Here is a 72,089-nt window from a genome sequence, read left to right as displayed (position 1 = left end):
ATGCTAAGATTTATTTTAGCGATCTTTCCAATCCATCGATTGTCTAATCTAATCTTATAAGCCAAACTTGTTCCATTGTATCGGCATTATGTGCTTTGTAATTAGGACCTGTTTAGTGGATGTATTTTGAAATCATTTATATTGAAAAAGTTAACAAAAAATCAAAGTGTTTTAACATGGAAAAAAACTCATAGTATATATTCCATTTATATTGTTTTCAGGTCCTAGTTTGGGGTCCACCTGTCCATCAATAATATTCTCATATAATTCATTCTAGAAAGAGAATCAAGCTCGTGGAGTACGTGTGACCTGAATACGTTTGTTCATATTACCTTTCAAGGAGATTTAACAGTTACATTTAATCCCGACACGGCTTAAATTCTCAACCTAAGCTTTTGAATTTCTAGGCGGCAACTAGGCACTAGCTAGGGGCCTATATTTTTACTCCCTCCTTCTCATAATAAATGTCATTTTAGTTAAAAACATGTATATTAAGAAATCAATAATACAATGTGAAGTTTACCAAATTACACTTATATAATAAAATAAATTACTTTTACCTTTTGATTGGAGCATGCACAAGAAGTAAACCTTTTGACATTGAGAATCCAATAATACCAAGTTGCTATGTGGGTTTTCTAATTACCATTTAAATGTTACTTTATTATCTAAGGGTAGAATTGGAAAAAAACTATTCAATTTATGTCTTGGTTTCCTAAGATAATACTTATTGTGGGACAATTTTTTTTTGCTAAAGTGACACTTATTATGGGACGGAGGGAGTATTTTTAAGCGAATATTGGACCATAAGTATTTATCCGAGTGACCTTTTTATTAAAAATAAAAGAATCTTAAAAAAGAATAAATACAAATAAGGGAGGCTAGGTCTTACATTATAAGTCTTAATGAGATCAAACAAAGGGGTCTCAAAGGTTTGGTTCTGGTTATTTAAGAAATTTTAAAATTATATGTATTGGGGAAGCTGATAAAATTTATCTGCATGAGAACAGAGATTGTGGCTTAACATCATGTAAATGTAACGGAGATTATGGCTTAACGTCATGTAAATGTCTCCTGTAAGGCTATATAATTATTTCGTTCGTCCCATAATAAGTGTCACCTTAACTAAAAAAAATTGTTTTATAATAAGTGTCACCTTAAGAAATCAAGACATAAATTGGCTAGTTTTTTCCAACCTCTGCCCTTAGACAAAGACTGAAAAGTTAAAGTAAAATCTAAATGATAAATGGAAAAGCCAATTAGTTACTTCGTATTGCTGGGTTCTCAATGACAAAAGGATTACTACTCATGCATGCATGCTCAAATAAGAGGAAAAAATAATTTATTTCTATTATATATGGGTAATTTAGTAAACTTCGCATGGAATTATTAATTTCTTAATATGCATGATGTTGGTTAAGGTGATACTGATTATGAGATGGAGGGAGTATAAGGCTAGGAGCTCTTCGAAACATTACTCTCATGGCATTATAGTTGGAGGTGATCTTTTATTTTTTTTAAATGAAATTTTACCTCTAATTCATTATTCTCGGAGGTAGGAGTATACATGGATTGACTTGGTTCGGCTTTTTTAAATATTAATTTGAACTAATTATGTCGGGTTTTTAAATTGATAAATCAAATCGGTAAAAGTCGGGTTTTTCGACTTCGGGTTTTTCGGGTTTTTGTTCCTGGAAAAATCTTCATCTAAAATATAACTTTTATTTCAAATATTTCTTTGGTTCTAATAAGATACAACTATACAATTAAGATGTTTCTTAAGAAAATATCAAAAATGTGACATGAGAGATGACATTATAATAAAATATTCAACAAAAAAGATAATAAAATAGCATAAAATAAATATTGCTAATTAATAAAGCATAATACAAATGATCATCATCTAAAAATATTAAGTCATGCTAAAATAAGAACGCCTTATAAGATTAATTACGTACAAATGTAAAAAATTATGTATTTTTATTGTCTAAATTAACAATGTAAAACTAAAGAATACATCTCCAACATTATTGTCACTCCTAGTGTTAAAATTGAATTACTTTTGTTATAAGCATTAGGTATTGACTTGGTTTGTTTGGACTTTATTTAATTACTTTTGTTATAAGCATTAGGTATTGACTTGGTTTTGGTTTGGACTTTATTTAAGTTACTAACATCTATGGGCTATAAAACTTATTGGAACATTCAAAATACTAAGTTCAAGCTTGAAATAATATGTTAAAAGACAAAAACTATGAAAAAACTTAAGAAATATTTATAAATTACATTATAAGTAAATCTTTTATTTGTAAAATATATTAGAAATCCGTAAACATAAAATGTCGGGTTGGTTTGGTTGAATTTGACTTTCTTAAGTTAAAACTAAACCAAACCAAATCAATTATGATCGGTTTATTTTTTAATACTAAACTAAGTCAAACCAAATTACTAGTCAGATTTTTTTTCCAGTCTGATTCGAATTATTGATTTGGTGCAGCTTGTCGGTTTCTTTGTATAACCCTTCTTGGAGACGATCTTTTATTTTTATGAAGTTTTACCTCTTGTACTGTTGAATTACACTGAGAAAAGTAGCTAATAGCGGCACTTGATGTCACTCTAGAGATTTGAAAATAAAATGAAAAAGAAAAGGGTTCGGGTCTACATTGTCATACAATTGTACATTGGGGTTGTTTACAAAAGTGATGGGCCAGTTTCATGTTGGAAGTTGTAATTGAAAGAGAAATCCCAAATAACATCATTTGTGACACTTCTAAATTTAGACACATAATTAGCATAACTTCTAAAACTCTTCAAATATAGCACATCTTATTACTTTAATGGTATATTTACGTGCAATCACTTATCCCACTAAACTAGGGATTCACATTAAAATTTATTTATCCACTAAATGATGGATTACAGTTATTCTCATACTATTTATCTTTATCACCCCATTATTTTTAATTCTCCCTCTTCTAAAGGATATAAACATGTGGTACTCATAAAGTCTCAAAAAGATGTTAAACCATGGAAAAGTCTAATTATTGTTATATTTCTCTTATAGATTTATTGAAATATATACCTGGTATAAATTTTGTTATATCGAAGGTAATTTTTTTTTTATTTTTTTTTCATACAAATTTATATATGTAATGTATACATGGTATGAAACTTTTATATCTAAAATATACCACGTATTTTATGGTTAAATATAGTATATGACAAATTCAAATTATTGTTATATTTCTAGTACAAATTTATGGATATGAAGGTTACAATTTTATATTCATGGAATAAATTTGTTATATCGATAGCACTTTTGGTGATTCTTTTTAATTAAATAAAATATTTATTTATAGTGTATGTATCATATAAGTTTTTTTATATCTGGAGCATATCACATATAATTAGCAAAAGCTGGTTTACCAAAATGGAGAGGAAGGAGTCGTGAGATCAGAAGGTATCTTTTGACCAAGAAAATAGGAAGAAATCAGTTGGTTTGTTACTGCTCGTGTAGCCGTATACTTTTAATGGAGAGTAATTTGATATGGTGTATAACTCCAACTGCTACTGAATGTTAACTAAATAGTTCTGCTAACATTTTGTAAATATATTTATATTTTTGTATAGTTGTGTTTTTTCCCTTAATTAAAATGACTTAACAGTAATTTTTTTACAAATAACTACTTTTCAACTCGTTTAATTGAATAATACTCATCGTAATAGAATTTTACTGGTGAAATTTGATGACATGATCTTGGATTTTCACGAAGAATTTGCATGGCTTGACCTTCAAATGGACTGGTTTTAATTTTGTCCTTAGGAATCGAAATTATGCATAGTGGGGCATAACTTTTAAGAGATTTTAATACGAAAATATGAACTTATGCCCCGTCAAAAAAGTTTGCCTTGAGGGGCAAAATTAGAGAGCAGCACAAAATTGCAAATGATCCGAATTTCACCCATAGAATTGAAACTTCATGATAATGGCCTTTTGTTTTTTAAAATTTGGAACCCGGGTGACCAGTTGCTATTTCTATAATTACTGACATAAATAGGGCTTAACAGAGAATTATACTCCTAAAAGTCCTAGGCCGAAAAGTTGGCGCAAAAACAATTCTGCCACACTGAAGGGCCATGGTACAACAAAATGGCCAATTCGCAGGAATGTTGGTGGTCTTTAATTTTTATCATTCGCCTAATATCATGAGGTTTGAGGTTCGAATCTCGGCTTAGTCATTAAAAAATAATAAAAAATCGCAAGGCAGAGTTTTTTACCAAAGCTAGGCCTGTAGGCAGAATTTTGCCTGCTTCAGGCAGAGTTTTGAAGGCAAAATTCTGCCTTGAAAAATTCCTTTTTTTTTTTTTTTTTTTACTGAGCTGGTGTTCCAACCCAGAATCTCAGGACAGCAGGTGAAGACCAAAAATTAAAAACCACCAATTTGAGGGACAGAAATTAAAGACCACCCAAAAGAAGGACCATCCGCGCAAAAAAAAGCAACAAAATCACTGAATTCCCACATCCTTTTTTTTGCGCGGACTGCCCTTCATTTGGGGTGGTCTTTAATTTTTTCCCTTCAAATTGGTGGTCTTTAAGCTTTGCCCCTCGCCTAACACCCTGAGATTATGGGTTCGAACCCCAGCTCAGTAAAAAAAAAATTGTAAGGCAGAATTTTCGCGAGGCACAGAAATTCTGCCTGTGCCCATGCAAATTCTGCCTTGAGGCAGGGCAGAATTTGCACGGGCAAAAATTTTGCCTGAAGGGCAGAATTTAAAGACCACCATTTTGAGAGGTAAAAATTAAAGACCACCTCCAGCGAAGGACAATCTTGCAAATTGCCCTCCCACATCTCTACTGGGCTCTTTCATGGGCTTTTTCATTGGAAACGAAATATTTTGGGGTCATTTGCACTTTTGTGCTACCAGGGCTTTAATTTTGTCTCTCAAGGCAAACAATTTTTTTGCGGGCCATAAGTTTATATTTTCGCATCATAAATCATACAAGTTAAAGAACTTATGTCTTGCTAGTTCATAAGTTCGATTTTGTGTTGTAAAAATTGAAAACCAGCACATTTGAAGGCCAAAAATTAAAGACCAGTCCATTTGAAGAACAAACAGTGCAATTTCTTCATTAGTTTGATCCAAAACGGGCAATTTGCAGGATTGTCCTTCGCTGAGGGTGGTCTTTAATTTTTGTCCCTCAAAATGGTGGTCTTTAACTTTTTCCCTTCAAACAGAATTTCGTGCATTCTGCCTTAAGGCAGAATGTGGGCCTTAAAGGCAGAATTTCTGTCTTGCAAATTTTTTTATTTTTTTTCCTGAGCTAGGATTCGAACCCACAATCTCGAGGTATTAGGCGAAGGAAAAAATTTAAAAACCACTAATTTGAAGGATAAAAATTAAGGACCACCCCAAATGAAGGGAAATCCGCGCAAAAAGAAAAATAAAAAAATCCAAAACTAGGAGTGAGAAATAGGAACAAAAAATAGAAGGAAGGAAATGAAGTGAAAGTATTTCTTTTGTTCACCTTGTTTTAGTTGAACAGAAAGTGTGAAGGAAAACTTTGAAATAATTTTCTCATTCTAACTTTACAAGTGGCCTCAATTTACATTCCTTCCTCTCTCTCAATGACAAAGCAAAAGAGATGAAAATTTTCACACTTTTCCCATCCTCTTCCAAAATATATGCCTTCCTCTGATAAACCAAATTAGAGCGGAAAGGGTTTGAATAAAGGCTATTGAATTGATCTGAATCCGTACTTAATATTGTTGCTCTGTCATTGCACAAATAGGATGTGGTACTTGTTACACTATAATCGTCGAACTCACACTCAAGATAGTAAGAAATTCAATATTATGTTTTATATCCTATTACATGTTTGTTATTTTTTTTATCTTGTAACGTCAACTTGACCATTTTATTAACAATAGTTTAACGCGTATATTACATGAATGTCAATGAGGCCTTAATATAAGAGAACATTGATGCTAAGAAGTACCAATATCAAATTTAATTTGAATTTGATCCAATTAAAGCGCTCCTACTCAAAAGAGTTTTCTTTTTTCAACACCCTAATAAACATGTAATTAAGGATAAAAAGATCTCATGTTCCATCAAACGTTAGTGTACCTTAATCTATTTATATTATATACATGAAAGTATTAATGCCAATTATTGATATTATATGTTAAAATGAAAAGAAATTAATTCGATGTACTAGAACATACTCTATATTCAATATTTAACTGACTCAAATAGTACACCTTCTGAAAATAATAACAATTATTCATATCTGAAACTGTCACTGCGTTTATAACTCCTTTAAATAATAGGACAGTTGGCCACGTCTTTCCCCATGGTGTACGTAGCTAAAAATGGTGAAAAATATATGGTAATCTTTTTCTTTTTGTTGTTTCCTTTTGAATGAATTGTAGCGAAATTCAAATCCATCTACAGCTTGTAAACTACGTATTAAAAATGAGGGGAATGCCTTTACACTTTCTAATTTTCAGTTATTTTTAAAAATGAATCATCAAATCCTACTTTGATTTCAAGTACTTTCATGTACTTTGACATAACTAATATTTGGTAGAAAATAGGTCAAGGTTGATCCAATTATTATGTTTTCATTTTCCCTCACTAACTGTGCTTCACTACCCAAAAATATCACCAAGAATTTGCAAAATGTAATTGAAGTGATGAAGACAATCACTAAATTTCCTAAATATAAGATCACTTCAACTCCCACAAGTCCACACTTTTTCAATTAATATAATATACACACAAACACATATACTGTAGCGGCGTCAAAATTTTACTAAGATAATTCAAGATATAAAGAAGTAAACACGTTAAGAACTAGTCAAGAAGATTCAGAATATGGTATATATACAAAAAAAAAAAAAAAACCTATTTGCATTATAATTTTCACATAAAAGTGGGTTAATTGATTTTTCTCGGATAAGAATAGCTTCCCAACTAGGGGTGGGCATGGTACGGTATTTGAAACTTCTGTATGGTAATTTCGATTTTCGGTTTCTAAAAATACTATACCATTAGCAGTTCGATATTTTTGAGTTCGGTTTCGGTATTTTACGGTACGGTAAATCAGTAACAAATTTTTTTTCGACTTTGTCGAACATATAATCATATCGTAGAGAATTACTTCGCCTATTCAAGTAACGTCTTGATTATATCGTACTAACACCTCACTTATAAAAAATTCAAAAGAAATTACAAGCAATCCCCTTCGTAAATCAATTACACAGCAAAAAAATTTCAATCAAGAAAGAATAGTCAAAGTTCAAACGTCTAAACAATTAGTTTTATACTAATGCTGATTTAAATATTTGTTAGGATTATAATATATATTAATATATAATATATATGAATTGTATATGTAATTATATACTTCGGTATGATATTCGGTATTTCGGTGTTTTCTTTATAAATATCGAATACCAAATTTTTTTAAAATGCATACCAAATACCATAATGTCGAAACTGCGGTATAAAAAACTTCGATTTCAATATGGTAATCGATATCTACTATACCATGTCCATCCCTATTCAACTGCATACGTACACTAAGGCAAGATGAAGAAAAATTGTGTTGCTCAACACATTCAAATATTTATTTGCTAGTCACCCGATCTGACACGTTCATACTATCATTATCAAACGCATCTGATAGCTCCTTGCAAAAATAAATCACTAAATAAATATATGTTCGTTTTGATGATGTAAAATTATTATGTAATCACTAATTCGTAAAACACTTTCTAGACTTATTTATTTATCTTACAATTAGTATGTTTAAATTAAATAATTAGTTTAGCTCAGTAATTGATGCATATGTTGGTGAACAGTTAATGCTACCAGTCAATTAGCATGAGAGCTCCTCTGCTAGTCAACTAACTTGAAGGCCAAGATTTGAAGTTGTTTAATTTAATTATTTTTGGGAGCAATAAAAGATTCCTTTTGGTACAATGTTTAATTAATCGTATATTGCGTCTTCAATAGCCTTTGTAAAGCTTACATTGAAATCTTCCATAATTTAACCGCTTTTCTCTACATATATCTTTGATATTCGGTGACATTTATCAATCGTTGTCCTTGTATCACTTATCAATTGGAATAAACAGTTTTGTTCTCAAAATTGCTTCATTAATTATTAGTAACTCTCCTTAGCACCTGCAGTTGGTAACAAAACCTAAGATTCAAATAAGGAAAAAGATACTAGAGTACTAATTTACCCTTAAACTTTGCAAAATAGTCCAACTTTGCCCCTCATTAATAATCGGAGTCAAATGTTCCCTATTGTTACAAAATTGATCGAAATATGCCCTTATTAATTAACGGCGGAAACTTTCCAACACATGAGCCCTTTTTTACAAGGAAAAATGGTCAACTTTGCTTTTGAACTGTGCGAAATTTTATGTTCCAGATTTACCCCTGAACTTTGAGAAAGAGGATCACTAGCAACAACATCATTCTTCAACAGACAAAGCCTCCAAGCTCCAACGATAAGGTCTCTATCTTCCAAAAGCTCAAATTAATCATCCTCAAGCTTAAAATCTTCCAAAATGAAACTCAAGCAATTATCCTATGTACCACCAAGTTGAATTTCTGCTTCTGTTGGAACTCCATCGACACCACTCCATCACTAGTCCTTTTCATATCATCAACAGAATGCTATAGCTCCACGTCGACTTTCTAATGATAAAACAAACTTAGGTACAACGTATTTAGCTTGTTAATTATTTGTAGCAACACTGTGGTAGTCAAGTTGGGATTAAAGTGATTGAGGATCGATTCTTAGGGCAGAAGTAAAATGTGATGGAGAAAAATGGTAAAGATAAGGTGTGAGAGAGATTGTTTGAATGGAGTGATTTATGTGTGGATTTTTTATGTGTTCCTTTTGCGAGAGTCATCGAGGAGACGTGGTGATGAAGTAACACAAAGTTCTGGGGCAAATCTAGTCTTTACACTGGGGTAAATTTAACCTTATTTACTTGTCAAAAAGGTCCATGTATTGAAAAAAGTTTCATCTGTTAGTGAATAAGGGCTTAATTTGATCAATTTTGTAATAACCAGGGATATGTGATCCCAACTATTAACGGATAGCAAAAGTTGGATCATTTCACAATGTTCAAAGATTAACTTGCACCCTTTCCAATCAAATAAAAGGTAGGCTCATGATTTCAAATGGCTGCAAAATAACATTGTATTTACTACCCCTTTTCGTCATAATGAATACGAATTTAATATAAATACATAGATATTTCAAAAGAGTTTCAAGTATACAAATAAATTATTCTCAAAACTGAAGCTAATTATACAAAATATTTGACACGCACACACTCATATGTGAGATGGCTAATAATTCTCGCCAAACATAGATCTATCTTAAAATCCTAGTCTAGAGTGTTGAGAATTATGCTCAATTTTCTAAAAGCAAAAACGTCAACAAGGTAGTGGCGAAAACAGTCTACAATCTCGGCCATCTGGAGTTCAAAATTGATATTGTCAAATTTTCAAAGATTTTCATTCAATAAAATCCCTTTCTTTATGTTCCTTTTTACTTTAAATGAAAAAGGTAAGTGATTATTATTTGGAGAGAGAGCGTTACTTTTGGCTTTATATTGTTCGGATTATGTTGATTTATTTGCCATATATTATGAAATAAAATCTTTGGAAATAGTACAAAGTTAGAAGTTTCTTAGCAGTGGGGGCATCGCTCTTTGACTGGGTGACAATTAAGTCTCTTTTGTTAGATACTTATTTTGGAGCATGTTAGTTTGAATTCGTGCCACATGAGGCTCATAAAAGCAGAAAGTGTTTCATAGCATGATTTTTCTTATTGTAAGAACCGAACATAAGATTTCTAATTAATGATGAAGATATCTTATACATCTCACTAGGGGTGTACAAAGAAAACAATTTTAGTTTATATGCAACCACATACTTATATATTTATTGGTTTGATGTAAATATTTAATGTGGTTAAGTTTTTATCATATGACATACAGTATATTTTTATATACATTTTTATTGCTTAACCATAGCTAATAAATGTGTTCTTTACATCAATTTATTACTACTATTTACTAGTGGTAAATTATGTGATTTGATGTAAATACTGTGAGTCTGTGACTAAATTTTTTTCTTTCCCATCCAATTAACAATTTCTAGGATTCTCCTTTTCTCTGCCCCTCCTCATCCTTTTTGTTTGCTATATTACAGATTTGACTTTATGTGTGTGATGTCTACCTTTTTCTTTACAATTGCTTTCTGGGGTTCTTGATTGGGTCCCATTTTTAATTAATTCATTGTCCTAAATATGTATGCATAACTTTCTTGGCTAAAAGCTTCTTTCAAGATTTCAAATTTGGATTTAGGTGTAGGGGCCATAATGCCATCATTTTGATGTGGATAGAAGCTTAGGAGATACCCCCAAACCCACGTTTGGGTGGTTAGTGATGACTAGCTAGTTATTTTTTCAAGTGTGTGGGTTGCATGTGCAATGGAAATTATTTTTGTCATCCGTCATGATTAAGAATGGATTAGCTTATCAGAAAGATTTAATCTTTTTGAGAATAATCATTTTTCAGGAATAGCCTAAATTCTACTCTTGCGCTGCATAGTCCTTCGCAATTATTGTGGGTATAATTGGACTAAAGAAAATGAATTAACCAATAATGTAAATAATTTTTCTCCTATCACCTCTCGGGATAAGCTTAATTGGCAAAGGTTGAGGGACTTGAGTCTCAGGTCACAGGTATGAGCGTTGTACCAAGCGAACCTAACTATTTATGATATTTAAGTAGAAAAGAGCAGAGAGGAGGGGCTCATCATCCCCGAATTTAGAAGGCTATGACCGGTCCAAAAGGTCGACACCAGATGGATTGTACGGTCATTAAAGAATCAATGGTTCACTTGTAAGTTAAATGATCCAACAATATAATACATGCATAGAAGTTAAACTTAAGAAAGAGTAAACAATTTGTACTAGAGCAATTATATTGTAATTAAATGGGAATTCCTTTTCTTTTTTTACAAGATGGGTAGAATAGAAGCAATTTTCCAATCTGCAACCAATCATTTTTTTGCATATTTATCCACACTTTGTGTGTAAATGAAGATTCCCATACAAATGGAAGTCGCATCTTATTGTCATTTCTATCTTATTAGTTGATTTCTAAAACATTCTACCTAATTGGTTTGTCATCATATAATATGATCAAAGTGTTTGTTGAGAATCTAATGAGTTGTTTTAATGATAACTTGTAAAAACTTAAATTCTTTTAGGTTACCAAACAATTTTGACACATCAATCTGTCTGTAATTTGTAAGCAAATAAAAGAGAACTCAATCAACAACAGACACATACATTTTGACCATTGAACCTGGAGAAATCATCATCATCATATTCTATAAATACAAAAGCAAAGTTTCTATTCTCAATGGCTGCAAGCTAATACCTCTGTCATTGTTCAATCACTAACCTAATATTTGAATTCAAGAATTATACTATATGCTATTGATGTCAACATCAACTATTAAAACTAATAGTAGAAAACAAAAATGTAAGCCTTTTAGCTGGTTCAAAGTCATAGCTATTCTTTCTGAAAGTACATCCAAAGGTTCATAGATGTAAAAAATATGTGTAAAAAGGTTACCGAATGCCTAGTCTAGCTAGTAAAAATATTAGAGGAGGTGAAATAACTTTCAATAAAATTGGTTAGCACATGCAGAAATCAAACATCAATTGAAAGATTTTTTCCTCTTGACAATTGGGCTGTCCCCTGATAATAGTATAATTTTATACGCTGTATATCTCCCTTCTACTTCTCTATTATTTGAAAATTTCTAATTTAAGTTCAATGCACTGATAATATAGAATTTTACGATAAGCATACATTAGTAACCTAAACAAAATCGTAACTAACTTTCTGTCATAAGTTAAACTACGTATAGTATAACTTAATTGAAGCATTTGACAAATAAAATACTTGTAAACTAATCATAGTTTGCAGAAATGTAGCCATGTAGGTATGCATCAACTGAATTAGGATGGACCACAAGACCAAGTGATCAAAAGCAATATTAAAATCAGATCACCAGTCAATATAGTCTTGGACGCTGGACTGTTGACACCTTACATGCAAGGCAGAGTTATCCTTCTTCAAAGGGAGTTAATTACCTCATTTGGTCGAAAAATTACTCTGTGTAAATATAGTTTATTTTTTATGTATATGTGTGTACGATATGTTGAATCTCTTTAATTTCTTCATACATTTGCTTCTCTATATTTTGAATTTCGTTTGTAAAAATCCTAACTCTGTCATTACATTAAGCCTCCGCATATAGAAAACTAACCCATTGAACACTGTTGAATTTACACCACAAATCATGGCCAATAAAAAATTCCTATAATCAAGTAAGAATACAACACTTAAAATATTTTCTTGCCAACTATAGTTTTCTTATCGAAGGCAGAGAGACAACATTCACCAACTACGCACCTCAAAAGTCAGACTTTCTTCTGCTCTTTTTTTTTTTCAAAAAAAAAATAAAAAAATTATATTTTAAACCTTAAAATAAATCTAGCTTTACCTATTACAAATATGTTCACTCTTCCATTTGGTATCTCCTTTGTTGCTACTACACTTTCTCTCATTAAACCCCGATCCTTAATTTCTCCATAATTTTTCCCTTTCAAACTTATGTTCAATCTTTTCTGACATTTTCCCATAACATGTTCATGTGCATTCAAGATCCAAACATAGCCATTTGTCCCTCCTTTGTCTTTACATAAATTATTTTTACAAAAAAACTATCTCATGGATCTGGTGAGACTAAAATACTTTGAATCTTTTTCACACATGAAAGGCCATCCAATTAGTCCTCCCACTTCTTCTTCAATCTTTGGTTCACCTTTACATTCTTCTTCTCATCATGCTGGCTTTCCTATTATAGCAGTTGCCATTATTGGAATCTTGGCAACTGGGATATTGCTAGTTAGCTACTACATTTTTGTGATCAAATGTTGCTTGAATTGGCATAGGATTGATCTCCTAAGGCGATTTTCATTCTCTAGAAATGGACGTGTTGAAGACCCTTTAATGGTTTACTCACCAGCAGTAGAAAACCGGGGATTAGACGAATCTGTGATTCGTTCAATCCCTGTTTTTAAGTACAAGAAAAGGGAAGAAAAAGATGTTGCATTAGGGGGAAATGGGACAATTCCTATTGAATGTGCTGTTTGTTTGAATGAGTTTCAAGAAAATGAGAAGCTAAGAGTTATACCAAACTGTGGACATATTTTCCACATTGATTGTATTGATGTTTGGCTTCAAAACAATGCAAATTGCCCACTTTGTAGGAATAGTATTTCATCATCAACAACTACTAACACAAAGTTGTTATTCCCTTTGGATCCAATCATTGCTCCAAGTTCCACTCCTCATCAAGATCCAAGTCTTGAAAATTTCAGAGATGAAGATTATGTTGTGATAGAATTAGCAAACACTAATCCAACCCCTACAAATAATATATCATCAGTTAGAACTAGAAGTACTCAAGAAAGGTTGAATTCAGGTGAAATTACAGGGCATTTTTCGGTTAGTCCTTCACCAAGAAAACAAAAGGTTCCATCAAGAAAAGGTAAAAAGTTGAGCCATATTACAAGCATGGGAGACGAGTGCATTAACATGAGGAAAAAGGATGATGAATTTGCAATTCAGCCTATAAGAAGATCATTTTCAATGGATTCAGCAACGGATCGACAACTTTACGTAGCAGTTCAAGACATTATTTTACAGCAACAAAGGCAAGTTACTGATGTTAGTCCATCAGAAAGTAGCAGTTGCAGAGTAAAAAGATCATTTTTTTCATTTGGACATGGAAGGGGATCAAAAAATGTAATTCTACCAATTCATTTAGAGCCATAATGGGAAAAAGAAACAATTTTTATTGTACTTTGTTTGTGTATTCTGTAGTAGAAAGATAGTTGTGGATATTAAAGTAGTTTACTGGAAGTTCAACTTTCTGGTTTTCTAGTTTTTTTTTTTTTTTTGGATTTATTCATGTATTGTATAAGATCAGTAAGGCAGACCACTGATGCATTAAGACTCATTGGTTGTAGGTATGATTGTAGGCATCATTACTTATAATAACCATTCTTCTTTTTGCCTTTTTTCTTCTTTGGTTTGAAGTTTTTCCAATGACAGCTAACTGAAATATGTCCCTTCCCTAAATATATTGAAATAATTTACAAGAAGAATCAAATTGATTCGGATGAAACTCAAAAAGGACAGTACCCTTAAGTTATTTTTTTTATTTTTTATTTTTCAATTGCGTGGGTGTGGTAGGAGGGGTCCCCGCTTGGTGCAAAGTCACAACTATCAACCACCAAATTGCTTCTTTTTATTTTCCTTTCCCTTTCCCTTTGAGTCAATGTCAGGTCTGGCATAAGTGTAAACTTTCAAACATGAGTGTTATGCCTAATTTAATATCCAAGATTCCATTTTTTTTTCTTTATTTTAAAGAAAAAAGATCGGGGAGAAGTGGATCCGTAAGAAGATACTGATACTTCGACACAAGTCTTGGTGGATAGAGTTACTCGCAGAGACAGATTTACCCTTCGCTGAGCGATGTCACGTAACTAGGAGTGGGCATAGTTTGGACCAACTCGAAATCCGATTTTTTTGGATTTTTGGATTATGGATTGAACTTCGGATTATATTTTTTAAAAGATTGGATTTCAGATTGGATATGGATTTAGTACTTTGGATTTATGGATATCCGAAAACTCGAAATTTGTATACCTGCCCTACCTAAAATATATGTACCCAATACTAATTCGTCCAAAAGTCCAATTAGATTATTACCCTACGGTAGGTCCTACCCATTATAATTTTAAGTCCAATATAGAATTTCTACCAAATTCAATTAGATTATTACCCTACGGTAGGTCCTACCCATTATAATTTTAAGTCCAATATAGAATTTCTACCAAATTAATTATAATATAGCTTGCAAGCAGGAGTTTACTTCACTACTTTGCGAATAAGTCAGCTTCCAATGAGACAAAAGGAATAATGTAGAACTTAAACTATGTCACTTGATACCTTTTTGTTTAGTGGTAACGTTCACATTATGCTAAACATCTAACTTGGTAACTAGGGCACATGAATTTCTTTCCTAATAAATCTGGCTCAAAAGTCAAAACCGAAATACCCAATCCGATTAGCCAGAAACCGAATTTCAAAAATCCAATCCGATCCGAGTTTATTTGGATTGGATTTGGATTGTAATTGATTGGATGTGGATTGTAATTTCTTCAATCCGAAAATCGAAAATACAAAATTTTTTATATCCAATTTGACGGCCCGAACGCCCACCCCTACACGTAACACTGCTTCGTCGGAAAATTTCACTAAATATGTATATAAAACTGAAAAACAGAAACGAAATAAGGATATATGGAATAAAATGACATTGCTGAACATAGAGATTGTTGTAGCTCAGCTGGTCTGGCGCCTTTAGTTTGGACTAGAGCTCTTGAGTTCGAAACCTCTCGCTTCATTTTGCTGTCTAAAAAACTTAAAATATTTGCACCTCATCTAGATAGGAGAGGTTCCAACCACCAACCTCTTAGAAGTTAAAAAATCATATCATACCAAAATATATCTATAGATATTTTTGTATTCTTTTGCGATAATTGTATATTTTTCACAAAAGATGCTACTGTTTTCTAGTTTTTGTACTATTTTTTTTCCCTTTCATTTTTTTTGCCAACGAAATTGATTAAAACGATTGCGGAATCAAATGAATGATGAGTTTTTTAGTGATAGTTTGGTGCATTATATACATAAAAAAAAAGCGTTAAAATATTATTTTTAATGAGGTTATTTAAATATATTTCAAAAAATAAATACTCATGAGAAGACTTATAGTAATGTACGTGAGTTGTGTTTTATTTATATTGTACTCTCTTTCTTTAATATGACTTATAGTGCTTTGTTTATTTATTCTCAATATAAAATGTGACATCGCTTATGAAAAATTCTGCGTACGCCACTGGTTACTCGATACCCATGATAGTGTGGGAGGTAGCAAATAATATATGGAATTAGTCGAGTTGCGTGCAAGAAGACCTGGACACCACGATTATCAAAAAAGAAAAAAGAGAATAAAACCTTTTGTGTGAGATTTGAACCCTGCACCTAAATGACGTTAAGTGAAATTGCCAAAAACTGAACAATCTTTACTTGCAAGATTGTTTCGAAATTGAAGTAACCTAGACACCTAAACATGAATAGTGGAATAATGGGTACATGGACCATGGCTCCATCATTGTTGTCGATTGGTAACAGAAAATTGACAAGAGTCTAGAGCCAAAGAATCCAAAGTCATAGATTTGAAATTTTGTAGGGGGGACAAACTTTCCATTTTCTACAGTGTCGATAGTCAACAAATCACTCCCTTCCAGCAAGTTAATTAATTAAAAGAAAAAACAAATAAAACTTTGAGTACCTATCAAGAAAAAAATTGTTCTTTGTTGGGCCAAACCATTTTAGAAATTGGATCAAATGTCAGTTTCTAATAGCCCAACCTAGTTTTGGGCCGAATTATTTCTCTACCTTTATTTGGGAAAATGGCAAATAATCTACTTTTTAATCCAGCTAATAAAAAAATGAATCACAATTTCAAAACTAAAAATATTTTGATAAAGATACGCTAACAAAAATACGAAAAAACTCAAGTACAGTGTGATGAAATGTGGAGATACTGTGATGGAATTTGATATGTAAAAAGGAAAATCTTTGACCAAATGATTAAATAAATGATAAAGATAAGATTTCATTTTTTTTTAAGGTCAGTGGGTTTGTGTACCCACTAACTATTTTATTAGAAAATGAAAAACTAAGTCTTTACAAACAAAAAATAAAGTGGAAAATGCAAAAATTCGAACAGTCTAAAATCAAAAAGGAAAGTATAGCAGATGTGATAAGATTTCATTTTGTGAACACGTTTGCAAAGCGTAATACATTTGGAGCTTAAACGTGATCTCTTCTTTTAGATACGTAATGACCTAAATCACGTCAATATATTATGTCTTTTTTTAACATGACTTCTCTATTGGCTTATCTTTTAGTTAATCGTGATTTTCATGATTGAATTTCGATGTGCTTTTTTCTTTTTCCAATTTAATTATAGCATAGCCTTTCCTTACTCTACACTTCGGATTATAAATTTGTAATCACATTAGCGTAGGTAAATACACGAGTTTCAAACTTGCTAATGGATACATATTCTAGTTTCTGAAAACATTAATTAGGAGCTTGTATGTTGTCGTCCTATGAAGAAGACTATATAACTAAAGGAAGATTTGTACGTAATAGCCAATAAAACCGATCTCTTCTTAATATCAGTGTTTGATTGAGCACAATATTTAAAAAAAAATATTAAAATCATTTTAAAACTTGTGATCTTTAATACGTGAGACATTTCTATGGATATAAGAGTATGTCATTTAGGGTAAGATGAAACATTAAAGTAAAAAATTTCATATATAAAAATGTATAGTTCTTTTTATAAGAAACTAAAAAGAAAATATTGACATTTAAAATGTAAGACAGAAAATAATAATTAGTTATTAGCTCTAAAAATTAATTTCTATAAGATAACCATCGTTGGTTCTTGTGGCTAACAAACTGATCGATCAAATCATGAGATTCCGTAGAATTCTCATAACCAAACAGCACAATATAGAAGCAGTGGCGGGCCTTTAATTTTTCGGTTCGATTCTTCACAGTTGCATATCAAATACTGAACGAAATTAATTGATTGGATTCGATTTTTCTAATTCAATTCGATTCTTTGTATGGGCCTGATATAATGGGCTATTTTCTGCTAATAAAACGGCTAATTTCTAGATCTTTCCCCTTAACAAATGGATCATGCTTTAATTTGTAAATGCAGCTATCTCTTCATTAGCTATATTTCCATACTAAATTATTAATGACTTAATACATCGATGGCTTCTTAAATTTGCCATCAAACTTCATTCAGACACTCAAACTACAACTTATTTCAATTGAGCACCTGAACACATGATAAAATGGTCCTATTAGACACTTTCGGTTCAAATTTTGAATTTGTTTTTTTGCGCGTATTCTAAGTGCCCATTATGTAGATCGTGAATCATTTAAAATATGTCACTTTCTTTAATTATAGCATTAGCCTTATTAAGTCGTAAAATCTTAGGCCTATTCCAATTGAGGCTAATGAATATACTTAAAGGAGATGAAATATTTTATGTGGTTAACTTAACTACGTACTAGACGCTTGAGAATATGCACAAAAGTTTTTTCAAAATTTGAAACAAAAGTGTATAATGAAAACACTTTATTATGTGTTCAGTTGTTCAATTGAAATAAGCTGTAGTTTGAGTTTCTAAATGAAATTTGATGGAAAATTTAATAAGTCATCGATGTATTAAGTCATTAATAATTGATGCGATATAGGAAAAAACTAAATCATGCACGCAAAGGCCTAACTCCTAAAAACCAGCAAGCAGCAACTAGCCAACTATGAGCTAACTACCTAACTGCTGAGCAAAGCATAGCTATGAGATTAATTCCATCGTAATCTTGGAAATTTGTTCAAAACAGGTGTAAATGCAGATGTTGATGGGGGCCAAGAATAGCAGAGTGCAAAGTGCAAAGTGCAAAGTGATGGTCTTTCCTAAGATTTTTCCTTACGAAAAAATTCTGCAATCTCTTCTTTCTGCATAATGCTTTCTGCACAAAACAGTAAAGTTTCAAGTGTGATTCGACCGATTCTTTGTGTTCGCTGCACACCAGCGTTTAGGGTACCGCTACACCGGTGATGGTAATCCGTTCTATCCTGGAAGGAAATAATTCGTAACCTTGGGTATTTGGGGGATTAAGTTCCTTAAGGACGCACTGTGAATTCAGTGTGCTCGGATTCGTTCATCCTTATTTCTTCTACTTCTCTATTTCTGCTTTTATTTAATTTTTGTTTCTAGAATATATTTTCGAATGCAGGAATATAACATTTTATGTCATAGTTTCAAATAGTCTATTTATGTAAATTTATGTCATACTTATTAACTAAGACCTTAAGTTACAAAGTTGTGGCAGCTTAGAGTACAAGTCGTCCACAATTGGAGTCTGGGAAGGATGGTTTGTGTACATAACCTTACCTCTATCTTCAAGGTAGAAGATAGAGGGGTTATTTCCAATTAACATGTAAAGCATTTCAAAACTAAAATTAACTTAAAAAAGAAAATACAACAGTGAAAAAGCCATGCTAAAACTAAAGGGAAAAAAAAAAAAGGAGCAACATCAAATAATACAGTAATTGAAGCAAAGTAAACAACAAGAAATAATAAAACCGAAGAATTAGAGAAAAAGAGTAGTAATAACAATACTACAAAGAGAAACTATACAACTTCGACTACCTATTAACCTTCTACCTTAAATTATCTTACATACAGATATCGGTAAATAAAATAGAAGAGTTTTTTTATAAAATTATTTTATTTTATTTAAATTATAACCAATCATCATAGGAGCTTACTTCCTCTCAAATTAATCCCCAAGATAATCTGATTAAATAAAATGAATTTTAAAAGGGTCGTCCAATTTCCAAATAACCAAACTTTTTAATAAGAACTAATAATTGGACCACTAGATTAGTTAAGAGTCCAAATAAATGGGCTTCAATCTCCTCTACTTGGGTTATTATACTATTTAAGTTTCTTTAAAGACTTTCATTCAAACAAATGAACAATAGCAACTTCCGTGTGTAGATCAAATTAGTCTCCATTTTCTCCTAGTAATAATAATATAGTTTAAGAACAAAGATGAAGATAATGGTAGCCATCAAACGTGTTGTTGATTACGCCGTCAAAATCCGTGTTAAACCCGACAAGGTACACATCTTCACAATCTTAATTCTTTTGGGAATTAAATTAAGATTAAGGCCTAGTGAATTGACTCTTTTTTTTTTTTTTTTTTTTGGTTTAATTTGGTTTGAACTCAGAGTGGTGTAGAGACGAAAAATGTGAAGATGTCAATGAACCCATTTTGTGAAATAGCTTTAGAAGAAGCTTTACGGATTAAAGAATCAGGTTTTGCTTCAGAAGTGGTGGCTGTTAGTGTTGGGCCAACTCAGTTTTCCGAGACTTTACGGACAGGGTTAGCTATGGGTGCAGATCGGGCAATCCATGTTGAAGCGCCTGAGAATATTTATCCACTTACAATTGCTAAGATTCTTAAAGCTCTTGTTGATGTTGAAAAGCCTGGTCTTCTTTTACTTGGCAAACAGGTTGGTTTTTGATATACTGATAGCTGTGTTCCGTGGAAATATGTAAAGATTTTGTTTTGGGAAATAAAAGATTTTGGCTTCTGGGTCGAGCTCGTCGCACGGGGCTTGCCTAGTGTGTGGGTTATCTGTCCTTTGTGGTTTGCAGGATATTGCACAGGAGTGGGGTTTACCCTGTGCGCACCCGAAGGGTAGCGGCTGCGGTTTCGCTTGTCATGAAAAGATAAATAAATTATGTTTTGGATCATTTATGTGTTTGGTTAGGTGTAAAAGTGAGTGGCATATGCTAAGATAAGGTTGGGTGTTAGTGTTTTGGTGATATTCTTTAGTATTAAAGATTGAGTTAAAGTTGGTTGAAGCAAGTGATACAAAGTAAGAGTTAGAGATATGTGTAAAAGAAAATGAATTGTGTTCATAAGTGAAGGTAAGCTATTTGTCCCTTTTGGTGAAAAGTATTTTCTTTTGACTGAACCTTTTCAAATATTAAGGCAATTATACACTGGAAGATGATTTTATTAAGAAAAACATATAGTTTCTGGCATACCTAGCATATCCTTAGAGTTTTTGAATTAATGAGGTATAGATGAAACATTTCTTGATTTTAGTGGAGTTGCTAGCTATCTGCTATTATGTGTTTGCTTAGTTATTTTTCAGTTATTCAAACTCTTCTTTTTGAGTTTCTGTCAGTTCATTTGTCTAATGTTGTGACTTTTTTGTAGGCAATTGACAATGATCAAAACCAAACAGGTCAAATGGTTGCAGGACTTCTCAAGTGGCCACAGGGAACTTTCGCCTCTAAGGTTGGTATCATTTCTGCATAAGGAAAGAGTTAAAGAGATTCAAAGATTGTTATTCTGCAATCTCTAGTTGGTCTAAGTTGGTTTATATCATCTGTACTTCGGTATGCCTGTTTTGAGTACCTCTTGGACATTGCATCGAAGTGTCCAGTACTTTCAAACTGCTTCTTCCGTTTGCTTCTTTATATCTTCCTCTTGAGCACCTCTTCAAACCATGTACTCATATTTATAAATCCAATCAGTAAGACTATCTCTATCATTTTGCTGTTTGCTTTATGAGACATGTCATCTTCAAATCAATTTAGTTTTAATCTTAAAATAGGATTGTCTGATCTCATGCAATCTGTACTTTTTTCGTACCAAAAGAATCATCAAACAATCTTCCAAAGTCTATATTGATGTTTAGATTATGGTTTCCTTATAATCATGTCCAATTGGCTTGTTTAGGGCTGCAATCTAACATCGGTGTTCTATTAGGTTGTGCTGGACAAAGAAAAACAGGTCGCTACAGTAGACAGAGAAGTTGATGGTGGTATTGAGACATTGTGTTTGGGTTTGCCTGCAGTAATCACGTAAGTTCCAATCGAGTCATTCCAAAGATTTGTACGTTCACAAAGGAAACACTTAAGAAGTGTGTCTCCTGGAAAAGCAAAAAAGTGAAAGTCGGTCTATTGGTGCACGTATTAAAACAAATACGTAGGATTTTAACTAATTTGATCTCGAATTAAATGCACAAGCTTCAACTCTTGTTTTATATGATTGCTTTAGTTCTCTGATTTTAAGTATTTTACCTGACAATTCATGGATTGGACTTCCAACAAAATATGTGTATAGTTAAGTGAATCAGAAAAAGAAATCTGCCTCCCTATTACTTCCCCGTTTTGAGTTTCCCAAACTTTTTCTGCACCAGACACAGAATACTGCCATAGCTTTGGAAATGTGTACTGTCGAACTGTTTAGTCAAATATTGATTGTAGGAATGTACTTTGCTTATAGTTTAAGATGTTGTTACATAGTTTATTTCGCAGGAAAATGGTTAGATATCATAAGCAAGACCGGAATAGTCCTAAATTCGTTGGCCCTCGATCTAAGCTATTTAATATGCTCCAAGTCCTTAAGACATTGATAACAGCTTTAATACTGAGAAAAACTATATGCATGTCGTTCAATATTGAAGCATCAATATTAATCAACTTAGTTTACCAGGAGATTTGAGAAGCATATTTTTTGATGATGGGCTTTCTAAAATCCATGTCCCATATTAGCCATGTAATGAAATTCCAAAAAACTTATCTCATCGTCTTTGTCCTCTCTGCTCAAGTTGCTTATGTTACCTTGGTAGTTGGATATTAGATCTGTGTACTTACGACAGTTCCATTGTGGAAACAGCACTGATTTGAGGCTGAATCAACCAAGATATGCAACACTCCCCAATATAATGAAAGCCAAGTCGAAGCCAATTAAGAAATTCACACTGAAAGACTTGAACGTTGAGATCAAATCCAATTTCGATGTAGTTGAAGTAACCGAACCTCCCAAAAGGAAATCTGGTGTCATCCTTTCATCAGTGGATGAGCTGGTTGACAAGCTGAAGAATGAAGCACGCGTAATCTGAGTGCACTAACTGTTATTTGCTGCAATTTGATCTCTTGAGCTGATTGACGAGCTGAAGAAGAACAAAGCACACGTAATTTGAGTGTGCTAACAGTTGGTCGCAGCAAATTTCATGTCTTTTACACCAAATGTTCTCTTTGTAAACTTTCAATAATGTACAATGTTAATAACAATTATCACATAATGGAAAATATCTCCTATTTTCTTTCATTTCGAACGTATCTTCCTTTTTTTCTTTTAACATAAAGCTAGAGATTCTTATGCGCCATAATCTGGGGAGTATTTGGGATTGTTAGTTGCTTTAAATCAATTTAATTTGTAATATTGTTGTCTAGAGTACTTCAGAAGTTAGTTAGGAGTGAATTGCCAGACCCTTTGTGGTTGACCTGAAGTTGTTGAGTCAAAAGGTAGAAATAGAAGTTAACAAGTTTGACGCATTAAAGGATGTGGCTAGTGGTCAATGAAGTGACTGATAATTATATAATAGATCAACCATAATCTCAATAAAGACAAAAGAAATTAGGTGATTTCTTCCCTCTAGCATCTGCTTAAGCTTTCATGGTCAAGGTACCTGTGTTAGTGAAAGGTAGTTCATATAGAGAATATATACACCGTTATTTAAAGAAAAACTGTTGAGTAGAATCAATTTCTAAAACTCCTAAGCACATACCTGGGATGGACAGAGCCATATTTTTTGTTACGCTGAAGTAAAAGGATTAATGACAACACGAGAAAAAAGCATTGGAGTATTTATCTTTTCCAAATGTAGTCGAGCTAGAGTTGAGAAAAGCTTGATTTGACAGTAATAGCCATAAAGTCACTTGAATTCTAACTGAATTGTAGTCCTTTTGACCATTGAACTGTCCTGTGAAACATGCTCTTTCCGTCCCAAAAATTTGCTCATCGAGAGTCAAACTATCTGAATTTTGACTCACAATTTAAGATGTGTTTTCACCATATTGATATCAGAAGAGATGCAACTTATAGTGCTTTAGTATAGTTTTTGAATGGCTAAATATTAATTTTTAGAATATTAAGTTAATCTAGTCCAATTTAGTTTCGAAAATTAGCCAAGTTGACTCTCAAGAAGCGAAACAAGACAACTATTTTTGGATGGAGGGAGTATCTATTTTTTCTAAATAGTTGAATTGTAGTTCTTTTGACCATTGAACTTTCCTTTGTTTAATTTCAACGACAACATACCCAGTGAAATTCCATAAAGTGGGGTATGGGAATAATAGTGTATGTAGACCTTACCTTTATCTTGGGAGGTAGATAGACTATTTTCGAAAGATGCTCGACTAAAAAAAAAAAAACTTTTCTTTGAACTCATAACTTAAATTATGTCGCTTATATTTTATCCAATGTCACGACACAATGAAATTATAATCCCTTGATAACTCTTAAGTCTTATTTGTTTCTCGTTAGTGTTTGGTATTGCTTGAGCAAAGTCTCACTAAGTGCTTCCTACCAAAAACACTTTATTTTGTAGGACTCGAACCTGAAGTTTTTCGTTGATAAATGAATACTTACTATTCCTCCGTCTCAAAACAAATATCGTTTTCGAAAAAATTTGTTCCAAGTCAATTACTTTAGGAATTCAAGATAAAAATTAGTAATTATTTTCAACTATACTCTTATATTAAAGAACTTTCTACTTAAAGTGCTCAATTTTCAAGAAACATCTAATAAATATGGGTAATTTAGTAAACCAAACATTGTATTTATTGATTTCTTAATGAACGTAAAATGAGTTAAGGCGACACTTATTTTGAAAACTCCAAAATCCTTTGACAACTCAACTTTAGTTTTATTCCCCACACCACACCACACCCCCCCCCCCCCCCCACCCCCCAAAAAAAAGAACACAATCTGATTCCGAGAGTCAATTCCCTAAATGGTAACCCAAGTATTGAGAATTGTCTGCTAATATCACTTTTGTTTCTTTTAGGACTCAAATATCATTTAGCAATTATTTTTTTCCTCAAAAAATATTAAACACCACAAAAGTCTCATTTTCTCCTAGTTGGCATGCCATGTCATATTAAAATCCTATTTTTTTTAATAATAAACCTATTTAATTCATATACATCATACCCATTTAACCCAATCCAATCCATGTCTTATACCCGATTTTAGATCAAAGAATCCAAAGACATAACTTTTTCCTTCATCTGGCTCCTAACATATCCATTAAATTGTCACATGAACTACCTATAAAGTTAGGGTCGAGGTTATATTACGTCTAGTATAAATTGGATCGAAAGTACTGTATAAGACATAAATTTGATTTAAGTTGAATAAAATGAGATAAATTAATATATATCTTTAAAAGATTAATATCTTCCATTCACTAAAAGTTGAGTAATTTGTAATTGGCAAAATACATCAAATCCACCCCAAACTATACCTGAAAAGTCGAGTTCACACTCCAATTATACAGGTAACCTATTACACACCTGAACATCTAAAAACTGAATTTATTACCACCCTTAAGCTGATGTGGCACAAATTATAAAAATAATTAAAAAAGAGGCGCGTTTTAATTAATTTTTTATTATTATTTTCTTTTTTTAATTAAAAAAATATATGTTTTTATAACCCCCCACCCCAACCCTCCCTTTCTTCTTCGCTGTAAACTCTCAACCACACACCCCACCCTACCTGCTCCCCTTATTCTTCTTCTTCTTCTTCTTCATTTAACATGAGCATCCCCCCCTTTTCCTCCACCCTCACGCCTCCCCCAAATGCTTCTTCTTCTAAATTTGACCACCACCACGCTACCCCCTCCCCCCTCCACCTTCTTCACCATATATATCACCACCACCAACACCAGATTTCAATAGCCACCACCTCTACTGATTTCAGTAGCCACCACTAAACCACCACCACCAAAATCAAAATACCACTGCCAACTCATCTTCTTCACCGTTCACCACCAATTCCTCTTCGTCACCGTTCACTACCAATTACACTGTAATTTGATTTTGATTTGAGAGCAAAGACTTTTTTCTTTCAATTGCACTTCTATTTTTAAAATTTGTCTTTTCATTTTTTTTTTAGTTCCTAAAAAGATTCTTGAATTCTGATTTGGATTATTCTTCCTACAAGGTTTGTAGGACAAGAATCTTCATTGTCATTGTATGGAATTAGTGTAACAGATCTTGGCCGGAAATTTTTTCCAACAAGCTTCCATTTTTCCAATCAATCTTCAATTTCTTTTATTTTTCTCTCTCACTTTAACCTGTTCTTAATATTACATTGTTAAAAATCATCAATAATGATTTGTAAATTTGGTGGTGGATTTGGTTGGCGGATCTTGAATGATGATTTGGTTGTGGGTGGTGAAATTTGTGCTTAATTTTTTTATTTTGTGGTGGTGGGTTTGATGGTAGGTTTGACGATGGTGATGGATATGGTGGTGGTAAAATTAGTGGTGGAAAATTTGGTGGTGGCGGATATGATTGTGGTGAAATTGGTGGTGGGAGTGGTGGCGGATATGGTTGTGGTGAAATTGGTGGTGGGAGTGGTGGCGGATATGGTGGTTCTAGTGAAATGGGGTGGTGAAGTGGTTTAATGATTGAGAAGATGTAATTATGAGAGGATTCTATGGTTAATTAGAAATTAATTAGTGTAAATATAATTAACAATAGAAAATCAAATGAATAAATAAAAGGAAAATAACATAAAATTAAAATTTAAAAGATATCCAACGTGGGGTTAACGTGTCGCTGATGTGGCAGCGATTGTATCACACCTCCCTTCATGCAACTGGTTATGTGTATCAAGGTGGTATTAAATTCACTTTTTAGATGTTTAGGTGTGTAATAGGTCACCTGTCACGACCCAGCCCCGTGGGCGGCGACTGGTGCTCTACTTGGACACCCAAACAGACTTACATACCGGATCGACATATCAAAGACTTAATCAAACTTAACATACATTAATTTAAGCAAATACTGGAAGCAAATATCGTCTTAAGCGGTCGCCCGTACAGAAACATCATATCCAAATCCGATAGATTGGCGGAATACACATCGCCAGATATATACACATATACAGACAAATGAGCCGTTTTGGCCATAATAGCAAACGAGGCCGCATTAAGACTCAGATCATAATCACAAACGAACAAACATGACCCATGACCCATATATATGACTACAGACCTCTACAAACCATAACAGAAACATATGACGGGACAGGGCCCCGCCGTACCCAAATAGTCACATATATACAGAATATGCATAACAGAAGATATGTACCAAAATATGAGCTCCGGATAAAAAAGGAGTACTCCAAGTGGCAGAATATGTATCTTATACCGGAGGATCACAAAACGAACGTCTGTACCTGCGGGCATGAAACGCAGCCCCCGAAGAAAGGGGGTCAGTACGAAATATGTACTGAGTATGTAAAGCATGAAGTACAGTAATCCAAGTCAGAACTGAAATAGGGAGTATGGAAAGCGGTTACAGAATCAGTATATCAAACCTGTTTTAAAAGCATAATAATGCAAATAAAATCATGCATAAGGCTCAGGAACGTGGTCACCACTCCGACGCTGGCGCCACAACACATCATACTCCAGAAGGTTTCAAATCTCCGTACAATCCCCAAACATATCATATCATCATATCATATCAAAACATCAGAACATATCATATGCCATATCACATCATAACGCCGTATATATATAAGCGGAACCCGGCCCTATGGCGAGGTCTCGGGAACCGTAACACATCATACTGCCGAATATAACATAGTGCGCACGATCACAAAACCGGCCCGGGATCCGGCGAACGATATCATAGTAGTAGGCACGAGCAGAGTAGTGCGGAAACCATATGCATATACATATTTAAATGAATTCCAAGACTCGACGAATAAATACATATACATACTGATATTAGAAGGCTCAAGGTAAGCATCGAGTCCATCGGAATTTGTATACAAAAGTTACGAACTTTCAAATTACAAAACTTTCGAAAAACACATCATAGGTCATTTTCTGAAAATATTTCATAAGTCATACTTAGAAATTCGAGTACCATTTATATTAAGAAGCTTTCAAATAACATTATGGAGCACTTCAAACGGAGCTTTAGAATCATATGCACCTATCCAAAATATACATATCCAAACTTTGGCCATATCAAATATTTTTCGGACATCATTGTGGATCCCATATTCATACTAGGAAACTTGCAGATAGCATTATGGATCAAATCAAATGGGGACTTTAAGACCATATTTTCATATCGAAATATTCATCAAAGGCTTTAGTCTTCTCGTTTTTCTTTCGAACAACATTCGAAACATAACAAATAAAATCTTTGAACATCATAGAATATGTATCCAGCCATGTGGGATAGCTTATGGAGGTCAAAGATGTTAGCCAACCTAGTGGCTCTAAGAATAGGATTTTCCTTATAAGCATACATATACATTTTGTTTCTTCCAAAAAGGATCATGCCAAAAAAGAAGGAACGATAGGCTTTACATACCTCGATCGCTCGCTAATCAATTTCCGAATCAAGTCTCGGGCTCTCCAATCTCTACAATAATATTATCAATTACCCAAAAATTAGCTACTAGTACTTAGAATTTTTAATTCTAATTAGTATTTATCTATCAAAATTTCGGCAGCACCTCCCCTGTAAATGCAACATCCCCGAGAATTAAACTCGGCCAAATTCATCAACAACCATACCAACAATACCAACAACCAAACCAATAACATTAAAAACCAATTTAAAACGCATTCCACATTAGTAACCTTCCTTTCCAACATAATTCATCAACATTCAATTCAATCACGAATTTTCAAGCCGATATCGATTCTTACATATCCACTACCAATTCAAGAGCAATTCAAACGCATTTCATACCATTTTACAAAGTATACAAAAAGAATCCTCCAAGACTAGAATTCATCCGAAATCTCCAACCTTCGGCACAACATTCACAACACATTTTTCATCTTCCCATTTCATCAACAACAACCACAATTTACACCTTAACAATTCCATTTCCATAATTACATAAATCTACAATAAAATCACAAAATTTCCTATAACAACTTAACAACAATTTTCATGCCAACTTAAACTAGAATTCTTCCATTTGCATAAAAAGGCCATTACAACACAATTAACATAATAAATAAAATTTGATCATTCCTCTCCATCAACACCCATTTTCGACCACACATACACATACCCATGATACAAAATTTTCATACTCTACATTCATTCCCACATACTACAACATATATATATATATATATATATATATATAATTCTTCCAAGCTAAAAAGAGTAGAATCCTTACCTTTTCCAAATTCTCCACTTTGTAAAAAAAGTACTTTCTTGCCTCAAAGTTTATACCACGTTGAAGAGAGTTCCGGGCTTAGTAGGAATTCACAAGAGATGAATTTTGAGCCAAAGATTTGAGCCCAACATTTTTTTTTATAGAGGCCGAATGTCCCTCTCTTTTGCTCTAATTTTTTTTTTTGTTCTTGAAAGTTCTACTAAGATGAAAAATAAATGGTCTCCCTTCCTTTAATATACATGGGTTTTACTTTATGTATGGGCTTGGGCCATGTAGTTGGTCGGCCACCCTATAGTTATTGGGCCCTTCTTTCCTTTTTTTTTTTTTTTTCATTTCATTTAGGCCTAAATTGTTGCGGGTCTTATTTTAAAATTCCCGAAACTAGTTTCTCGAATTTCCCATTTTGCCCTTGACCTTCCTCCATATTTCCACGTCAACATTTTTCATAAAACAACACATATATTAAATAAAAAAAATCAATTTGGCCTTATTTCTTACAAGTCAAAGTTATTTCGAATTTTTCCGAATATGCGAAAATACGGGATATAACATCACCCGAATAGTTGGAGTGTGAACTCGACTTTTCAGGTAGAGTTTGGGGTGGATTTGATGTATTTTGTAATTTGCAATTTGCACCCTTAAGTGATTTTTTTGTTTAACCGTTACTGTACGCACATTGAAAGCAGCTTGAGCTATTTAGCTTAAATAAATTTTAGATATGATGTATAAAATTTCGATTCGGAAAACTAAATATTAATGAAGTGTTTCGTTAGAAGATGATTAAACACTTATTATCCCAATCGGCTAGTTAAAAAAAGATTTAAGTATTTCTTTCATCAACATGGAATAAGAAAGAAAACCCAAAAAAAATAACGAAAGAAAAAGAGTTAATTAATCCGTTTGAATTAATAGAATTAGCATAAAACACACTCCATAAGGGAAAAAAATGAAATTAAAGCTAAGAGATTAATTACAGAAGGGGAATTAGTAATTGAACCGAGTTGCTCCAACTGTCGATTGAGCAATGCTTTCATTTCCTCTTTGTTTTGTTAAACAGTAAATCTTTTATCTCTCTTTCTCTTATTTTATTTTCAATGTCTTTTATTTTAGCCCTACATGGCATAAATTTAGGAATATCTATTATAAAAATTACTGTTAATCATGTGTTTCTCAAATGAAAAATGCTAACAAGTGTGAAGAAAATCATGGAAACAGTAGGAGCGGAATGAAGGAAAAAGTTGCGTCTTTGGATTTTTTTTTAACCATGTCTAAAATCGGGTATAAGACAGGGATTAAATTGGGATTAAGGATGTATGATGACTGATGAATATGAGTTAAATAGGTTTATTATTAAAAAAAAATAAGATTTTAATATGACATGACATGCCAACTAAAAGAGAACGTGCTCAATTGGGTGAAATTTTTGAATTAGATCTTGTGTTGTTAAGTATTTTTTTAGGAAAATAGAATAATTAAATGATATTTGAGTCCTAAAAGAAACAAAAGTGATTTTAGAAAGCAATTTTCAATACTTGAATGACCATTTAAGGAACCTTTCCACTAGTCAAAGAAGCCATGACAAACTTTTATGCTCCCTCGATTTCAATTTACGTGAACCTTTCGGATTACGAGGGTCAAATTTTAGAAAAAACAACACAAACTACCCATCCAAACTAAACTATTTACCCGTACTTTTTTTTTTTAATTCCAAGTCACAATTTTATTACCACTTTGTCAAAAAGTTACAGTTTGTAGAGGGAGGGGATAGCCTGGCCCTCTAGAACACTTTGTGGGTCTGATGCAAGCAATCAATCCCTCTAATTTGAGGAAAATGAGCCTAAAAACAACATCAGTTTCAATCCTACAGTGGTAATAAAGCTAAAAAGGTCATGGTGGCTCCAATCTAAGCACATCCGGTCTTTTTCTCCTTACTCGAAAGGATGATAGTTGCCATCTATCGACGTTAAGTAAACGTTTGATTTGTCTTGGCATTATATCAAAATTAGTGTAGATGTGTGCTCTTGCAGTTGCCCTTCTAAAACTAATTGCCCTAAACACGCCTTCAGTGCTAAATTATTAGCCGTGACAATTCTGTAGCAAACGTTAAATTCTTCCCTAGTCAAATTCAATCTCGTTGTTTCCTTCTCTCCTTACACAATCATTCTTGAATATTTTATTACACTATTTATAACTGCTCCAATTAGCGTGACATCAACAAATGCTATTTAGTGTTGTTTATCTCCCCGCGCCCCCACCCCACCCCCGCCTCCCTTTTTTGTCGTTACCCCTTTTTTGTCTTTTATTCGTTTATTAAAATACTAGCATTCTTATCCGCGCGATGCGCAGATAAAATTAAAGAATATTAATCATATTAAAATGTGATTTATGAGATACTTTTCACTTTTCGAGAGTCAATTTAATTAAATTGTGAAGCTAAATTGGAATAGATTAACTCAATATTTAAAAATTAATATTTTATTTGAAAACTACATGAAAAATAAGTTATAACTTTTACCATATCAATTTGGTAATCAAAATTCATGCAGTTTGAATGTTGGGAAGCGAAAAGTATACATAAATTGGGATAGAGGAAGTATAAACTTTTGTATCCAAATCAAGCATTCACCAAACTTACAAACTATCAACACTATGAATAATTCAAATCATTCGCGACAAATAATTTTCTTGTTCCAAACATACGTTGTGAATTTAGCATTCAACCTCCATTAACTCTTATTTTGAATTAGTGATGTCCTTGAGAAAACTTCTTATCAACATTCTTGATCTCCTACTCTAACAAAACCTGGTGTTGAAAGGATAAAAAAGAAAAAGATCAAGAAAGTCAATAACCTTTATATCATAATTATGCAAAAAAAAACATAAAATCAAAAAACTACACATGTAATACAGATTATAAACACTGAAAATTTTAAGCAATGAAATGCAAAAGCAAGGAGGATGTTTGGAGAGTTGGTTGATGGCATAAATAGAACGACTCCAGAAATTTATCACCCTTTTTTTGCTTAATAATTTGCACAAAAATAAATATACCATAATTATGTATCATTATTGATTGATATTCTATTATTTCATACCTTATTTATGTGCCCGCTTCATCATTTTTGTAACTTCCACTCAAATCCTTCTTAATGAAGCTCTCCTTAAAGCTCTCTTAATTTTATGTAACTGATTACTTAATTATCTCCACAAATTTCGAGAAGATTTTCTGGACTCATATAAGGCATCGGTTGTTTTTTCTAATTAGTGATTGTTTTTTTAATTATTTTATTAAATAAGATATAGCAGATTAATAAGAGAGAATGCAAAATAAAAATATATACAAATAGAGAAAATCCGAAAAAGGAGATAATTTTTTAACCATTTTTTCACAGAAATATATGACTAACTACTTCAAATTCAGAATTTGAATTAAACATTTTAGAATTTATAATCAGTTACCTAAATTTTAGGGGGTATAATAAATTTTAAATTTTTATGGCATTATAAATTCATTACAGAGATAACCCAATCTACGGGGCGAAAAATTCTAATATTCCTCATATGATGATATTTGAATTGCACATGTTTTAACTTTTAATTCAAATTCAAATTTTTTATTTCAGTTCAAATATTTGTATTAGAATATTTTTTCCTCATAGAAAGAGAAATATAGAAAAGGAAATCGATATTTATTTATAAAGAGAAATATAGAAAAGGAAATCGATATTTATTTGTAAAATTTAGTTCATCAGAGCCATAAAACTTGTCGATTTGATTCTGTTACTACCCTAGCTTGAAAGAAAATCTTCTTCTTAAAAGGAAGTACCAAAAAAACTTTGATGTGTTCCATTTTTTTTTATTTTTTTTTACTTTGAGGAAGGATAGTCATTTGATTAGTTTAAAAAAGGTAGCTGTCATAGAAAGAGAAATATAGAAAAGGAAATCGATATTTATTTATAAAGAGAAATATAGAAAAGGAAATCGATATTTATTTATAAAATTTAGTTCATCAGAGTCATAAAACTTGTCGATTTGATTCTGTTATTACCCTAGCTTGAAAGAAAATCTTCTTCTTAAAAGGAAGTACCAAAAAAACTTTGATGTGTTCCCTTTTTTTAAAAAAAACTTTGAGGAAGGATAGTCATTTGATTAGTTTAAAAAAGGTAACTGTCATTCAATTTAATTCAAATCCTATTATTTATATTTATTTTAAGTTTAAATTGTTTTGCATCTATATATAGTATGAACTTGGTTTAAAATTCAAAGTAGCATTATATTTTTTTTCCTGCTAATTATGCTAATATTGATTCATTCTATTATTAATAAGAAAGGTGATAAAATCTAATTGTTGATATCTCAATTTCGTTTAGACTTATCATTTTCTATATTCCTAATAGATTACTTACACGGTAACATTTTAAAGTGAAAATATTAAACAAATGAATTTCAATCATGATTTTTTGATACATTTTAATTTTGATATTGCATTCAATTTAATTGTATGGGTGCTCTTCATATGGACTTGAATTTATCTTAATTGCAGAAAGTAATAAAGGACAATATTATATCTTACCATTTAAAGGAGCACTGTTGACTATAAATTAGAATCCAAGAATATCAATTAATAATTTTCTCCAATCAATAAACCAAATTAGGTGAGTTCATTTAATAATGTCAATTAATTTCTTTTTAGAATTGATACAAATAGAATTTGTTGCCAAGTGGCTTGTTCATATTACGCCACTTGACTTAATATTAAGATAGATTGCCCTCCTTTTATTATAATATAGATATAGATATTATTATTATTATTATAATTATTATTATTATTATTATTATTATCATTATTATTATTAGTATTAGTATTATTATATCATCACATAATAGATTTGGTAATATTTTGAACTACAATTAATAACTTCTTTAATAATTAATGCAAATAGAATTTGTTGCCAAGTGGCTTGTTCATATTACGCCACTTGAGTTAATATTAAGCTAGACTACTCTCCTTTTATATATATATATATATATATATAGATAGATATTATTATTATTATTAGTAGTAGTAGTAGATTATTAAATTAGGTGATATTTTGAACTACAATTAATAACTTCTTTAATAATTAATGCAAATAGAATTTGTTGCCAAGTGGCTTGTTCATAGTACTCCACTTGGCTTAATATTAAGCTAGACTACTCATATATATATATATATATATATTATTAACAACTCTACTACTATGTGTTGATAATATTGCATGAGTATATTACATGAGTTCATTATTATTATTATTATTATTAGTAGTAGTAGATGATTATTAAATTAGGTAATATTTTGAACTACAATTAATAACTTCTTTAATAATTAATGCAAATAGAATTTGATGCCAAGTGACTTGTTCGTATTACGCCACTTGACTTAATATTAAGCTAGACTACTCTCCTTTTATATATATATAGAGAGAGAGAGATAAAGAAAATATTAGCTAACTATTTTTATACTAATAAAATATATAAAAATTAAATAATTAAACTACAACGAGAAATAATAAAAATATGAAAATCACTATGTTATTATTTAACACCTAAATTATAAAAGGAATTTATTTTACAAATAAAATAAAATTTGTATCTAAAATGTGACTCTATTTTATATTGGGAAAATACATTAAACCCCCCCCCCCCCCCTAAATGTATAGCCAGATTAATTATGAAACACCCAACCTTTGCGGGCGACCTATTACCCCCCAGTCTTAATTTTTCAGTATTTTAGTACCATTTTCGACTGACGTGGAAAAAAAAACTTTATGGCGAGTGAAAATGGTCCAAACGAGATATTTTAATAAAAATTAATTTTTAAAAATTTATTTATATTTTATCCTCTCACCCACCCCCACCCTCCCTCTCTTTCACATTTCAATTGTTAAATGCAATTTATTTTTCTCTTTCTTCTTCTTCCTCCTTAACCACCGCCACACCGCCGCCGCCACACCGCCGCCGCATAGCAGCAGCAGCAACACCGCAGCAGCAGCAACCACCGCCGCCGCCGCCACACCGCAGCAGCAGTGGTAAATATAATTAATAATTATAATTAATAAAAGAAAAATCAAATGAAAAAAAGGAAAAGTGGCAGTGACGTGGCAGCAGCGTGACACCAATGTGGCGGAGAGTGTGCAACACTCTTCACTGTGCAACTGGACTTCAATTTTTTTTTTGCCACGTCAGTAAAAAAAGGTCACTAAAATACTGAAAAATTAAGACGGGGGGAGGGGGGGGGGGTAATAGGTCGCCCGCAAAGATTGAGTGCGTCATAATTAATCTGGCTATACGTTGGGGGGGGGGGGGGGGGGGGTTAATGTATTTTCCCAATTTATATTTTTTTTTTACAGGTAAAACTTTCTAAACATGATATAAAGATTTAAACATCAAAATTAAGCTTAAATTCTTTTATTTTTGTACTTTTTGTATACTTTTTTTTTGGAAGGAATGAACCTATCCTCACTGATCCTCTGTCAGTATATAGTATATACTGTCACGGCCCAACCCCGTGGGCCGTGAGTAGAGCCCGAATTGGGCACCCGAACACAATCACAAATCCGAGCGGCAAACAGATGACTTATACCGACACAAATATCAAACGCTGCCTCAGATTATATCAGACACATCCAGGTATATAACAGAAGCCGACAAGGCAGTGTTTCAAATTTATAAGGTTTTCAAAGAAAATTTTGGCAGAGTTTCCTTTGTTTTTCGGACTATCCAAAATAACCCTGTACACAGCAAATACCAACAAAGGCCACACAGGGCCAACAGAACAACATATACATGTGCGAGCCGACAAGGCTGCCATAACGAAAGAGATCATATGGACACAACTGTACAGAAGTAGGCACACACACCCACAAATAAGTCTACAGACCTCTAAACAGACCAAACGAATCATATGGCGGGACAGGGCCCCGCCGTACCCCGGAACAAATGTATACATACATAGCGAAAAAAAGTATATACCAAAAGTGTATGCTCTGAAATGAGAAGAGCACTCCAAACAACTGAAGGGGATATCCTAAACTGGGGGATCCCCGAACTGTGCGTCTGTACCTGCGGGCATGAAACGCAGCCCCCGAAGAAAGGGGGTCAGTACGAAATAGGTACTGAGTATGCAAAGCAGAATGTACAGAGAGCAAATCTGAGATATAACCGAAATGGAAGTATCAAACATAAGTGCAAATCTAACATATCAAAATTTGTTTATTTTAAAAAATATGCAAGTCATGCCCCAGATGGTCCTGCACTGTCAAATCGTCTGCCGGCTGACTGTGTACCCCGGCCTGGCGGAGGAAAATATCTGCTCGACGACTACTGCTGAGGCTGTCCGCCTCGAGAACCTCCAGAATACCCCGCGGACCTGGCCCTCTTGGGTGGCCTCCTGTCGCGATCCCTACCATCATAATCGGCCTGTATCGGTCCTCCATACCCTGAGTGTGGGCCTGTAACCTGGCGATATCCATGTTTGTCTGTGACGCCATCGCCATGCAACTGTCAACCAAGTAGCGGTCCAATCCCATCACATACCGGTGCATACGGTCAGCCATATCCGCTACTATAGCAGGGGCATATCGAGCCAAAGAATCAAACTCCAGGTTATACTCGCGAACACTCCGGCCGTTCTGCCGCAATTGTAAAAATCTATCAACCCGCGCCCGCCGTAACTCCGGGGGCAAAAAGTGACGGGTAAAAGCAGCCACGAACTCATCCCAAGTAGCTGGGGAAGCACTCTCGCCCCTGGATAGCTCCCAAGACTCATACCAGTTGGCAGCAACATCTCGTAATCTGTGCGAGGCCAACTCAAGAGACTCGGTCTCTGAAGCCCTGACCAAATCTAATGAACGTCGAATCCCCCGAATGAAGTCGTGGGGGTCCTCCTCGGGCCTAGACCCGTAAAACTCTGGGGGACGGCATGCTAGAAAGTCTCGAACCCTCAGGCTATCACGCCTGTCATCATCATCATAATCTCTCTGCCCGCGTCTGCGAACCTGCCCCGCTACCAAAGTAGTCAATAACTGTACTGCCTCCCTCAATGCCCTATCCTCCGCCCCTGGCTGGGAAGCTGGAGGCGCGGGAGCTGGAGCCTCTGGAGCTAATGGTGGAGCTGCTCCAGACTCCTCTGCTGATGAAGACGTAGTAGAGTCTGCTGGCCGGGACGCAATATCACGCATCATCTGATCAAGGGTCTGAGTACCCTTCCGAGCCCGGCTAGTCTCTCCTGCCACGCCCTTTTTCTTCTGGGCGGCCGTCGCCTTTTTCGGAGGCATCACTGAAAGAAAACAACAACGGATCAGAACAGAATCATCCTAATAGCACAACTCTATCGCACGATCTAAGATTCAAAGAAAGGAGACTCCCTAAATGTCCTGTAGCCTCCTGTTTATCGATGTGGTGCACAACACACCGATAAACAAGACCCTACTAGACACGGTCTGTAGACATCCCAAGGACAAACCGCTCTGATACCACTTCTGTCACGACCGAACCCCGTGGGCCGTGACTAGAGCCCGAATTGGGCACCCGAACACAATCACAAATCCGAGCGGCAAGCAGATGACTTATACCGACACAAATATCAAACACTGCCTCAGATTATATCAGACACATCCAGGTATATAACAGAAGCCGACAAGGCAGTGTTCCAAATTTATAAGGTTTTCAAAGAAAATTTTGGCAGAGTTTCCTTTGTTTTTCGGACTATCCAAAATAACCCTGTACACAGCAAATACCAACAAAGGCCACATAGGGCCAACAGAACAACATATACATGTGCGAGCCGACAAGGCTGCCATAACGAAAGAGATCATATGGACACAACTGTACAGAAGTAGGCACACACACCCACAAATAAGTCTACAGACCTCTAAACAGACCAAACAAATCATATGGCGGGACAGGGCCCCGCCGTACCCCGGAACAAATGTATACATACATAGCGAACAAAAGTATATACCAAAAGTGTATGCTCTGAAATGAGAAGAGCACTCCAAACAGCTGAAGGGGCTATCCTAAACTGGGGGATCCCCGAACTGTGCGTCTGTACCTGCGGGCATGAAACGCAGCCCCCGAAGAAAGGGGGTCAGTACGAAATAGGTACTGAGTATGCAAAGCAGAATGTACAGAGAGAAAATCTGAGATATAACCGAAATGGAAGTATCAAACATAAGTGCAAATCCAACATATCAAAATTTTGTTTATTTTAAAAAATATGCAAGTCATGCATAGGGTACAGAAGAATGTGGTCGCCCGCCCGTCGATGGCGCCATAACACAGCATAACACCAGAAAGTCTTAAATCTCCGTACCCCCGTTACATATCACATCACAACATAACACCATATACAACACATCACCAAACATAAGTGGAACCCGACCCTCATTAGCGAGTAGCTTGGAGAACCATAACACAGCATAACTCCGGAGTATATCAAAATGCGCACGATAACAGAACCGGCCCGGGACTCGGCGAAGGGAATAACAAAATGCACGAATAGAGTCGTGAGTAGTCATATGCATAACATTATTATCATAAATTCAAACATAAGCAAAATGATCATATTTGAAAATCGAAATAATAGTCTTAACAAATCCTTTCAAAAGCTCCCGAATTTTATAAAGGGAAGTCGCGGGACCCACGGACGGAAAATTACCCAAGTCGGGCCCGCTTATGGAAAACATACTCGTTATACGTAATGCAAACTTTTATAAAAATATTGGAGCAATCCGAGCATTTATACGAAAGATATGACATTCAAAATTTACGAATTCTTTAAAGTGAAACCCTTTTGGTGCAAAGTTCGGAGAACGATTATTTCGAATACATAAGATTCATATTTCATCAAATCATGCATAAGAGTGCCAAAGAACATATACGGATCATAACATGCTCGGATTTCGGATTTGGAATTTCCTTAAGGCTCTAATTTAGCCTATGTAAAACTAAGACATGCCAAAAAGAAAGGAGGTTGCTTTACATACCTCGTACGCCCTCGAAGATAGTCAATCTTAATTAAATATCCAACCTACGCCTCGGGCTCCCCAAGGTCTGCAAATATGCCAATGAATACCAAACATTAGATAAGGGCATTTAGCCATTCATTCCAACTAGTCATTAAATTCTACCGAAAATTTGGCAGCACTTCCCCTGTAAATAGGTCATCCCGAGAATTTATCTCGCTCAAAATCAACAACAACAACCACAATAACCAATCTAATAACATTGATAACCAATTCGAAAGGCAAAACAACATTAATAACTTTCTTTTACATCTTTCAACAACTTTCCAAATATTCGATTCATTGGCTTACTTTCAAGCCACGATATCGTTCGTACCTTCGATTATCAACCCGAATCCTTTCCCACCATATTAGAGGACTTCTAAACCATTCACAAAATTTTTCCAGCGATCCCAAGAAAATTTTCCAAGCTGGCCGAAACCAGCCCCTAACCGAGCAGCCCTCTTTTCATTTTTAAGTCATGTTTTGCATCCACAATTCACATTCTAACAATGCTATTCTCATCAACATACAAATTACATAGAATATACTATAACCTCCAAATCAGGCCGCATCAATTACAACATCAATTTGAGTCATTAAGCATTCATTTCCAACATCGAATTCATAACGACGATGACTAAAACATTAAGCGACATTAATTTATTCATTGCCATATAAGGTGACCCATTTTCGGCTAGCACACCAACATACACATATGGATAATTCTCAATCATTCCTTCACCCTACAATGATCATAATATACTAACTAGGCATAAATTCATGGTTTCAACACAACACAACACAACACAACACCACACATACTTACACGGCTCAAGCACCACACACACAACTCACTTCCAACATTCCCTATTTCATGATTTTCCTCCATTTTAACATACTACAAGACGCATACAACCTTCATAACACATAAAACATAATCAAATCTTACTTTTGTTCTTCACTTCCTTCAATAGTTAGGGTTTGCAATTGGGCACAACTAGTGGTTGGATGACCCAAACAACTCTTCCACGCTACTTAGGGACTTCAATATAGTGGGTTTGTATCAAGGAAATATTTTTAGAAGAGCTAGAAATTGATTTGGTTTTTTTTCTTGTGGTGGCCGAAACAGTGGGATGGAGAGAGCTCCCAATTTGTCTTGTTTTATGCTAAGTGTTGAAATGAGAATGAGGAGAGAAGACTTAGTTTTTCATCCTTTATGTGCTCACAAAATGTCCACATTTCCCTTGGCCCACACAATGTGTTGGACCAATTAAATTTGGCCACACAATGTGTGGGACCCCTTTAAATTTACACGGCCACATGGCCCTTTTTGCACAAGATTTTTAATCCCAATTTTATGAATTGTGGTCCCAATTTTCCCTAAGTGTTCAATGCCATCAATTTCATACATAACTTATATCTCAAAATGAAATCAAATGGTCAAAAGTCCCGACTTTAAATCCCAAAATAATTCTTGGCCTTAAATTATCATAGTTCATCCGGGTTTTCCCAATATGTAAAAATACGGGACGTAACATATACCAGGTTGATATCATAGAGGACTGGGTTCTTTTTTGAGGAATTAGCCAGACCTCTATGATACCCTGTCAGTATACGATATATACCAGGTTGATATTATAGAGGACTAAGCTCTTTTTTTGAAGGAATCAAACATCCTTCTATAATACCCTTTTAGTATATATCATATATAACTGGTTGGTATCATAGAGGACGGTTCTCCTTTTTAAGGAGTGAAACAGTCCCTAATGATACCATTTTAGTATCGATATATACCACGTAGGTATCATAGTGGACTGGTGAGTGTTTTGTTGAAGGAATGAACTAGTCGATCCTCTATGATACCATGTTAGTATATGATATATACAATGGGGATATCATAGATGACTGAGCTCTTTTTTTTTTTTTAGGAAATGAATCAGTCCTCAATGGTATCTTGTCAATATATAAGATATCATGTAGACCAATCATCCATGATACCCTGTTAGTATATAATATATTCCATGTGAGGATCATAGAGGATTGAGTTGTGTTTTTCTTGAACGAATGAATCAGTTCTCTATGATACTCTGTTAGTATATGATATATACCATGTAGGTATCATAGAGATCTGAGGAGTCTTTTCTTTTGAAAGAATGAACCAGTCAGTTATGATGCTCTGTCAGATATATACCACGTGAACATTATAGAGGACTGGGTAGTGCTTTTTCAAAGGAATGAATCTGTCATCTATTATACTCGGCAATTATATCATATATACTAGGTTGCTATCATAAAGGATTGAATGTTTTCTTAAAAAATGAACGGTTAGTTCTCTATGATACCCTATCAGTATATGATATTTACCACGTGGGTATCATAGAGAACTGATGAGTGATTTTTTAAGGAAAGTCAGTCTTTTATGATATCCTATCAGTATATGATATATACCATGTGGGTATTATAGAGGACTGTTTAAGTTATGATTCATGTGTTTTCATTTTTATTTTACTTTTAAGGAATGAACTAGTCTTTATGATACCTTGTTAGTATATATCATGTAGATATTATAGATGACTGGCTCTTTGCTCTTTCTCTTTTTAAGGAATGAATCGGTACTCTATGATATCTTGCGAGTATATGATATATCATGTGGGTCAGTCATTTATGATACCCTATCAATATATGATATATACCATATGGATATCATAGAGGATTGAGTTGTGTTTTTCTTGAAAGAATGAATCAATCCTCTATGATACTTTGTCAATATATTAGTATATAATATATACCATGTGGATATCATAGAGGATTGAGGGGTGTTTTTCTTGAAGAAATGAACCAGTCCTCTATGATACCCTATCCATATATGATATATACTGTGTGGACATCACAGAGGACAAAGTAATATTGTAATGAATCTGTCATCTATGATATCCTATTAGTATATGATATTTACCAAGATGGTATCATAGAGGACTGAGTGTTTTTCTATCAATATATGATATATACCAAAATCGTGTCTTAGAGGATGCGTGTTTTTCTTGAAAGAATGAACTGTGATACCCTGTCAACATATGATATACCATGTGGGTATCATAGAGGAATGAGTAGTATTGTTTGAAGGAATGAATCAATATTTTATAATACTCTGTCAATATATGATATCTACCTTGTGGGTATCACAGATGATTGAGTTGTGTTTTTCTTGAAGGGATGAATCAATCCTCTATGATAAGTTGCCAGTATATGATATATACCAGGTTGGTATCATAGAGGACAAAATGTTTTTATTGAAGAAATAAATCGTCAATCCTGTATGATACCCTGTCAGTTTATGATATATACCATGTGGGTATCATATTATACAACAATAATATACTTCAACTGCTACTGATTTGATATACTATATGATGGAATAAATTTGTTTTGAGATATATAAAAAAATAAAAAAGATAATATATCAGTTATCATTTTAATAATATAAAACAAAAGAAAAAACAAAAATAAAGGAGCCAAAACGTTTGGAGAATTAGATTATGAAAGAAAAAACAGGAAATAAAAAAATAATTTGACAAAAATGAGATTAGAAAGGAGAAAAAAGTAAATGAAAATCATCAGAAATTAAAAAGAGGAGTAAATAAAAATACAAAAAAGGTGAATGAAGTTAGACTATGGAGATAAACAAGAATAAAAAGAAAAGAAATAAATGAAATTAAAAAAGAAATAAGAAATAAAGAAAAAAAAAAAACAGAATGGAGTTAGAACTAAATATGAGATCTAATTAGGGTGAAAAAGAAAATAAAAAATAATATGATTGGGGAAAAAAAAGAACAAAAAAAGGAGAAAAAAACAAGAAAAAAAGAACAGAAGATAAGAAGTAGATAAATAAAAAAGAAAAGAAGAAAAAAAACAGACCATCACCTTCAAAAACAACAATGAATAGAAAGAATAAATAGTTTGAACATGAAAGTAACAAGATATAGAAAGGATAATTATTTTGTGTATAATGGTTATTAGTGTTCTTTCCCCAACTTTTATAACTTTAATCGTAAGTTTTGATATAATTTTATTAAATTTATAAAAATAAAATTTTATAAAAAAGCACTGCAAGTCATAATAATATATAATTTAAATAATTAAGAAAAAAATATAAGAAAAATACGATTAAAGAACCACATGTATAATAGGTTCACATAAATTCAAACAGAAGTCTTTAATATTTTTTTTTTCTCTTAATGAAATTACCTGGCCATCATATCAACAATCAAAATCACAGTAGAAAAATGCGGCGCCACCAATAATTGGCACACGTGTACATCATTTATTGGCTGCCCCCCTAAGCCTCCAAATCACAACTTGTGACTCTTCTTTTTTTTCTCTTTATTATACGGTCATCTCAAACGTTGAAAACCTTTCTTCTAAAAAGATCCATAAAATTTTAATCCCTAAATTTTTTTATCCAAGTACTAATTGGGTTTTAATTATATTTTGATTCAACTATTTTTTGATTTTCCTTTTTGTTGTTTTTGATTTGAAATGGATGAATTTCGAGACAACATGAATTGGGACTTAATTGATATCAACAGTTTTATAGATGAAGCACCTTCTGATTTCTTTTGGAACCATCAAACCCAAAACCACAGGTATTTTTTATTTTTATTCATATACCCTTTTCTTGATTTTGCTTTCTTTTTATGATTACAACTGTAAAAATCTAATCTTTTTATGCATACGCCTTTTTTTTTTTTTTTTTTTTTAAAATTTTGCATTGTGTTTATAATTAGTCTGTAAAAATCTAATCTTTTTATTCATACCCTTTTCTTGATTTTGCTTTGTGTTTATAATTAGACTGTAAAAATCTAAGCTTTTTTGCATACCCTTTTTTAGATTTTTCTTTGTTTTTATAATTAGACTGTAAAAATGTAATCTTTTTATTCATACCCAGTTTTAGATTTTGCTTTGTTTTTATAATTAGACAGTAAAAATCTAAGTTTTTTATTCATGCCTTTTTTTAGATTTTGCTTTGTTTTTATAATTAGACTGTAAAGTTCTAATCTTTTTATTCATACCCTTTTTTAGATTTTGCTTTGTTTTTATGATTAGACTGTAAAGTTCTAATCTTTTTATTCATACCCTTTTTTAGATTTTGCTTTGTTCTTATAATTAGACTGTAAAAATGTAATCTTTTTTTAGATGCTTTTGTTCTATGTTTGTTCAATGTAATATAATCTTGTGGGGTTTGTTTTTGTAGTTTTGATTTTACAAGTTTAGCTTGTAAAAACTTAATCTTTTCATAGGTTTTTATTATATACCCTAATAACCATTCTATTTATCTCTTAACACAGCTTGATTTTGGTGGGGTTTTTTTGTTTTGACTTTTATATAGCTCTATATTCTGTCCTGATCTTTTCATATGCTTTTATGCTAGCGTGTAATGCTGCTAATTGGATTATATAACTTAATAAAGCTTAATCTTGGTGGTCTTTTTATTTTTCTGATAGGAATAAGCAGAATCTATATAAAGAATGAGATTTTCCTCAATTCTTATTAATTAATCTTGATGGTCTAGTTTCCAATAATCTTACATTTACAAGTTTTTGCATGTTATTATCATTCATGTTGTCTCGAGATGCCAGATTGTTTGCTTGTCAAGTGTTTAATTTCTTATCTTTTCATATGCTTGATGTAATGCTCATATAAGTGTAACGAGGAGCCCAATTTTCTCCGCGATTCTTCTAGGGTTGCATTCCTTTCGCTTTTTTTTTTTTTTTGGGTTGATTAGCCTGAGTGTTTGTTCAGTATGATTTGATGGATTTCTATGTTCTATGTTTGATAAGGAAACAGGGAGAGAGAAGTGAAAAATGATTTGTTTTGTATATTAGAATTAAGGTTGTCTAGAATGATCCAGCGTATAGGTAAGAATGCCGGATTAATTCATTAAGTTATGGTTTCCTTTTTTTTTTGTTTTGTTCCCCTATGAAGTTGCTCAATCATATTCAGGAAGCTTCCTGTTTTAATCTTGATGTGAAGAACTAAAAAAGCTTTTTACATCCGAAACTGCTTGAAGGAAAAGCTTTGATTAGACCATAAGTTCGTCTGCATCATCGTAGAAACAAAATGCAAGTTTATTGTTCACATGTTCTTGTTACAAGAGAACACATTCAATCATCCCATAATCATCTCATTGTGCTTCTTAAATCTTTTGTCCTATTAGATAAGAGCTGAATCTTGGACTTCATGAATATCCTTTTCTTCCTCTTATTGTCTTATCATTGTTCAGTCTTCACTTCACCTCATTGGATCTCTTTTACATAATGTAGCAGAGGTTTTACCACAATAGGGGAATTGTGTAAGAGATCTTGAAATATGACCAGTTCTGATTTGAGTAGTTTCTAAGAAAGGACCTCGATTTGTTACATGAGAAAGAAGAAACAAATAATAAAGGTGGGATAGGCATATGATCTTTTTTCTTGAAGCTTTTCTCATTTGGTTTTGTCTATGCTCTTTTTCTCTAGTAGCTATAGCTCAAGCAGAATTGAAGAAAATGGTTGATGATTTTTCCTTATGTCAATTTGTCGTGTTCAAACTGATGATATAGGCCTTGTTCCATAAATTTAGTTTAAGCTTGCCCGTATCTAATTGATCCTTGGATTGCAGAACTTTGACAGAACTCGATGCGCCTCTCAGCACTGCTACATTTCAGGAGGAGTGTCTAGAAACAGAATGCCCCCGGAAGAGGTATTTGTAAATTTTGAAACTTCTAAATATATCTGTCTGCCTTAAAAGGTGGAAAACTATACATATGCTTGATTATTTCATGAGAATGCCTAGCTTTACCATGATCATATTAATGGAATTAATACCAAGTGAATTAATATGTTGATGTCTTAGAAATCATACGTGATAATTTAGTGTTAGTTGAAAGAAATTTGTCATCTTCATTCTGGATGAACTTGCTCTAGCCTTCAATTATTTCTAGCTTTGCGTTTGATGTTTTTGTCGCACCATAAGTGAGATTGAACAGATAGATTCAAATGGGTTTCCAAATTTATTGCCTATCAATGATTTTAAATGAAATAAATTTACCTCTGTTTTGTAGAAAATTGTTAAAATCTTGCTCATAGACATAGCAGTTACAGGGGAGGAAGGGAGAGACCGTGTTCTTCAAAAATCTTGCCGTTCGCTTTCCTAGGTCTATTAGCTTATTTTGTGAATAGACAGTTTATCCTGCATCATTTCTCTATCTTCTAAAGAAAGAATTTAAATGTATTTGCTTTTTTGGTGTCCCTTCGAGGCATCTGATAAACTTGGAACAATACCAGGAGATTATCAAGGCTCTTCGCAAGGATGACAAGCAGAAATTGGGAAATGGTTGAAATTTTTTGCCTTCTAAAAAAAATAGTATTTAAATATATTTGCAATTTGTGGAAGTTCAGCTACTTTCTATTTAGATAAATGGATATTCAGCTGCTTTCTTGATTTCTGAATTGGCAGAAAAAGCTAGTTTCTTTGCACTTTACCCCCTTGTAGACTTGCATAGTTTTGGTCATAATTTTATGTGAGCATTGGGTTTTTATGAACTCGATTATCCTGAATTATGCATATTTTTGAGATCTCTTCACTACATAGTGGATGATAGAGAGAGTTCATGATAGAAATGGGAGAGAGCAGCTTTCTTGGTTTGGTACTTCTGTGTAAATTTCAGTACTACTGTATAGTTTATCAGGTGATGGAAACTAAAGTGATGTCTACTCGTAATTCTTTTTTCAAAGTCTTCTTTTGTTGTGTTTTTTTTTAAACAGAGGCCGTAATGAGTTGTGCAGCAAACAAGGGAACAAAGCTTGCCGTGAGAGATTAAGAAGGGAAAAGTTGAATGAAAGGTATCATCATGCTCGTATGAACTCATTCTCTCTCAGCATTCAAAGTTTTGTCTATTACTCTCTACCATATGCAGTAACACTGAAACTGTAAATAAAGAATGGAGGTAGCTCGTTGCAATTTTAAAGCATAAAGGTAGTCTTACTTGGAGCTGCCATTGGTGTAAGTTCTCCTAAGTATAGCTAAGGGCATCAAAAAGAGGCCATTATGCTTTGAGTAGGGTATACAGTATTAAAATTAAAGAAGGAAGACCGCTATTACAAGGAGATGTATCACTTTTGGAGTGTCACTTAAATTTAAATCGCTTTACTATCAGTTGTATAATGTCCTTCAAATAACATTTAGGTGAATCTAGATCAATCTATTTGAATCTCGTTGGCTTCATGCAGGTTTTCAGAATTATGCTCTGTTTTGGAACCTGGGAGACCTGTAAAAACAGACAAAATGGCCATACTTGGTGATGCCATTCGTGTTTTGAACCAACTGAAGACCGAATCTGAGGAATACAAAGAGATGAACCAAAAGCTTATGGAAGAGATCAAGACCTTGAAGGTAAGAAATGATTTTTGTTGAAAGGCTAAAGTAGCTTGTAAAAGTTACTGTGACTAGCAGACTTGAGTACTAACTCTTGAAGGGAATTAGAAGAAATTTTGACGTGCTACTCTTGATTACTTGGATTCCTATCGCTGATGCCTTGTGTATAATCTCACAACAATTTTTTTTCTTATAAACAGGCAGAGAAGAATGAACTTCGTGAAGAGAAACTCGCGCTGAAGGCAGACAAAGAGAGGATGGAGCAAGAGTTGAAAGCTACAGCTGCTCCAGCAAGTTTTATTCCACCTCATCCAGCAGCATATCAGCCGGCAGTAAATAAGATGCCTGTTTTCCCTAGTTATGGTTATGTGCCAATGTGGCATTATCTACCACCTTCTTCGCGGGACACATCTCAAGATCATGAGCTCAGGCCTCCTGCTGCTTGAGAATCTTGCAAGATGATGTATGGCATTTGGTCCTTCATTCGTGTAAATAGTGGTAACTTGTTAACCTTATTTCTCTTAGTCATCTCTGCCTCCTTTGGTTTTCCTCATTTTCTCTATAATTAATTTGAGGGAGGTGCATGTTATGGCAGATAATTTATCTAGGTGGAATTGGATTTGATTCACATCTGCTACTTGACTTATGCCCTTTTGGCTACTGCATTTTTGTTTGGGTTCTAATTTTTGTGTATCCAAACTGTGGTACAACTGATTTATGACCTTTTAAATTTTTGGACTCTTACAAGGCTCAATATCATGATGCAGCTGAGAGAATATAAATCCCAGGATTTTTAAGGGTATTTGGGTGACACTTTGAATTAGTGGTTCTCCTCTAGGACTTTGTTTTGTCATGGAGAGCTCCATTTACTGGTCAGGATGAACGAACATCTTGATTCAAGTTGGATGAAATTATATGTGGTTTGTCTAGTCTCTTTGGACTTGACAGAAATATGAACGTAATGGGCTGCTACTTGAATATGCCACATCTTGCATAAGTAATTGAACTTGCAAAATAAAGGAAAGAGAAAGAAAGTCATGTCTTTCATACTTGTAGGTGAGCATATAGCCCTTAATCATCTTTCTTTCAGGAGGTCTCTTCTCACCTTGTTCTTGAGATGATTCCATGCCCACTATTTCTAACACATTCAAGTGGCAGATAAATCTCTGTTTGAGTAGTGTTAAGATTTTGACAGCAAAGAAATATAAGTTGAAAGATCGATATTTTATTGATCATAAGGAACTGACTATATAGATCATAGCTTAACTAAATAACAGTAGAGTACTTTACTGCTTGCTGAAAATAAGGAACTAAACTAAAAAATAGCTAACAGAGTTCTAAACAAACTAGGAAAGAGAGAAACAGCTAAACAGCTAAAAAATAGCAACTTATTCTGGTGTGTACTTCCTTAGCTTTTTTCAGTCCTACATTATCTATTCTACCTTGAAGTTAGGTCTTGTAGACACCTGTGCACTGCAGCTAAACACTGAAATTAACCTACAGTTCTAGAGACAAACTGCAACAAGTAGACTAGGATTTGTCTATTATTTTATTTTTCACTTCTAGCATACTACTTCAGATTAGGTATGGAGGTCATCCTGTTTCTCACCACATAAAGGGGCACCGACTATTAAGGTGCTACATTAAATTTGTCTGCATCCGATGTGAATTTCTGCATCCTAGGGTCTTCTTGATGCACTTCATCAGTTGTGCGGCATTTATCTTTCTCATTCATTTCTGGTTGTTGATCTTCTTTCCCCCACAAAAGCAAGTACAGTCCAATAATGACAATTATTGCTCCAATAATGCTGAAAATGTTAAAAGGTGGATGATAATGGAATATGTTAAATCTGCTCCTCTTTCCCAAAGAACAAAAGTAGGGGGTGAAAATGCTTTGTATTTCCCCCCTTCTTCCTGTTTGAAGGATAAGATGAAAACGTTGCTTACCTGCCTGCGTAGAGCTTTTCACCCAGGACGAAATATGCTAGAACAGCGACTAGTATGGTTGCGAGTGGGTTGAACACAGTTACAAACACTGGTCCCTTTTGCTCAGTGCACCAGAGTTGTATGTACACTACTAAACCAGAGATCACTATGCCCTATTCCAGTTACAAAAATTCTTATTAAAATGTGCAAGTGCTAAATTTTTTTTGAGAGAAACTATTGGACCCTTCTTACCCCATACATGGTAGACCAGAAATCAATGTTGAAACCCATGGTCCAAGCTGTTCGTTTGTGTTGTACAATTACTGTATAGAAAGCCGATTGTGCCGCACCAACAAAACTCATCCATGTAGTCAGTGACAGTTGTGCGGGGTATCTTTTCAAAGTGTAAGCCTGTAAATTCCAGTTTAAACTCGTATAAGGAGATATCTCCTATAAACAGTCTTAGTTCCTACATAGATTACTTGAGGAATCTGCATAATTCCTGCAAGTCTTGCGTTCGAAAGTTTGTTTTGTTGACAACATAATTTCATGATAGCTAATGTGGTAAACAAAAACTGGAATTAGCTACAACTTCGTCGCTAAATTGCTCTTAGCTAACATAATTTTTTTTGATAATCCGTCGCTAAATGGGATTAGCGACAGATTTTGCTGTTTAGATATAAAATTTGTCTGTTGCTAATTCCTGTTTTCTTTAGTAGTTGGGAAGAGTTTTGGTGAAAAACCTGCATGATGTACGATATTGACCATGTTATGCAGCTAGCAGCAGTGAGAATCGAGCCTTTCAACCAGTTCTCGTGGACAATACCATTCCCACTGGGGATGTAGATGAGAGGATGCCCAAAGCTTTTCACAACAGGTCCTTTGTATAATGTCATGCTCATAATCCCAGCCAAGGAAACCAAGGTTCCTATGATTTTTGCCATTCCTCTAGGATCTCGAATGTTAGCATCTTCCAACCTAACACCAAGAAAGAGCATCTATGAACTATGATTTAGTCATCTCTCGCTGATTGTTTGCACGTAGTGTGACATGGAATTTTCATGTATTACCTTAGAATGACTGCTAGTATAAATGTTATGGCAGCTATAGTGTTGACCATTGAGGCAAGAAGAGTTGGAGAGGTGTAGTTCAAGCACACATAGTACATGTTTAGTGTCAAACTCACTCTGTCATGAAGGAGAGACTGTTAAATTCCTCATCAAAGAGCATATAAGAAAAATTTGATGTTTAACTGATCTTACCCCATTAGAGAGAGGACAAATATCTCCAACATCAAAGCTATAGTTAACTTTGGCCTTGTCTTTCTGTAGAAAGCAACAAAGACATCAGAAAATAGTCATTTGAAGCTAAGGGTTACCTACATTTCTGCAGAAATAAAACAATCGGAAAAGGGCCAAAATTACCCCTGAATTTTGGGAAATAGTTCATCCATACCCTTCGTTGTACTTTAGGGCCAATTATACATTATCGTTATACTATTGGGTCAATTATACCCTTATGTCTAACAGCTGCCACGTGGCATTATCCCAGCCCTTCAAAATTATTTTCCTCTCAAATAATTTTTTACTCACTAAAATAACCCAACCCGACTCGAATTTTTTTTCCAGCCAAACTGATACGGACCCAACCCATTACCCCTTGGCTTGAAAAAAAAAAATCGGGTCGGGTTGGGTTATTTTAGGGGGTAAAAAATTATTTGAGGGGAAAATAATTTTGAATGGCTGGAATGATGCCACGTGGCAGCTGTTAGACATAAGGGTATAATTGACCCCATAGTATAATGGTAAGGGTATAATTGGCCCTAAAGTATAACGAAGGGTATGAATAAACTATTTTTCAAAATTCAGGGGTAATTTTGGCCCTTTTCCGGAAAACAATTGTCTGTATATTTCTGGATTAGGGATGACTTTGTGATTTACCTTTCAAGAAAATAGGCAAAGGGTAGCATGGTAAAACCGGCAACAATATTCCGATAAGTTATGTTGACATGAGGGTTCATTCCATGTTTGAAGGAAGCTTCAGTTATGAAGTATAAAAAAGCGTAAGCAAACTGAGCCAAAACCATAAGGATGTGAGGCTTGAACCTCTTGTATGTGCCTATGCTAGTCCCCATAGTCATCAATGCCTATGTTCTTCTATGCCTTGAAAAACTAACTCCAATATAAAGCAGTTCACAGTTCATATAGAGGCTACTATGGAAGTTTGAACAATGGGATTAGATACCAAACACTTGTTCATAGTATCTTGTTCTTATTAGATAACCTGACTACTCCTCCGACACTCTGAAAGATATATTCCTATGCACAAATATAGATATATTCCTATGCACAAATATATACTCATTAGGAGTAGAATGTTATTGTACCTAGCTATTCTTGATCCATTCTCACAACCCACCATATCCTAAAAGAAAAGAAGAAAAAAACTTGTTATCAGTGATACCAATTGACGATGTATTTGATGGGGCAATTAGCAGGAATGCCCCTTATTCGGGGTGGTCTTTAATTTTTGGTCCTCAAAGTGCTGATCTTTAATTCTTGCCCTTCGCGTAGAAACCCTGAGGTTTTGGGTTCGAACCCCGGCTCCGATTTAAAAATAAAAAACAATTTCTCAAGGCAAGGCTTGGGGAAAGTTATGTCGGATACGGCATAAGTGCTTTAAGGCATAACTAAAGTTATGCCGGATCCGGTAGAGGTTGCCTTATAAGGCAGATTTTTAGTTATGCCTTAAGGCAACCTCTGCTGTAAACTTTTAGTTATGCCTTAAGGCAACCTATGACGCATAAGGTAGCTCAAAGCCTAGCCTTGCGAAATTATTTTTAATTTTATGCCTCAGCGGGGGTTCAAACTCAGAACCTTAGTATTTTCGGCTACCTTTTCAAGCGAAGGACAAAACTTAAATACCACTAACTTGAGGGACAAAATTTAGATACCACCCTAAAAGAAGGGCAATCTGCGCAAAAAAATGTGGGCAATTCGCTTCTTTTGGGGTGGTCTTTAAATTTCGTCCCTCATAGTTGTAATCTTTAAATTTTGCCCTTCGGCTAAAACCCATGGGTTCCAAGTTCGAACTCTCACTCAGTCAAAAATTTTAAAAAAATTCGCAAGGCAGAGTTTAAATTTCGCTATGCCCCCACCGGCAGAAATTTAGTTATGTTTAACCAAAAGTCTGCCGATGGGGGCAGACTTTGCCTTGAGACATATATATATATATATATATTTTTACTTTTTAAGGTAAAATTTTAGTTATGCCTTAACTAGAAGTGTGCCCCATAAGACATAACTAAAAGTATGCCCCATAAGGCGAAACTTTTTCTTAAGGAATAATTAAATTTAGGCTTAATACCTAGATGGACCCTTAAACTTGGCATGTTTTGTAAGATAGGCATATAAACTTACAAGGTGACCAGATAGACACTTAAACTTACTCAAAGTGTATTTTTCAAGTTTTCCAGTTGTTTTGAAAACAAAAACTATATTTTTCAAACACTCACAATTTTCATGGCCAAACAAGCCCTAAATATATCACAAAATATTTTTTTTAAAATGCAAAAATAAGGCAAACGCATATACATGAGACTATAAATGTGCACTTAAACCAATAAATACTCGCTAATCGCAATTTTGCAGCTTTCAATTAACTCGGATTTTTTTTTACACTTGAATAATTAAAAAACAATAACTTTAACCAATAAAAATCCTTAAAAAAAGAAATTTCAAATTAAGAAATTTCTTTTTTTTTTAAGGATTTTCTTCTCGGCTTTACAGTTTTCTTAATTTGAAATTTCTTTTTTTAAGGATTTTTATTGGTTAAAGTTATTGTTTTTTAATTATTCAAGTGTAAAAAAAAAAACCGAGTTAATTGAAAGCTGCAAAATTGCGATTAGCGAGTATTTATTGGTTAAGTGCACATTTATAGTCTCATGTATATGCGTTTGCCTTATTTTTACATTTAAAAAAAAATATTTTGTGATATATTTAGGGCTTGTTTGGCCATGAAAATTGTGAGTGTTTGAAAAATATAGTTTTTGTTTTCAAAACAACTGGAAAACTTGAAAAATACACTTTGAGTAAGTTTAAGTGTCTATCTGGTCACCTTGTAAGTTTATATGCCTATCTTACAAAACATGCCAAGTTTAAGGGTCTATCTAGGTATTAAGCCTTAAATTTATGTCGGACCAGACATAACTATAAGTTCTGCCTTATAAAGCAAAGTTTATGCCTCAAGAAAAAGTTCCGCCTTAGGGGCATACTTTTAGTTATGCCTTAACTAAAAATCCGCCCTATAAGGCATAACTAAAAGTATGCCCCATAAGGTGGAACTTTTCCTTAAGGCATAACTACAAGTTTGCCTTATAAGGCAAAGTCTATTTCTTAAGGAAAAGTTGTGCCTTATGGCGCATACTTTTAGTTATGCCTTAACTAAAAGTCTGCCCCATAAGGCATAACTAGGAAAAAACTTTTAGTTAGGGCTTAACTAAAAGTCTACCCAAAAGTATGCTGGACCCGACATATACTTGTTAAGGATTAGCCAAAGTTATGCCAGACCCGGCATACTTATGCCAAGTCTGCCGATAAGGCATGAGTATGTCGGGTCCGACATAACTTTGGTTATTCCTTAACAAGTGTATGTCGTGCTCGACATACACGCGACCCAAACCTTGCCTTGCGATTTTTTTTTTTTTTTTTTTTAATTTATGCTTGAGCGGGGGTTCAAACCTAGAGCCTCATGATTTCTGCGCGAAGCTCAGGGTTGTAACGCGAAGGGCAAAAATTAAAGACCAGCACTATGGGGGGAAAAATTTAAAGACCACAAATATGAGGGGCAAAATTTAAAGATCCCCCCAAAGAAGGGAAATCCGCGCAAAAAAATGAAAAAATGTATTTGATGCCACAATCAATAATATTCCTAGCACCAAAAAAATATCCAAGCAAGTTGGGTCGGCTATAAGAGTTGTCATTAATTTGTCACTTCATTTTAGTCCGTCTGTTCAATAGAATGTTAATCAGAAAAAGTACAAGGATTTAAGGTGTACTATTGATGAACTACAAAAAGGGGGATAGAGATCTAAAATAAAGGGGAAAAAGAATAACAATGGAAGAGTTTTTATCCTGCTGGAAACATCAAACACCTCCCATATTTTTTACATGTTCTTTGAGCTACAAATTGGCTCAAGCAAATGAGGATATTACTAGAGCATAACATCCTAAAAATTCCTTCAGAAATTTAGAAAAACTAGCTAGAGGTATAAAACTAGCTAGAGTACCTGAAACTATTCTATACATTACGAATATTTTGGTTCTCAGGCATCAGATTCATTTTTCTCACTTAACCAAGATGCACACTGTGGATTTCATTTTTTTTTTGCAGTAAAAAAAGACGGTCAATTTACTGATTGTTAGAACTGAGTGTCAATTCAAGCACTCGTGGGTGAGACCTAATGGTCAATGAAATAGATAAAAATTCAAAATCTCAACATAGACAAAAGAATGCCAAGTAATCTATTCCCTGTTTCCCTAAATCTTGTGCGCAGAGTTATCTGGTGCCTGTGTTGGTGGGAGGTAGCATGTACCGATAGAATAGTTGAGATGTGCATAAGCTGGTCCGTACAATTAGGAAAATACAAGAAGTTAGATATTTTCAATTAGCCATGACCGCAATTTTCTATCTATTTATAAACATTATTAATATTATCTGTTTATCTTTAAGGTTATTCGTTCCCTTAAATTTCATATAAAACATTTCGTTTTTCTTTGAATCCTTTCGACCTTTGACATGGTTACTATGTATGTAAGGACAAAATCTAACCATCCCCAATTGTTGTTGTACTGTGTAGTGTGTACGTTCTATTAATATTCGTTGATCCAGTGCATATCTTTAACATACTACAGTGTTTACTTTCTCTTTGGGAGTTGGGAGGCAAGAATTTGTCACCCACTGTCTTTGTCCCAGTATCTCATAGTAATTCTTTGCTAGGTAAATTGGCCAATCATATAGTAAAAATCATTTGTCACTCCTTTGATCAATATATTTGGTAAAAAACTTGGTGGACAAGCGGGGATGATTTTTAACCCACTCAGTCTGCAATTGTGGCAATTGGATAGTTGGCATCACGACAAAAATTTTTTGTCTAGTATTATATGCAATCATTTAATCAAGTATGTCACAATGTCAAACTAGTTGAATCCATAAAATGATAATCAATTAAAGATTTAAGTCTTTTTTTCTTTCTTCCTGAAATGAAAATGACATCATTCAGAATTTCAGATTGGTTACAAAATACTTGTATCCATTTTGCTTTTCAGATGATTCATCATGATAAGAGTTTAAAGACCTCAAGACACAATTTTGAGTGTAAAACAGTGTTATCCTCACATCTACTTGATCCCAATATAAATGAAGAGACACCAAGACAAAAGGTGAACCGAGGATTTGAACTTTATATGTTATGAGTTTAAGATTTTACCACAACTAATTTGATTCACCAAGTACGCAATCATTTATTTGTCCTTATTAAATGAACTTTTAACATGCCTATACCTATAATACAACATCCGGTCCTGTGACACTAACAGATAGTTACAAAGCCAAATAACATAACCATGATCCATGAACATTGTTGAGTAAAAGTCAGCAGGACAAAAAGACCTTCCTCAATTAACTTCAAGTGAACAATTAAGTTTCTTCTGTACGGACGAGGAAAGGAAAAGAAATATTCTAGAGTACTAGTGTAAAATAAACATTTTCTTAAAACTATTAAGGTGCTGCATTAAATTTGTCTGCATCCGATGTGAATTTCTGCATCCTAAGGTCTTCTTGATGCACTTCATCAGTTGTGCGGCATTCATCTTTCTCATTCATTTCTGGTTGTTGATCTTCTTTCCCCCACAAAAGCAAGTACAGTCCAATAATGACAATTATTGCTCCAATGATGCTGAAAATGTTAAAAGGTGGGTGATAATGGAATATGTTAAATCTGCTCCTCTTTCCCAAAGAACAAAAGTAGGGGGTGAAAATGCTTTGTATTTCCCCCCTTCTTCCTATTCGAAGGATAAGATGAAAACGTTGCTTACCTGCCTGCGTAGAGCTTTTCACCCAGGACGAAATATGCTAGAACAGCGACTAGTATGGTTGCGAGTGGGTTGAACACAGTTACAAACACTGGTCCCTTTTGCTCAGTGCACCAGAGTTGTATGTACACTACTAAACCAGAGATCACTATGCCCTATTCCAGTTACAAAGATTCTTATTAAAATGTGCAAGTGCTAAATTTTTTTAGAGAGGAACTATGGGACCCTTCTTACCCCATACATGGTAGACCAGAAATCAATGTTGAAACCCATGGTCCAAGCTGTTCGTTTGTGTTGTACAATTACTGTGTAGAAAGCCGATTGTGCTGCACCAACGAAACTCATCCATGTAGTCAGTGACAGTTGTGCTGGGTATCTTTTCAAAGTGTAAGCCTGTAAATTCCAGTTTAAACTCGTATAAGGAGGAGATATCTCCTATAAACAGTCTTAGTTCCTACATAGATTACTTGAGGAATCTGCATAATTCCTGCAAGTCTTGCGATCGAAAGTTTATTTTGTTGACTACATAATTTCATGATAGCTAATGTGGTAAACAAAAACTGGAATTAGCTACAACTTCGTCGCTAAATTGCTCTTAGCTAACATATTTTTTTGATAATCCGTCGCTAAATGGGATTAGCGACAGATTTTGCTGTTTAGATATAAAATTTGTCTGTTGCTAATTCCTGTTTTCTTTAGTAGTTGGGAAGAGTTTTGGTGAAAAACCTGCATGATGTACGATATTGACCATGTTATGCAGCTAGCAGCAGTGAGAATCGAGCCTTTCAACCAGTTCTCGTGGACAATACCATTCCCACTGGGGATGTAGATGAGAGGATGCCCAAAGCTTTTCACAACAGGTCCTTTGTATAATGTCATGCTCATAATCCCAGCCAAGGAAACCAAGGTTCCTATGATTTTTGCCATTCCTCTAGGATCTCGAATGTTAGCATCTTCCAACCTAACACCAAGAAAGAGCATCTATGAACTATGATTTAGTCATCCCTTGCTGATTGTTTGCACGTAGTGTGAAATGGAATTTTCATGTATTACCTTAGAATGACTGCTAGTATAAATGTTATGGCAGCTATAGTGTTGACCATTGAGGCAAGAAGAGTTGGAGAGGTGTAGTTCAAGCACACATAGTACATGTTTAGTGTCACACTCACTCTGTCATGAAGGAGAGACTGTTAAATTCCTCATCAAAGAGCATATAAGAAAAATTTGATGTTTAACTGATCCTACCCCATTAGAGAGAGTACAAATATCTCCAACATCAAAGCTATAGTTAACTTTGGCCTTGTCTTTCTGTAGAAAGCAACAAAGACATCAGAAAATAGTCATTTGAAGCTAAGGTTACATACATTTCTGCAGAAATAAAACAATTGTCTGTATATTTCTGGATTAGGGATGACTTTGTGATTTACCTTTCAAGAAAATAGGCAAAGGGTAGCATGGTAAAACCGGCAACAATATTCCGATAAGTTATATAGACATGAGGGTTCATTCCATGTTTGAAGGAAGCTTCAGTTATGAAGTATAAAACAGCGTAAGCAAACTGAGCCAAAACCATAAGGATGTGAGGCTTGAACCTCTTGTAAGTGCCTATGCTAGTCCCCATAGTCATCAATGCCTATGTTCTTCTATGCATTGAAAAACTAACTCCAATATAAAGCAGTTCATATAGAGGCTACTATGGAAGTTGGAACAATGGGATTAGATACCAAATACTTGTTCATAGTATCTTGTTCTTGTTAGATAACCTGACTACTCCTCCGACACTCTGAAAGATATATTCCTATCCGCTTAACAGATATATACTCACTAGGAATAGAATGTTATTGTACCTCCCGACATATCCTAAAAGAAAAGAAGAAAAAGACTTGTTATCAGTGGTACCAATTGACGATGTGTTTGACGGGGCAATTCCCAGGAATGCCCCTTATTCGGGGTGGTCTTTAATTTTGGCCCTCAAATTGCTGGTCTTTGATTCTTGCCCTTTGCGTAGAAATTCTGAGGCTCTGGGTTCGAACCCCGGCTCCGACTTAAAAATAAAAGATAATTTCACAAGGCAAGGCTTGAGAAAAGTTATGTCGGATACAACATAAGCGCTTTAAGGCATAGCTAAAGTTCTGCCGGATCCGGTAGAGGTTGCCTTATAAGGCAGACTTTTAGTTATGCCTTAAGGCAACCTCTGCCGGAGACAACATAGGTTGTCTTAAGGCATAACTAAAGGTATTAGTTATGTCGTATCGAGCATAAGTTGCCTTATAAGGTAAACTTTTAGTTATGCCTTAAGGCAACCTATGACGCATAAGGCAGACTTTTCTCAAAGCCTTGCCTTGCGAAATTGTTCAAACTCAGGACCTTAGTATTTTCGGCTACCTTTTCGGACAAAACTTAAAGACCACTAACTTGAGGGACAAAATTTAAGGACCACCCCAAACGAAGGGCAATCCGCGCAAAAAAATGTATTTGATGCCAATATCAATAATATTCCTATCACCAAAAAAATATCCTTCTTGATGATACGGTGTGTTTAACAATTATGTCTCACTTTCAAGCAAGTTGTGTCGGCTATAAGAGTTTTCATTAATTTGTCACTTCATTTTAGTCCGTCTGATCAATAGAATGTTAATCAGAAAAAGTACAAGGGTTTAAGGTGTACTATTGATGAACTACAAAAAGGGGGATAGAGATTTAAAAAAATAAAAAATAAATAAAAAATACAAGAAGAATAACGATGGAAGACTTTTTATCCTGCTGGAAACATCAAACACCTCCCATTTTTTTACATGTTCTTTGAGCTACAAATTGGCTCAAGTAAATGAGGATATTACTAGAGCATAACATCCTAAAAATTCCTTCAGAAATCTATAAAAACTAGCTAGAGTACCTGAAACTATTCTATATATTACGAATATTTTGGTTCTCAGGCATCAGATTCATTTTTCTCACTTAACCAAGATGCACACTGTGGATTTCATTTTTTTGTAAAGTAAAAAAAGACGGTCAATTTATTGATTGTTAGAACTGAGTGTCGATTCAAGCACTCGTGGGTGAGACCTAATGGTCACTGAAATAGATAAATATTCAAAATCTCAGACCATAATTCAAATCTCAACATAGACAAAAGAATGCCAAGTAATCTATTCCCCGTTTCCCTAAATCTTGTGCGTAGAGTTATCTGGTGCCTGTGTTGGTGAGAGATAGCATGTACCGATGAAATAGTTGAGATGTGTATAAGCTGGTTCGTACAATTAGGAAAATACAAGAACTTAGACATTTTCAATTAGCCATGACCACAATTTTCGATCTATTTATAAATATCATTAATATTATCTGTTTATCTTCAAGGTTATTCGTTCCCTTAAATTTCATATAAAACATTTGGTTTGTTTTTCTTTGAATCCTTTCAACCTTTGACATAGTTACTATGTATGTAAGGACAAATCTATCTAACCTTCCCCAGTTATTGTTTTACTGTGTATGATATGTTGCATTGGTTATATGCATAGGAAATTCAGCACGTTCTATTAATATTCCTTGATCCAGTGCATATCTTTAACATACCACAGTGTTTACTTTCTATAGGAAATATAGCACGTTCTATTAATATTCCTTGATCCAGTGCATATCTTTAACATACCACAGTGTTTACTTTCTCTTTGGGAGTTGGGAGGCAAGAATTTGTCACCCACTGTCTTTGTCCCAGTATCTCATAGTAGTTATTTGCTAGGTAAATTGGCCAATCATATAAGGTAGTAAAATCATTTGTCACTCCTTTAATCAATATATTTGGTAAAAAACTTGGTGGACAAGCGGGGATGATTTTTAACCCACTCAAGTCGGCAATTGTGGCAATTGGATAGTTGGCATCACGACAAAAAAAAATTTGTCAAGCATTAAATGCAATCATTTAATCAAGTACGTCACAATGTCAAACTAGTTGAATCCATAAAATGATAATCAATTAAAGATTTAAGTCTTTTTCTTCTTTCTTCCTGAAATGAAAAAGACATCAATCAGAATTTCAGATTGGTTACAAAATACTTGTATCCATTTTGCTTTTGAGATGATTCATCATGATAAGAGTTTAAAGATCTCAAGACACAATTTTTAGTGTAAAGCAGTGTTATCCTCATATCTATCTACTTGATCTCAATATAAATGATGAGACACCAAGACTGTGAACCAAGGATTTGAACCTTATATGTTACTAATTCTGGAAACGTGCGATACTTAGTATTCATCGTTACTTAACATGTAGAAAAATAATATTTTATTGCATAAAATGGGAACACATATTCTAAAGTATTTGAGTTTAAGCCTAAATTTATAGCTTACGAAAAAGACAAATTAAATAACACCACTTTTGACCGTAAATATGTCGTCTTTTCATTTAAGAAAATTGTAATCATAATATACTATAATGAACGAATTAAATAGTGACAATCCTACAATTGGTCTTTTAGAGAAATCAATTCGCGCGTTGATAAGTTGGTATTTTACTAACTTATCTCTTCTTTAATCTTATATTTTTGCTATGTTTGCTTGAGAAAATAGTGCATTTAATATCATTTACATCTATTTTACAGGTTTATGTGATTTAGAAGTGATCGGAAGAAACCAAGTGAAAATAAAGTCAAAAAGAGGTCAAATTGGACAAAAACTGGACAGTTTTGCAAAACTGTCAAAAGTGAACAGTTTTGCAAAAAAAAAAAAACGGGACAGATTTGCAAAAAAAAAAACGGGACAGATTTGCAAAAAATGGGCAGAACTGCAAAAACGAAAATCTGGGGCATATTTTGTCATTTTTTGGACTTGGAAAAATTGGGAAACATAAAAGGAAGACTAGGGGGCAAAACATTTTCATCTTTGGCAGTTTTCACAAGTTTGGAGGCTAGGGTTTCATCACCAACACCTTGGAAGAGAAGATTTGGAGACACCAATGAGAAATCCTTTACCCATTTCTTCTACTCTTGCTATGTATTGAATATTTATGTGTGTAGTATTTCATTTCAATACTTGAATCTCGTTTATGGAAATATTCTTGATTAAAATTTGGATTGAATCTCTTGTTTTGCTTATGTGTTGAATGATTTTATTCCTAATGAAGTGAGTTATTGTTTCTTTAATTAATCTCATTTTGAATGATTCTTAAGGGAGTAGCTAACCCTAAGACTTGCCCATTTATTTCGGTTTAAACTTGGAAGAGGCAAACTCGGGATTGGGAAAGATTAATTAACAAGAATTTGGGCGTTAACCCTCATATAATGGAAATCGACCTAAGGATAGGCGACACCACTTGTAGCCATATTCGGGTGTTCTTAATGCTCCTAATTGCTTTAGGGATATTCAATTAGGTAGTCTAGTTAGTCTTCGGAAGAAGCTAATTTAGAGTCATTATCCGAGGCTAAGTAATAAAAACTCACCATTATTTGTAAATCATGAAGTACATTGGATCGTTACTTGAGCGTAGTTTCCCTTGTATCCATGCTTGTGGCCATTGATCATTTTACTTGCTTTCTAGGTTAGTTTACATTTTTGCATTAGTTATAATTTTCTCTCAAACAAAACCAAAATATTATCCATCGTTTGGCTTTAGCGTAGTTAGTGAAAATTCCTACTCGCCTACATATTATTCTCTGTGGGATTCGACCCCGACTCATAGTTGGGTAAATTATATTTGCATACGACCGTGCCCATTCTAATTAATAGGGTGAATTTGGACGTTATCACGCGTTCTTCCATAGCTCACGAATCGCTAGCGTCAAAGATGGAGATGGTTGTCTTCATCATCCCTAAAGTTTGAAGGTGATGGGAATTGAATCTGGCGATTATTCTGATTCCCACTTCCACCATTAACTCTATGTACATATCTCTCCATCTCTCAATTTCTTTCATTTTGTGCAACAAAAAAACATAAAATTAAAGATAAAAAGGAAAGGAGACAAGAATGATAACAAAAATGAAAGATTAAAAAGAATCTGCTGAACCGAAAAGAATCCTCAAGGAAAATGGAAACCATTTGTTGCCATTATATAGTTGTTTCTTGATTAAAGTTCTTTGAACTTCCCTTTCAAAAATTTATTAAGAATTACCTACATCTAATTTTAGTTAATAACTCTTCAAATTCTACAGTTTCTTACTCTTGATAAATAATATTTTAATTGCCTTAATTAAGTAGGCTATTAATTTGGAATCCCATTAAATCTACATAATGGCTACTGTTACTTTAACAAAAATACAATGTAAACATATTGATTCCTAAACGCTGGAACTATCCAAAAGGCTATTGATTGAAAGTAAATTTGCTAATGAATTCCTAGTAAAGAGGCTGCACGTAGTAGTACAAAAAATGGAGCTGAAAGGCTGCAGCAGTACACCTTAATCAATTACTCGGTTCACACCTTTCACTTCTCATTTACCTGATTTATTGTAGACTTAAGTACTCAGTAGTCAGTACCCATTTATTATTTATTTATTTGGTTCAAGGGTAATGTTTTAATGAATAAATGTGTTAATTAAGAATTTTAACTATCACAAACATAATGGTTCCTAATACATCTGCCTTCAATGGTTCAAATTAATCATTTAGCCGTTTTGTCGTCTTCTTCTTTCAATTGAATTAATTGACAATAATTGGGGGACTTAAATTGAAGGGCAAAATTGTCAAATAACTTTTGATGGGTTTTTTTGTAATTCAACTTTTGACATAGGAGCTTCCCACTTTTAGTATAATATATGATGAGTTTAAGATTTTACCAAAACTGATTTGATTTACCAAGTTTGCGATCATTTATTTGTCCTTATTAAATAACATAACCATGATCCATGAACATTGTTAGAGTAAAAGTCAGCAGGACAAACAGACCTCCCTCAATTAACTTCAAGTGAACAATTACAGTTTCTTCTGTACGGACGAGGAAAGGAAAACAAATATTCTAGGATACTAGTGTAAAATAAACATTGTCTTAATCCTATTTTTTTTTCCTATTCACACTTCAGAATTCGACAGTAATGAAACACCGTGGCAAGAGAATCGTTTAACCGGCAGCCCATATCCAAAACATAATTAGAGAAGATATAAAAATTGTTATCCAACTGAGGAAAGCAAATCCAACCGAAAATTGGAACTTGGTGCATTCCTGGCCGAAACTGCAACCTCCCATATCATAAAAGTACAACACTGTTATGCCAGCTGAAGAAGCAGCTGCAGCAAGCGATAGCATTCTAGTGTGCACTGCAAGTAAATTTCATTCCAAAGAGATTGATAACAGATAATTAGTAAAACGATATGTTCTCTTTGTGTACTCGAAGAATACTGTCATGCAGCAGAGACTAACCCAATCTCCAACTACAAAGAGGCTCAGTAAAACATGACTCTGGAAAGCCTTCTTCTTTGCCAGGAAATAGTATCTTGTTCTTCAAGGATATTCGTTCCCTTATATTTCATATAAAACATTTGGTTTGTTTTTCTTTGAATCCTTTCGACCTTTGACATAGTTACTATGTATGTAAGGTGTTAAATGCTCAGCCATGAACAGATCAGAAACAGAAATAGGAAGAAGAAGGAGTTCTAGGGAGGCTGGAGAAGAAGAGAACACTTTTATTCATATTGACTCATTTACAGAAAATTATGAAGCGTTCCATCCAATACAAAATATATTTCACTCTATATATCAACTACACTGATTTAAGAAAAAACAGATCCCACTAACTAATTACAGCTGTCTAACTACTTTTCTAACTGCCTAACTAACTCCCTAACAACCTTTAAGTTATATCCACATTGGACCTGTGGGACCCCTCTTCTTCACTCCCCCTCAAGCTGAAGAATGAGAACAGGTTTTTCATTCCCATGCTAACAATGTGGCAAGTACAGGCCAATCATCATCATCTGCTATGCAGGATAGAGCTAGTTCTTCCACACAAATCTTGGTACCATTCTTTACTCAGGATCAGTATAACCAAATCCTACAGATGCTGAACAAGGACACAGAAGTGGACTCTAATGCACACTCAGCTCACTCGGCCTCAGTTGGAGCAACATGTAATATTGTTGCCTGCTTGTCTAAAACTGTAAACAGTACATGGATTGTGGATATTGGGGCCTCAAACCATATGGTACACAATCTAAATCTACTAAGTACTTGGGAAAAACTATCAGATATGCATAAAAATAAAGTCAACTTACCAAATGGTGGCCAAGTTTCCATCACCCATACAGGAGTTGCCTCTATTTTTAAGGATAAAACCATAAAAGATGTTCTATATATCCCAGACTTCAAATTCAACCTCCTATCTGTGTCCAAAATAACAAAAGAGCTGCAATGTCTTGTGGCATTCCTTCCTGACTTTTGCATTTTCCAGGCACTCTCAAATGGGAAGGTGATAGGGATTGGTAAGGAAGATCAAGGTTTATACATTCTAAAGGCTGGTCTTGATGCTGATCATGTCCAGGTTGCTATTCCACCTGTTCCATCTTCTGTACTTCATAGTACTTGTAGAAATAACAAGACAAAAAATAGTTTTAGTGCTGTGGAAACTGAATGTTCTACTGGTAACATTTTGACTTGTAACTCTGTTGAAACTAAGTCCTGCAGTGACTTGTCTATATGGCATAGGAGACTAGGACATGCTCCTTTATCTATTCTTAAGAAAATTGATAGTTTGAAGTGTACTTTCTTAAAAAATCATATACGCACTGTGTGCCCTATTGCCAAGCAGACCAGACTGCCCTTTCCTATTAGCACTTCTTCATCCTCTCATGCATTTGACCTTATACATGCTGATGTTTGGGGCCCCTATAGGGTACCATCTGTTGACACCCAATTTTGTCCCTCTTTTATTTTATTCACTCGGGCATCTAAATTTATTGACGAGCTAAATACTTTATTTTCACTACTATTATTTTCACTACTTTTATTTTCAACATCACGAGCATTACTTTATCACAAAATTTTAAATATTCGTCATCGTTCCATTTTTTTTCGGGTTTAGAATCGTTAAAATTAATTACAAGACAACACTTTGTTAAATCCTTATTTTCTACATATTAATTATTAATTGTCTTCACATAGTATATATTGTACTAGTTACTAAATTAGAAACCCAATAATAATTAAATAGAGGAGGAAGAATCAACAATTTTCACCTCATAAGCAATTGCTCGGAAGTATATCAATGTTGGACTCATTTTGAAGCTCGTATTTTAAAACAACGTATTATAATTTTTATTTCATCAAAATATTATTTTACAAGGGGTAAATTCTTAATAATAGCTATCTACCCCAAAAGAAAAAAAAAAGAAAAAAAAAAGAAAGAAAGAAAACTTTGCATTTGTATTCCTCTTTCCACGCCACACATCTCCCCACAATCTGATTTCTTTTTCCCTTTTTCTTTAATGGGCTCCACATATTTTTTTTTTTACTACATCTCAACATCTAACCTAATTTCTCTTTCTCTTTTCCCTAAAACCCTTCAGCCGCCCCCCTTTCTTTATTTTCCCTCTCTCCCCCTCACGTTCCCTTCCTCCCTCTTTTCCCTCATTCTCGCCTCATCTCCCTCGTCCCACTCACCCCCACCCTTTTCAGCTCTCTCTCTTTCTCTTCTTCATCTCAATACCGCCGCACCCCCCTACCCTACACTCCCCACTTGTTCCCCCCGCTCCTCTTTCATCATCACCTACGCTCCCCTCCGCTCCTTTCTTTCCTCACTCTATAAAGGAGAGGAGCAAAATCTGATTAAAGGGGGGATTTTTGGAATGGTCGAGGGACGGGAGCCGAAATCAAATAAAAAAGGGGATTGAACACGATTTGAAGAATTTCTGGGCTTGGAATTCTGTTTTAGCCACTTAGATTCCTCTGAAAACATTAATATTCTTAAGCCTTAACACTTTCGGGTAGCGATTCAAAATAGCAAACCATATTTTTGCTCCTTTTCTCCCCCCTGCTACTAAATTTCGATTTCAAGCATAGACGAGTTGAGGTTCGCTCGTGTTCGGGTCTATTCATAACGAGAGTGTAGATTCGATGACTTCGACGCCTCAGTTCATTGCGCGCAAAACAGGTGAACCTCGATACATTTATTACTTCTAGTCTTTAATTTCTGCTTTTAGTTAAATTTTAGCTGATTCTGCTATTTTCTAGTTATGTAGTTTCTTTGTCGTCATGTCATTTCTTTGATGTTTGGATGCTGTTAGGATAGGTTGATTAATTGCTAATTGAACTTAAAAATGTCTGTTGTAATTCGGATGATTAGATGGAATTTACATGACTTAGAACTTATTTAAAGTCGAATATACATAGAATATACAATGGGTTATCAAAATAAGAAGAACATATACATCTGATATACACGCCATGGTGTATATATCTTAGGTATATTCTGTTATATAATTAATTTATTTAGATTTGGGTATGATAGAATGATTATGCCACATGTCGATGTTGTTTGTTGATTTGATTTGGTTTCAAGTTTGTGTTCTGTGCTCAGTCCCATTAGCGGCCATATATTGGACCTAATTCTATTTTCGATTCATTGGTATGTTTAGGTAAAAGATAGATATATCTTAGACCTCGACGCTGATCGTATCCGAGGGTTCTGTTTGTAAGGCTTACGAAATAAAATCATGCCGAGTTTGTTTCTGGTTATCAGTCCAGTTGTATCAGCAGATTCAAGCACTAGTTCTTTTTCCGCTTTAGAATTTCATCCTGCTGATCTGTTTACAATTTGTGCAAAAAATAGCCTTAGTTCAAATCCCGCTTGAAATAAAAAAGATTAGATTTCCTTTCAACCCATTTATCTGAATATGCAAGATAATGGTCTGGTCCTGTCCTGTTTTGGTTTCCATCTGAATCTAGTTTATTTGATTACTTACAAGACTATGCTAATGCATAAGTGTTGAACATGCGTATGGTATCCTTCTGTTTTTGAAATGGGATTTTCCCTGTGCAAATCTGTCTCCTTTTAAACCTCTGAACTAAACATCAGCTAGACTAAAGGTGTTGCAAACAGTAGGAGCTATCTGGAATTTTTGCTTGATTGCTACAGTTTAAACCTTTAAACTTAAGATCATATTGTATTCTCAAATTTCTGTCAACTTAAGTGATACAATTGTTACTTGTGCCTTGCCCTGTTAATAGCCCAAATCAATTAATTCCCCGCACTAATTCTGCTGGTACTGTTTGCATATTTGTGTATATGGAAGAATGATATCGCCCTCTCTGTCCTGCCCTTGTCGTTGCGGTATTTTGGGAATTTGGTTTGGTGAAAAAATATGGTTTCAGTTGCCGTTTGGCAAAAGCAATATCAGTGTTCATTTTATCAGAAAGTTGTGTGATTTAATGCTGTGATACCACTATAATGCTTCTTTTGTTGTTTGATTAACAGTCATACTTAAGCTTTTTTGCATAATATCTTAGATTTTTTTCTTGTTTGATTGAGTTCTGTATTCGGGTTTGTCATGGGATATGAATTCACTCTTTCCACACTAATATCAAGGCTGTGAGCTTGGCCTTTTTTGTTTTTTTTTGGGTCTGTAGTTGCTACTATGTCGAAACTTTACCATATATATCTGTTCCAGGTTAGTGACAGACAAAAGTTTGTCTTACTATGACAACTAGTTTGTTCATTAGGTAAAAAAAAAAAAAAGTTTTGTTAGAGATCTTGGTCTACAGCTAAATATCCTTTGCTCTTGTTTTTTTTTTTTGGCCTGGGAGAGTACTGCTTTAGTATTATCACCTTATGATTTAACTTAATATCTATTACTTCAACCAATGTAGCATCTCATTCTTGAAATTTTTTGGGATTAGTTTTTACTGGGTTGTGGAGTAGCTAATTTTGGAATTTCCTTTTCTATATGCCCACTGCTGGAATGGAAATGAATGAATGGAATCCAATCGGAAAAACAACCGTGAATATAGGTTCATCTGTTGTCGATGTGATTAATATCTTTCAGAAATATTTTCGTTTATGATTTCAGTCTTATTTTTCTCTGCAGTGATATTTTAGTAATGATGCTACCAAACATGGTGAACTTGGTGGATATTAACTTGGAATCAATTTGTTTAGCAGCACCTATTTTACTTTCCATAGTTCGTCGAGAATTAAATTTCACTTTACTAATCTCCTTTTTTTATGCATGATTATCGCGTACGAGTCCAAGGGACTCGTCATCTTCCGCATCCGGTGTCGGGCTAAAAGCCCAACGTAACATTCCTCGAGTCAGCCCCCATACAGTAGCAGCTAATTTGCAGAAATTTGTTAGGCCGAAGCCCAATAGTCAACAGACCACAGCAGTTCTGGAAAGTGGGTTGAGCCCATTAATTATATTTGCTCCCCCTTTTATTTTATTTTGTGGGTCTAACTTGTATTATGCACCTAACATTTTACTTTGTTTTGGTTTTCTTAGCTAGAATGAACTTTAGTAGGATTAATGGGTTAATGTTGGTATAATGGGTGGTTAGTCTAAAAGAGAAACCAATAATTAATTTCATAAATTTCATTTTTTCTTCTTTTTATGTTAAGTTATTTATAATACTCATAATATTCATCTTTCTTAGAATTATTCGTTTTCAAAACAACATGATTATATATTTCAAGTCAAAGGAATCATACTTTATTTTTACTATCTTAAAATTCTCAAAACGTCACTAATATGTAAATATTAATCCGAGTACTCTTTAGAAACATTATTTTTAAGACGTATTCAACTATGCATACCTTTAGCCGAATTAGTTAAATAAGTTAATAAAAAAGAAAACTCACCTCCTTTTGCATCCTATTTATAAAATAAGTCTAGATTTTTCTACATCACAATATTCATACAATATAATTTTTATCTAAAGTTCACATTTGTGGAATCTCCTCTACAAGTATTATTTTAAACAATACTATTATACTTTCGTTTAAAAACTTAACAACATTTATAAGTCGTATTTTAAAACAACATTAGAAGTATTCTTTTTATACAAATTATTACCTTCTACAAATCCTATTTTCAAACAACATTTCTATATATCTATCTGTAACTTTAGCTATATTTACAAAGCTATTTTCTTTCCCACAATACTATATTTACACTTAGCTTAATTAATCATAAGTCCGGTCGGTTAACCATTGTTAATGGGTCTTAAAGGGTGCCTAATACCTTCCCTTTAGACTAATTGAACCCTTACCTAGAATTTTAAGTTTCGCAGACCTTAAACAGACTTAACTTTAAAAAATAACTTTAATAAACTTTAGGTGTCCTAATTCACCATAAATAATTAGGTGGCGACTCCTTAACAACAAACAAAAAACAGGAATCTCCAATATGTCGTACTTCTAATTTGACTCCGGTTAAAATGGGGTATGACAGCTTGGCGACTCCGCTGGGGAATATTACCTAGGTTCTAACCATAACAGACTTGTATTTAATTAGGATTTGTGTGCTAACTTTATTTGCTTAAACTATTTTTACATGCTTAACTGTCTTTTCATGCTATTAATTGTTTGTTTGATATAAACTGTTTGTTCGATATAAACTATTTATGTGTTACTGCTTTGATAAATTGTCATTCCGTTCATATTTCTTCCACTTCTGGAAAACTCACACTATCACACGTACACGCGAGGTGTGTTTTACGCACCCGCAAATTTCTTTCGTAGAATCCAAAATTTAGGAGAGTTGGCGTATGCGCGGGGTGCCCGAGTAACGGGGACCGCGTAGCCTTCTCACTCGAGTAGTCCGCTCGGGAACCTTGCGTCTAGTAAACCCACTCTTAGTCAACCTAAGATAGAGCTAAACCAACACCCTTTATTAAAAGCATACATTTCATGACCTAGGAGGTTTAATACCCTTGGTGTATTAAGCCCATTAGATGACTTTACCTAAACGTCCAAGCGGGTTCACAACCCCAAGCGACAATAATCATACTTTATATGCATATTTGAAGGATAACTGTGCCTATATATTGACTATTTGCTCTAATTAATTAAACTTTAAGAGGGAGGGAATGACTAACGTTTCTATGACAGGTATGGATTTGCATTGGAGTACAACAAATGACGAAGATCAAGGGCATCACAAATGGAGCTAGAAAGTTAGACATAGAAATTTTATTTACTTTATTTAGATTAGGAAACACTTTATGTTGTATTCATTTGACATGTAATAAATATTACATTATTTTGTACTTTATTTTTTGAGAAATATAATTTGTTTAATTAATCAAAAGCAACGGGATGACATATTATGACACACTTTACCCTTCAAAAAACGTTAGGCCCACCTCTGGCACAAAGAGGTCACACGCATATTAGGACGCGTTATTTGTTTTGATATAATCGTTTATACTTGTTTGAAAACTTGTTTGACTTTATTTGATGAATTATTTGCTACATGACTTACTTGACTTTACGTGATAATGACTTTACCTAAAGATGTTCACGAGACTAACATCATTTATACTTTATGTTTCTTTATCTTATTCCCAAAAGAGAGTTGATTCGTGTTGACACTCAATGGCCGACCATCCTTACATCACAAGGTCAAAGACGTCATCGTTACCTGAACGTAGTTGGGTTGTTCAAGGAAATGAAATTACCATGTCTGATCCGGCCGCATCTATTTCAACTGGTGTGGAAAACATCGTGATCTCTAGCGATCCGCCCGAGACTTCCGAACACGGAACTGCTATTCAACGGGATGAACATATCGCCCGCCTGACTCAAGAAATTGAGAATCTACGTGGAGAACTAAATCGGGTTAGGGACTTGACCAATTTATCCATCACACTCCAAAATTCACCTCCTGAACCTAGAAATACTGCACCAGACCCACCTCGTTTCCCATCACTCGAATCCCCAGTTCCTGAGCATTTTCCTCTTCAAAACAATGCACCTACCAACAACAACTTACCTCCGATCACCCCCGCAAATCCACCAAATCCATCATCCGCCTATATTCCCCCACAAAGTCAACCACCCACTTACACTAGCTATACTCCTCCATAAAATCAACCACCCACCTACACTACCTACACTACTCCTAATCCGCCACCCGTCAACCCACCAAATCAATCGCTAGTTCACACTCCCTATGTTCCTTTACCCACCAACACTAATCCGCTACACACAACCACTCCTCTAAACCCACCAAATCAACCACCTATAAACACCAATTATAACACACCACCTCTTGTCCAAAACACCCCCATCGTCCAAACTTATCCAACCCATCATATACACGGGGCACACTTTGTCACCCCAAATGCACAATGTGTTCCTCCGGTATATGCCACAGAAACACAAGCCTTTACCAACCCAGTAACGATCAGGATCCAACCCGAGGTAGATCAATACGAAGAAATGGAAAAAGATGCAAAGGCAGGGGCAGATAATATATTGCTAAAAGAGATCCACAGTCTCAAAGAAGCAATGAGAAACCTTCAAGTTGCTAGAGGAACTAAGAGTGTAGAATATGAGGATCTCTGTGTTCAACCTGACGTCGATTTACCCGT

At 34.1% G+C, this 72,089-nt stretch overlaps 5 protein-coding genes, 2 long non-coding RNA genes and 1 other non-coding gene across 9 annotated transcripts; 5 read left to right on the top strand and 3 right to left on the bottom strand.

Annotated features, from left to right (window-relative positions):
- Positions 1 to 12,332: 12,332 nt before the first annotated feature.
- LOC132609806 (RING-H2 finger protein ATL1-like) lies at positions 12,333 to 14,050 on the top strand. Its single transcript, XM_060323967.1, has one exon. The coding sequence runs from the start codon at positions 12,846 to 12,848 to the stop codon at positions 13,953 to 13,955; it is 1,110 nt and encodes a 369-aa protein (XP_060179950.1). The 5' UTR covers positions 12,333 to 12,845; the 3' UTR covers positions 13,956 to 14,050.
- Positions 14,051 to 19,797: 5,747 nt separating this feature from the next.
- LOC132610343 (electron transfer flavoprotein subunit beta, mitochondrial) lies at positions 19,798 to 22,982 on the top strand. Its single transcript, XM_060324643.1, has 5 exons — positions 19,798 to 19,969; positions 20,080 to 20,364; positions 21,081 to 21,161; positions 21,636 to 21,730; positions 22,548 to 22,982. The coding sequence occupies exons 1-5, from the start codon at positions 19,901 to 19,903 to the stop codon at positions 22,771 to 22,773; spliced, it is 756 nt and encodes a 251-aa protein (XP_060180626.1). The 5' UTR covers positions 19,798 to 19,900; the 3' UTR covers positions 22,774 to 22,982.
- A 3,755-nt stretch (positions 22,983 to 26,737) lies between these two features.
- Positions 26,738 to 29,277, bottom strand: LOC132610858 (uncharacterized). The gene is made up of 3 exons (XR_009571335.1): positions 29,106 to 29,277; positions 27,267 to 28,330; positions 26,738 to 27,125 (listed from the first exon to the last, which is right to left on the bottom strand). It is a non-coding gene; the product is annotated as an uncharacterized LOC132610858 (long non-coding RNA).
- A 14,258-nt stretch (positions 29,278 to 43,535) lies between these two features.
- LOC132609514 (transcription factor bHLH104-like) lies at positions 43,536 to 50,405 on the top strand. Of its 2 annotated transcripts, XR_009570871.1 has the most exons (6): positions 43,536 to 43,794; positions 45,809 to 45,889; positions 46,954 to 47,031; positions 47,419 to 47,581; positions 47,764 to 48,061; positions 50,267 to 50,405. XR_009570871.1 is itself a non-coding variant. In XM_060323529.1 (5 exons), exons 1-5 carry the CDS (start codon positions 43,688 to 43,690, stop codon positions 48,007 to 48,009), a joined length of 675 nt encoding a protein of 224 aa, XP_060179512.1. In that variant the 5' UTR covers positions 43,537 to 43,687; the 3' UTR covers positions 48,010 to 48,303. The 2 variants fall into 2 exon arrangements, 1 of the variants encoding a protein (XP_060179512.1); XM_060323529.1 differs by lacking the exon at positions 50,267 to 50,405 and having other exon boundaries at positions 43,537 to 43,794; positions 47,764 to 48,303.
- LOC132612380 (U6 spliceosomal RNA) lies at positions 46,435 to 46,534 on the top strand. Its single transcript, XR_009571749.1, has one exon. It is a non-coding gene; the product is annotated as a U6 spliceosomal RNA (small nuclear RNA).
- Positions 48,769 to 51,695, bottom strand: LOC132609513 (WAT1-related protein At4g08300-like). The gene is made up of 7 exons (XM_060323528.1): positions 51,430 to 51,695; positions 50,752 to 50,814; positions 50,560 to 50,676; positions 50,233 to 50,467; positions 49,742 to 49,900; positions 49,511 to 49,662; positions 48,769 to 49,371 (listed from the first exon to the last, which is right to left on the bottom strand). Exons 1-7 carry the CDS (start codon positions 51,627 to 51,629, stop codon positions 49,194 to 49,196), a joined length of 1,104 nt encoding a protein of 367 aa, XP_060179511.1. The 5' UTR covers positions 51,630 to 51,695; the 3' UTR covers positions 48,769 to 49,193.
- Positions 51,696 to 56,145: 4,450 nt separating this feature from the next.
- Positions 56,146 to 58,336, bottom strand: LOC132610907 (WAT1-related protein At4g08300-like). The gene is made up of 7 exons (XM_060325317.1): positions 58,008 to 58,336; positions 57,826 to 57,888; positions 57,634 to 57,750; positions 57,307 to 57,541; positions 56,815 to 56,973; positions 56,584 to 56,735; positions 56,146 to 56,444 (listed from the first exon to the last, which is right to left on the bottom strand). Exons 1-7 carry the CDS (start codon positions 58,205 to 58,207, stop codon positions 56,267 to 56,269), a joined length of 1,104 nt encoding a protein of 367 aa, XP_060181300.1. The 5' UTR covers positions 58,208 to 58,336; the 3' UTR covers positions 56,146 to 56,266.
- A 7,748-nt stretch (positions 58,337 to 66,084) lies between these two features.
- LOC132610942 (uncharacterized) lies at positions 66,085 to 70,830 on the top strand. Its single transcript, XR_009571378.1, has 2 exons — positions 66,085 to 66,654; positions 70,606 to 70,830. It is a non-coding gene; the product is annotated as an uncharacterized LOC132610942 (long non-coding RNA).
- The last annotated feature ends 1,259 nt before the right edge of the window (positions 70,831 to 72,089 follow it).

This window comes from Lycium barbarum, chromosome 9, assembly GCF_019175385.1.
Source record: "Lycium barbarum isolate Lr01 chromosome 9, ASM1917538v2, whole genome shotgun sequence".
NCBI lineage: Eukaryota > Viridiplantae > Streptophyta > Magnoliopsida > Solanales > Solanaceae > Lycium > Lycium barbarum.
This window is presented reverse-complemented; position numbering and strand designations above follow the sequence as displayed.

Coding starts and splice junctions, on each gene's coding strand:
- LOC132610343 (XM_060324643.1), top strand. CDS start 19,901: ATGAAGATAATGGTAGCCATCAAACGTGTTGTTGATTACGCCGTCAAA. Junction 20,365..21,080: donor TTCTTTTACTTGGCAAACAG/GTTGGTTTTTGA, acceptor ACTTTTTTGTAG/GCAATTGACAATGATCAAAA. Junction 21,162..21,635: donor AGGGAACTTTCGCCTCTAAG/GTTGGTATCATT, acceptor GTGTTCTATTAG/GTTGTGCTGGACAAAGAAAA.
- LOC132610907 (XM_060325317.1), bottom strand. CDS start 58,207: ATGACTATGGGGACTAGCATAGGCACTTACAAGAGGTTCAAGCCTCAC. Junction 57,751..57,825: donor TTTGTACTCTCTCTAATGGG/GTAGGATCAGTT, acceptor CCTTCATGACAG/AGTGAGTGTGACACTAAACA. Junction 57,542..57,633: donor ATACTAGCAGTCATTCTAAG/GTAATACATGAA, acceptor TCTTGGTGTTAG/GTTGGAAGATGCTAACATTC.
- LOC132609513 (XM_060323528.1), bottom strand. CDS start 51,629: ATGACTATGGGGACTAGCATAGGCACATACAAGAGGTTCAAGCCTCAC. Junction 50,468..50,559: donor ATACTAGCAGTCATTCTAAG/GTAATACATGAA, acceptor TCTTGGTGTTAG/GTTGGAAGATGCTAACATTC. Junction 49,663..49,741: donor TCTGGTCTACCATGTATGGG/GTAAGAAGGGTC, acceptor TAACTGGAATAG/GGCATAGTGATCTCTGGTTT.
- LOC132609514 (XM_060323529.1), top strand. CDS start 43,688: ATGGATGAATTTCGAGACAACATGAATTGGGACTTAATTGATATCAAC. Junction 45,890..46,953: donor ACAGAATGCCCCCGGAAGAG/GTATTTGTAAAT, acceptor TTTTTTAAACAG/AGGCCGTAATGAGTTGTGCA. Junction 47,032..47,418: donor AGGGAAAAGTTGAATGAAAG/GTATCATCATGC, acceptor GGCTTCATGCAG/GTTTTCAGAATTATGCTCTG.
- LOC132609806 (XM_060323967.1), top strand. CDS start 12,846: ATGGATCTGGTGAGACTAAAATACTTTGAATCTTTTTCACACATGAAA.